We start from the raw sequence: 72,089 nt of genomic DNA, 5'->3' as shown, positions 1-72,089 counted from the left end.
CACAGCTGAAAATGATTTGCAGACAAAACTTTTAAAACAATTATTAATGGAGGCCTGTCCCTTTATCAAATCAACCTGGTGCAATATTTCTAACTTTGTGAAATATGTGATGCATTTGTTATCGATTTACTGCTTGATTGCATCAACTATAAAAGTGTTTGGCTTTTAGAGCACTGGCTAAGTCTAAAGACTAAGGATTTCAACCTATTACTATTAAACTAAAGCACATGCGGGACACCTAAAGCATATGTGTGACACAATCAAGGCAGCCATCATGATGTATTTATGCCTTTCCCATCTGATTCACCTTTATTTGTGTTCATGCATGAGGTCAGATCTTTAGCCCTATCTCTAACATCTTTCTCCACTATAGCAATATCAGCAGGATACTGCTGTCTCAAAGCAACTGTTGTCTTGTGAAATCTATTATCATAAATAACCACAAGAATATCACTTGGCTTAAGAAATACTATCAGCAGAAAACATGTTTAACAGTTCCAAGAGAAAACTTGTCTAAAAATTTCAAAACCCCGGACACTATCGGAAGATGAAGTGCCTGTTTTTCACAGCCAGTTGCTGTTACATTTGCACAGATTTTGGAGAGAGACCAATAGCCTTTGGAAAAATAAACGCAGTGAAGATTTTCTTGAAACCACTATTCATCACCATAATGAAGTACTGCTTTAGTCCAGGAGAGCAAAAGTCCTTCATTATAGGTTCAATGCTAATCCCTCTCATCCTCTGGCCTGCTCGTTCACCTTTAAATTCACTGAGACAGAAGTTAGAATATAGGTCGCAAAAAAAACATTAAAAAAAAAAAAAGATTTGTGTGTTCATGCTATGAAATTACCATCGAACAAAGAAATTATTTCCAATAATTTTAAAATAGTTGAGGTCATATGTTGATTAGTTCCATACATTATTTGACGCGACAAGTAAATTTCATGTGTTAAAGTCTAATAACTCTCAGAAGAGCCTTCTGGAAGGGCTTGCAAAGCTATGAAATCATGGGGTTTGGTCTCCCTCTTAACCATGTTTATTGAGATGTTTCCATCCATCCCACATCTTACTCATTGTGCAAACAATACTGTATTCCTTCTGCTCATTTATAAGGGGGGAGAGGTTGATTAAATGATTACTTTCCATTGTCTGAACACTGGAATATTCAATTACGAGGCCTATGTCAACACCTCCAGAGCATGCGACATGACATAAGCAGCTCTGTCTCGCCGCAGGTCCCGGTGTCTTTGGATGGACTCTCTCACTACATGTGTTTGTGGTGATGCACCGACATCGTCTCTCCTGCAGGAAACAGGGGGTCTCCCTGTATCCAGTCTGATCGCATGTCAGAGGCCTCCCTCTTGCCCATGACCTGGTCCTGCCTGGCTCAGGATTTCCAGCTGTGGGCACCCCTGGCCCCCGCCCTACCCTTGTAATGTGTCCAGAGGAAGTCGGTCAATGAAAGTGCAAGTGGCACAGTGGCCGGGGGGGCAGATTAGCTGCTCCTGTGGCTATCTGGTGCTGACAGTTCACACAGGCAGTTTTTCCACTGCCCTTGGGCGTATCAACACACAGCATTTCCCTTCACAGACAGCCTCAGTCTCCAGGCGATGGCTCTGTTGTCCAGGGGCGATGACCCCTGTGCACTGTCAAGGTGTAGTTCACATGAAAACCCAAATCTGGGCTTTCTTTTAGCTTTGGTTCCCTTTTTTAGTGTGTGTGTGTGTGTGTGTGTGTGTGTGTTCCCAAAAGAAACGTCAGTTGGTAGAGCATATGCTTGGGCTGATATTCACTCTGCACTCAAAGCTATTGCATGCGAAGACTTTGAAGCAAATCTGTCTCTGACATCATTAGGTGGGCTCGCCCTCCGTCTACATCAAAGCCTCGTGAGCCAGCGTCTGAGGCAGGGAAACTCCACCAGGCCCTGGCACCAGCCCTGCGCTCATGATGCTATTGTCTCCAAGTCCACAGACGAGCCGGCTCGCCCATGAGTTAGACAAATAGTAACTCCACCTTCTCCTCTGCCTACGACCCTCTCTGGGCCAGCTGCTATTGGCGTTAGAAACACCACCACGGCCACAAAAAGAAGCAATTTAGACCAACACACAAATAAATATCAATACGCATATGGCTGCCAAAGCATCTGGATGTTATTGGAAAGTCTTGTATTTTCTAGAGAGTCAAGGAGAGATATTTTGGCATGTCCAGATAATTTGGGATGTTTCATAGTATCTGAACTAACCAGAGTCTATTCATTTGGCTGAATTTATCTCTGTGTATATGTGTGTATGTGTATATGTGTAATGCCGTTGACCTCTGCTTAAACTACAGCTGTTTTTTCATGAGAATTTAAGGAACAGAGGATGCAGTGACCAATACAGTCAAGGCAATTACTGGGATAACTTGCTCCAAACAGAACTCTAGGAACTCTCGGATTTAGTCTTTATCATATATTAACGAGTATAATCATTACATCATGCAGATGGTTCTGTTAATAAGTTAGGCTTCACACAGACACAGAACATGCTGGATGACATGTTGTCCTCACTGGTGAAAAATGGTCAAACCATGAAAAGGCCAAACTAGTAATCATGGCAATTTATTCAACTCATTCAATAACATCAACGACCAGAAGACTGTTCTGCATTAGGCCTATACATTACTGCTTAAATCAAGCAGGTAACATACTGTACTATATACCGGTACATGTATTTATCAAAGACATATAAAGGTCATTACTTTGTTACTTTTACAAGAACTCAAGTGCAGCAAATGTGCCTTCATAAGATCATTGCTTCATGAGTTGCACTGCGCATCTCCACCCTCTGGCACAAGTTCCACTACCAAACGACTTAAGCAGCACACCTTCCTCACTGCATAGATCCTCTTTCCCACCAAGGCCACCCAACTTTCTGCGAAACCCACCCCCACTGATTTCTCGACGAACGTGTTCCAAAAGACAGATGAGGGGAGCCATCTGTTTCATTATCTTTATTAATGATGGTCGTTTTGCCGGGTCACATCAGCAGTTTTGTTTTTGCTCTCTACCACCGCTGGCCTAACCAGGCCCGATCGGCCGCCCAGCCGTCCGGCGGCGTTGTTTATGACAGTTTAAAGTGTGCCGCTGTGTCTGGGGAGCCTCACGCGAGACACGCTGACAGGCCACAGAGGTCGCTCCCGCTCCAGTGAGCTCTCAGCGCCGGCCGGAGCTCAGCGCTTGGGCTCCATGGCACTGGAAAGTAAATGGATCTCCCCCGGGCGGACGGCAGTGTTTACGAGGGTGGGATTATGAATGACTAAATAGCCCTATCTCAACGCGCATACCCGAGATAACAGCAGAGGAACACTGAGGGACGTTGCACTGCCTGTCACATTAATGAATAAAACACACACAAAATGGAGAAGAGACCGCTCTCAGACCCAAATCGTTGCAATCAGTCAGAGTGAAGTGATGAGTGAGAGAGGAAGGGTTCTGTCTTGATTTGTCATGTCAAAGATTGGCTTGAGTTGCATGGCTTTGAACAAACACAAAACCAAACACACTGAAATGTGTGCACTAAACTGGAATATGGTGGAGAGAAGAACAGAAAGGTAGGTCTACCACATGAACTGCTGTTTTGGTTCTGTGCAGTATTGACTGCACAAAGCCAATAAAAGTAAACTTTACAAAGAAAATCAATTTATTCAGTATTGATATGTTGAAAACCAATGTATTCATAAGCATAGCATATACCATTGAAAATAAGTTTGAAAAAATGGGAAATGGAATGGGAAAATGAAGTAATGAGTCCATATTTCATTATGTACAATAGTCATTCATCTCTGGAAACTAGTCCTACATGTATGACTGTATGACTTTTGGAAGAGTGTTATATTAACAAAACCAAGTTTTAAAGCAGTGATTTGTGCACAACAGATTTTAAGCCTGGGAGGCTGACCAATGCTGTTTTTTCTCACTATGAATGATTTGTGTAATGGAAAACTTATCAGTCCATTTTTTTTTTGAATGATGGCACCCTTATTAGACCATGGTCCTACTCCTCCATGGAACGCAATATGTTTCCATGTTTAAGCTCATCTGCTCATTCAACAGTCTTGCGGAGTGGCACACACACACACTGATTAGCATAAACAAATGAGAGATGAATGGTAGCACTGGGAGCCGTGGCAGAGGCCGAGAGCAGCGCGAGATCCCTGTGCAGTCACGCACACTAATGTCATCCCCACCCCTCCCGTCCCCGTCCCGTAAATTAACTGGCCAAGAACATACTGCTGTTAAGGAGCACCGTATTAGCCACCTGACATCACACACACACACACACACACACACAACTCTCCAAGTCCAAGTCTCTTCAGAGGGAGTGCGTAAATATGCGATGAGGTGTGCATGGTTGAAACAGGGTCCTTCGTACCGGCAGGCAGGGTGTGGTGCTCTGGGCAAGGGGGCCATTAAGCTTTCATCACTCTATTTCTAAAGGTGGGCCTACTTAGCCAGCCAGACCACCCCACCAAACACAGTGTCGGCTCTAATGACTTCTAAGATTCTTTTCACCCCAAACTCCTTTGAGTGTGCAGACCCCTACTGGAGGACCCTAAACAGTGGCATTAGTGAAACATGCACAGGACATAGCGAGAAAATGTAATTGATTCCCAGTACAGGACTGATATAAACAGTAATATGTACCTGTCTTTGAGTTAAATGAAGAACAAATGTAATACAGCATTAATTGTGCTAATTAAGCGGGATAATTAGAAATAATTAAAGAGCTGTGTTGTACTTCCTGACCATTTTCATCTTTATGTACAGATTAGTTACCATGGCAGCAAGCTGTTTATAGTAATGACTGTCGAAAAAGCTTACCCAACCCCAAGGGTTCATTTGAAATAGTATCCCATTCCAATTTCAGCCGAAACTTGGCCCCATTAATAAAAAAAAATATTTCTAACAACATCAATAACTTCAAATGGAGCCTTCAAATGTTATTGGCTGAAAATAAACAGACAAAATATTTTTTGACCCCAAACTCAGAAAACTGTCAGAAAATGTTAGGGTCGGGTAATACACAGTGTATTTCAGTAAAGGAAAATGCCATTTCTCTAAAGATCAGACTTAAAAAAAAACTTGACCCCATGACCTTAACCCATAAACTAAAAAATGCCATGTGTTGCCGTCTCTTAGATACAGTAGTGCCACCTTGTGTCAACATCATAGGTCTCACACAAACCATCTATCATGGCAAATTTTTTCCACAGGTAGGGAAGTAATTCAAACTTATGCAGTGATCAAATGCCTATCATTATGATACATTTACTTAAACCATCAAACACATTATGGCCAAGATATTAATTACACTGTTCATAATCTGTATATAAACTTCTGTATCTGTATCTGTATCTGTATATAAACATAATATAAACTCCTTCCAGAGTGCTCCACCATTGCTGAATCATTACTAATCAGTGTAGACTGGTATCAGTGGGATGGCCTGGGCAAAAGTTTTCTCCCCCTGGCCAGCCTCTCGTCACTGTGTTTATTTGAGCAGAGAGGGCCAGCTTGCCCTGGGTCCTCACTCAGCACGGCGAGGCCATCCACATCCCCATCCACACGCGGCTCTATCGTAAAGCGTCTGGCATAATTAGAACCTGCTGTGCATGGCTGGCCAATGACATCATGCGGGAAAGCACGGCTTCCCCAGCGAAACACACCAGCTGTTTGGACCTCGAGTTGGTCCTGATCAATGGGGAGCTCTTTACCTCACCCCCCCCCCCCCACACACACACACACACTCCTCAACACACACACACACATACGCCCCCATCCCGTCCATAGACTGTATAAGAATGTGCTGTGTTTTCGGCAGAGAGAGGTGTGTGAGTGTGTGTTGGGGGGTTGGTGGGGTAGAGGAGACGCTGCCAGGCCCGAGCAGATGTCATGTTTTTTTCTTGGAGCTGAGAAGCAATCAGGGCCTCTCATCGCACTCAAGGTCAGGCAGGAAATATGGTTTTCTCGTCGCAGACAAAATCACTGGGGTTTCGAAATCCCTTCGTTATCGTTACTAGATGTATCTCATTTCATTTACTTGTCTCCTCCTATCTATCCATCAACACATCTACCTATCTGTCTGTCTGTCTATCTATCTATCTATCTATCTATCTATCTCACTGACTGACGATCGGTCTGTGGTTTTATTTATCAATCTATCTATGCATTCATTACTAAAGACATGTTTCCTTAAAAGTCTGCAGTTACCCAAATGCTTACCAAATCTAAGGCATATTTAATGACCAGTTTTCGTTACCTGCTGTGCTGTTTCGTTTATGCACTCTTGTTCAGATGACGCACGCAACCCGATATTAAGCACACTCCCTTCAACACATTGTTTTCCCATCTAAAGTGTTTCTGCCTGCAGCGTACATTGGGTTCGGATGTTTTTGCTGGGAAAAGTCACAAAGAACTCAAGTCGTCTCTCGTTTTATGTGTAAGTGCAGAGGTTATTTCAACACAGTTTCACTTCGGCTATGAGAATTACAAACTTGTGTATCAGTCTCAAGATGAAAGCATGTCTGCAATGGCTTGTGTATTTGCAGGAAAAAAGTATTTTGCACCCAGAGATTGTATTTTATGCTCAATGTAAAGTGGCTGAATTGGCTCAAGTGACTCAATTTTGGTGTTCATTGTAATTATTACCATCAGAACAAGTATCATGGAATGGATATATTTTAAGATGCCCTCTATGACCTTTCATTATGTAACAGCACCATATGTGCATTGTTTTTCTAACATCCATGTCTTTGCAGAGCAGACATCATGTGATATATATGACGGGGTAAAAAAAGCAGTATGAACTTTGCAATAAAGGGCAAGAGAGAACATTCTAGATGCACCAAAGAGAAACTGAGGATTGACCTTAAGGCCTCTCGCCTGCGCTCTAGTCTCTAAACTTGAGGTCACTCTCTTTGCCTGCTGGAGCAGGGACACACAGCCCGTGGGTTGGCTGGCCAGATGCTTTTTGGGTGAATTGTTCCGACACATCCTGTGGGTTTGCATTGGAAATGTGGGCCGCCAGAGCCCTGACATATTTTATTCACCGCTGATACTCGGAAAAGGCACTGAAACAAGGTGGAGTCATTTAGATTGATTTTGCACATGCCAATTTTGTGGCTTTCTGACGTAAACTGGCACTGTGGCAATCGTCCAGGTTTTTTTTTTCTTCTTCAATTTTTATGCTTGAATAATACATGAGGCATGTGCGTAAATGATGCCATGAACGCATGCACAAACAGACAGGACTGTCTGTGATTTTTTTGTATGTGTGTGTGTGGGGGGGGTTGAAGACATTGATGATTGTGGCAAGGCCCTAACTTCATCAGCAGTCGAACAGACCATCACACAGACCATCAACTAAACCTATATAAAGCAACAACAACTGTAAAAACATAGATCAATGCAAAAGGCTTCTTGACACATTTCCAGGTCTAGCCTTGATCCAGGAAAAACATGCCTTTACCCAAATTCCCATGCTTCTAGCGTGACAAACATGAGCTAGTAATATGGGTCCATATATTTTGAAGGGGTGTTAGAGCAGAATTTAGCATCCTTAACTGCACTCTTCTCATTTGTCCTTCACTGAGCTGTTAAAACAGTTGTAATAACTTGAGCTATACGCCATTATAGAATGATAGTATAATTAGTCTATTGATGGTACAAACTATGCCTCGAGGGAAATTTAATGCTGCATTATTATTCAAATGTTATATTTATTTTCACTTTCTGATGTTCTCAATTTTTTAGTCATTTGGATATACGTAGGCATATCATGGCCAGGGAAAGCAATGGAGCAGTTGTGGAGCACACAACCAAATCTCTAATGTACAGATAATTGCTCCCATTGTGAATAAGAGAAGAACTCATGGCAGGTCCAGGTAGTTGAGCTACAGGCCTCAGATCCACTGTGTCTATGCAGGTGTGGTGGTGTTTTACGCAAGGCCTTGTCTCTGGGGAGACCTGTTTTACTTCACCCACTGGAGGAGAACTCTGTGAACTCCACTCGCTCAAATTTATATGTGAAATAAACCTGCCCAGTTAGAGAGAAAGCACTGTGATATCCCCAAACATTCTGCTTCCTTGTTCAACTGTGCAGGGGTAGAACAACGCTAGAGAGTTAGGGGTGTGTAAGGTTTTATAATTTCATCAAGTACCTCTCACAGTATATGAAGATTAAAACTGTCAACTGAGGGTTCCATATCACAATTCCATTTGGTCTGCATGTCAAATACACACACTGTAAGATGCTCAGTTAGCAAAAACACTATAGCTGACCTTCCACTGCCTCAACTTTTGACTGAAAATGGACGCATTTGACAATCTGCTCCTTTACGTTATGCTCAACTGGAATCGCAAAAGGTGATGGCAAACAGCTTTCGTAATAGTCTCAGGTCGGATCTGGAGAAAGCCTGAACCTGAGCGTCTATGCACTGGCTGCAGATGTCGTGTGTCCGGCGTGATTCATGGGGAGGAAATGCTTAGTTTTTCCTGAAGGATGGGCCAGTTGTATGCTCTTCCCCTCCTCCCTGGCCCTTAGCTGCCTGTGTGAGCTACGGTGTGGTCCAGTCCAGTGAGACCACTGCCTCCTCCAAAAGTCAGTCGCAAGTCATAAATTATCGACACCATTCGCTACACAGACAGATTCCCAGATGTGTGTTCAGAAAAAAAGAAGAAGAGGGAAAAAAAACATACTGAGTCAACCTCTAGGAGGTTCTCTCTAGAAATCGCCAATACTCCCCCTGGAAGCTTTTTTGTGCTTTTATTTCATTTATGAGTTTGAATGAACTCCCAAAGCAATTGTAGCAGTGCTGGGAGATTAGTCATGGGGGGGGGGGGGTTGGGGGGGTGCTCTCCCTCGATGGATACTTACAGCAGGCATTGCGGCAAGCACCAATGCTGCAGAAGCGTGATGCTTCGGGCAAATGCCCTGTCTGAGGAGTGGGGGATGTTTAGTCAGAGTACCTTTGCGGAGAGCTCGGGGACTTGTGCAACAGCTGGACATTTTTATCATGGCCTCAACCTGCCTGCATTTTGTTTCTTTCCTGTCTGAACGTAAGTGGGAACACATAATAAATCATTAACAATGAGATATTTTGACAATTCTGCAAATGTAGTGGACCTTTGCTGACCTTAGGTCTGCTTTGGGACTGCAACCTGCGTAAGCCCATTCAAAGTCATGTTGCAAACTTGAAATGGAAAGCATTTCATGGTTAACCATTGCAAAATGATTTCAATAGTTATTTTAGTATCTTTGTAAAGATAAATCTGTTGCACATTTAAAATTACATTAAATGTTACATTATGCCTTTACAGTCATATCCAAACCAGGTGGTATTGCGTATGCCATCTGCCTGGGCATGTATAACAGAAAGAAATTATGAAGTGCAAGGTAGGATTCAATGAACTCCTAAAGCCCAGTATAACCACTGATCGTTCTGATAATCCTGCTTAAAATGTATGGAGCAATCAGTAGAATTAACAACAGAAAGACCATTTGAGAGGCATTATACTGTTTTCCTGTTTTCAGTAATGAACTAAGTGATGTATTAGGCAATATGGTGGAGGCTAATAGATTATTGCCTTTTTCTTTCTCTCTATGACTTTTGAGTCATGCCACATTAATTCCCAGGCAGCTGATGAATCATGCTATGGTTGTTTGGGGAAGCTTAATTAGGGTTCAAAGAAGACCTATCTATTACAACACTGGTTACATAGTGGAACCACTAATAGATGTTGATTTTATATCTCACATAACATTGTCTACGTATTCAGTCTCGATGCTCTGAGGACAAAGATCACTGTATGACATGAGGAAATAATAAACCTCCATTCACAAGCAGCAGTGGCTGGGATCTGGCCCTGGGCTAGTCACCAGATATTTTGCAAAAAGGAATTACACTGCAGTTACCAAGCCATGAACTCATCTGAAATTACATGGGCACATGCAAGGGGGGAGGGGGTCACCCGGGCCCATTGTTTGTTCCCCTTTCCCATGGGAGAGGCTCATGAGACATGTACTCCCTCACACTGTTTTTCCCACTAAACAAGACCGCGATGTTACACCTGCAACCTGCTGGAACTGATTGGTTCCGGTTGATTTCAAAAGTTTCAGCTCTTTCATCCCATAATGCATTGCATGTCATGCTGCTGAGTGCAAGAGTAGGGTGAGTGTGAATGTATGTGTTATATGTGTTTTATAGGTTCTACCCTCACCATTTAGGCTATTTCTTATTTCCTAATTGGCTATGTACTACAGTTGATGCTATTATACTGTTTCTTGTTCTTATTTGGTTGTTTTAGCCTACTATAATTAAAGGAGTGATAGAATGCAAAACCGAGTTTACCTTGGCATAGCTGAATAACAGCAGTTCGGTATGTAAAATAAACATACAGGAAATCTTGAAACTGCTGCTGTAAAACGGTTGAATCGCAACAAAGCTAATAGATGGCGACAACTAATTGGCTCAGGTCTGTACCTTTGTAACGGCACTGACATTTTTAGATACACACCAGCCCACTTCCAGCTTCATGCAGCAGGTTCTTCACCCGAAGTTCGATGACACTGGACTTTATTTGCAGGTAAACATCATTTGTTTGGCTTCTTAAAAGGTGCTCTAAGCGATGTCACGTGGTTTCTAAGCTAAAACATTTTTTGTCACATACAGCAAACATCAACTCACCATCCGCTAGCTGCCTCTGCCCTGAATACACTGTCAAAAAAAGCCACGGCCTCTGTGGACAGCCCAGGCATCAATAACAACTTGGTTCAATCTAAACCATAAAAACATAATAAACTGTTCCAGCCAATCACCGACGAGATGCGCATTTAGGTTTCAATTGCAGGGAGGGAGGCTCTCTGTTTTGTTTGAACGTCAACAGAAGTCACATTATCCAACATTGCTTAGAGTATCTTTAATGTTTGGATTTTGTTTGTGAGAAATATACACTGTACATTCTAAAAAAGCCTTTATTGTAAAACATTTATGAAATGTTGTGTAAGCTATTTGACATTGGCAAGTTAGCAAGCTGGCAAGCTAGCAAGTTAACTACACTCCACTGTTTTAAACGGACAAGCCTTGTGAATCCAAACATCTTTATGATAACTAAAGAGTAGCAGTGCATTCCAAATAAAACTGTTTTAGCAATCGAGTTCCCTGTGAATTTTACACCCTGTGCAGTGGGTAGGGAGTAGGCTAGGGAATACACAGCATAAGGACCCTTGTGATCGAAATGCAACCTTAGCTAACATGCCCATTGATACTGCCTGGGGTTAAAGGAACATGCCAACATTTTGGGAAATTAGCTTATTCACCATCTCTCTTGTGTAGGTGTAGGGTAAGATGATACATACCCTTCTCGTTTCTGTGTGTGCAGTAACTTAGTCTGAAGCCACCATTAGCATAGCTTAGCATAGCTCCCAAAAGTGACAAAATAACTCAAACACTGTTCTATTTACTCTGTTGTGACTGGTATAATTTTAATTGTAATTTTACAATGTGTACAAATTTCAATGTCAAATGCAACACAGCGATTTCTAAGCACGTACATGCTTGGAACTACATTCTCATTCAGGAAAAGCACAACTACTGCAGTTTTTTACGTGCTGCATGCAAATCACTCCGCCCAAGTAGCAGTGCTTTTCCTGAATGAGAACATAGTTTCAAGTTTGTGTAGAAAATCACCTATTTGATTAGCCTAGAAATCTAGACACACCCTAGTGGCAGTAAATGTAATTTGCAGCCAGGATAGTCTAGCAACTCTCCGTTGGCTTGCGAGCTGGAAAAAACAAACTCTAGCCAGGCCAATCACATCATGTACAGAGTCGGTGGACGGGCTTATGACGACAGAGTTGTGACAGTTCCGCATGAATTCCCTGCTACTTGAAAACAAAGAAGATGGATGCTGCTGGCGAACAGCTGTCTTTGAATTGGCTTTGCCGCGACTCGAGTAAAGCTTTTTTTAAGTTGCCAAAACTAGCTCCACTGGCGGGAAAATGCATGTGACTCATGGGTTGTAGCGCTATCCTATTGCGTGCAGAGGGAATTTGAAAGACAACACACCTGGCTCCACCGGAAACAAGCGAGGCGTACGTGCAAAGAGCCCATTATGACCGCCACGCAGAGCTCAACAGTCCTGCCCCTCCTCCGAGAGCACTTAGTTTCCCGAAGTAAGTTTCCCTTTAATTTCTCCAATCGATGTCTGGGAAATTCTGTATATAAAGAGTTTTAGACCATGTTTTAGGCTGACCAGCTATGCGTGACTCACGTAATCATACAACATCTCATCGGATGACTACATATCGCTTCTGACTGTCTGGCATCCATCTTCAGCAAGAAGCCATGTTAGTAAAGGCGGGAGTTAAGGCATAAACATTTCCATGGCCACGATGATCTCTACCAATCAAATCGTGTGTCCATGCTGATGGCTTGTGACAACCTGTAACTTGTGAAATAATGTCACTTCCTCGTAAGACCGAGCTATATGCGTTCTGGCATTTACGCTCATCACAACACTATGGGCCCTATCATCGTGGTCTAAAGCGCATGGTCACTAATCAAAAGCTTATTTAAATTTAGTAGGATGTCCAGTCCATATTGGGAGTGTTTTCGTTATCAAACGTCGGGCGGATGGCAACAAGGCGTTCCTAGATTTCTTAATCAGTCATGGGTGTGTTTTTGGCGTAACATCATTTAAACCAATGAGAATAACATCTGTCTTTCCCTTTAACAGCAGTGCAACTTTAAACCGCGCATCAGTATTTTCATAGTCAGGCGGTGCATTTGAAGGTATCTGCTTGCATGCGAGACCGTATGGAACAGTTATTCCACACCATGCTTTACTAGGAGAGTAAAGCCTACATGCATTTGCACTCGTCTATTATTTGAACTCATTGGCAAAGTGAAACTAACTTCACCGTAGTGTCAATCACTTTCACTATTGCTACGACCCCATGTGCCCCCTTCAGGTCCTGGCCTGTCAGTGCACAGGCAGGGCTGGGCCTGGTTAGGCTAATAACATTATTAGGTGCACCTGTATTGGGTGGGGCTATAAAAGGGGTTCTCTCTCTCTATATAGGCACTTTTTCCTCCTTTCTTGCAGGCACTTTGATAGTCCTCTACACTGGCACGTTAGTCTTTCTCTCCTCTTTCTTTCTATTTTCCCCCTTTGCCTTTCACTTATTCATACATAGACTTGGGTATCGAATATCGAGTATTGGTTGGAACCGGGACTATCTTTGCGATTTTCCTGGAATCGTTCAAAAGTTTAAATTTCAATTCCTAGTTTCGATTCCCAGTCCGCCGACCAAACGGCTGAACACCAACGAAGAAGCGCATAGTTCATAGAATTAAAATTCATAGAGAAGGTCAGACTATTTCATTCAGAAAGCAGGGTTCCCGCGGATCCTTAAAGTCTTAAATACAACAGAATTTTCGAAAGAGAGGTATTAAATGTGCGTATCAAAGTCAAAGTCAAAGTCAGCTTTATTGTCAATTTCTTCACATGTTCCAGACATACAAAGAGATCGAAATTACGTTTCTCACTATCCCACGGTGAAGACAAGACATATTTTACCAATTTAAGTCCACAGACAAACATAACATTCAAGTAAACAAAAAAGTAAGTAAATAAGTAAATAAGAGGGCACATATAATAATGAAAAAATAAGAGCAGCAAAATTTGGTTGAAATTGTGCATAGACAGTCAATAAAATACTAGTGCAAAGTCAGGCCAATAAAAGGCTTGGGTAGTTCTGTTTGACCTAAGTAAGAAAGAAAGTGGCATAGTGGTGCAAGTTATGTAAGAGCAGCAGAAGTGTTGTGTTTTCAGGACAACAACACCAAGTTGTAAAGTGTACAAGTGTGCAAGTGTGCAAGTGGAGTAGTGCGGGATGGGACCACTCCACCGTATGGGACCGCCAGCGAGTGCAAGAGAGCGAGTGATGTCTCCATCCAGTTTCGTGTATTTAAAACGCAATTGTATAAGTGACTAGGCTATTAGGCTACGGGAGGAAGTGTAGTGGTTGCAGAGTGAAGATGTTTTTCACGGGTGTGGTTAAAGGTGTGAAAACGGTAATAATACAGTAGGCCTATGTACAAAATAATATGCCGTTTTCGTGGTGTAGCTGAGGCCTGAGAGATAGACAGGTAGCCTACGGTAGAATGAGCGGGAGAAAGAGTTGGTAAGCCAGTTAGCGATAGGTTGGGCATACGTTCGAATTTAGGCCAGACATATGGATTTTAAAAGCCCTGTCCGGCGCAACCTCAAGCCGGACGCTAATTTTTTCTCCTTTTTGGAGTTGCGCTGGGCATCTAAAATCTTTGCTCGGACGCAGCATCGTTTCACAAACTATGGACGCGAAGACTGCTGGTCAAATTATGTGCAGTGATTCGTAATCAGTAGAAAATACTGTATATGTTAAGTTGATCTGTTTGCATCTTTCCAGCATGTGTTGCTGGCCTAGCCTAGGGAAGAAAATATCTCTAAGTTATAATAGCCTACCTGTAATATCTGCCAGCAGCTTGCTTGCCAGCGTTTCCTAGTAGGCTAGGCCTACTTCGCAAAAGTTGTGAAATATAACCGCATATTTTTTTGAATGTCGGTGACTGGCTACATAAAAAAAAAAAAATGTGCGTTCATAATACGTGCGTGCTTGAGATGAAACCAGCAGTTTTCAGCAGGATCATGCGAGGAGGACCTGTTTCTTAATTAATTTAAAACAAGTCAATGGTTTTACAGTGTTTCAGTCAAGCTTTGGTTGGTTTAGATACAACTGGTATGCAACATGTAAAGTAGTGGATTAACTTTAATTTGCTGTGCTGCATATTGGACAACAGATGCACATAGTAAATTATATAAAGTAGGCTTATTAAAATATGTAAATAGCTTAGTCTAACTTTGAAAAAAATATTGAAGGGAATCCAGTCCAGTGCACATGTCTCTGGCAAGTAGCCTAGACACAGGTGAAGAACAGTGAGCAAAACCAAATATGTACAGCCAGCTTCAAAAGCAAGCAGCCCAGACCCTAAAATTGGGCATTTATAGCTTTGAAGGTAATTCACACACAATTATTTTTCTTTCGCCAAAATATATTTGGTAACTTCTGTAGACATTCAAAATGGGGTGGGGGTTAAAATTAGTAGGAAAAAACTATTGAATAAACAGTCGTGTATATCTTTTTGCCGTGGTAAAGTCTTAAGTTTCATTTAGATGTCTTGAAAAGGTCTTAAAAGTCTTTAAATTTGCACTTGGAAAATGTGCAGATACCCTGAGAAAGACCATTGGTTAGCTAGCTCATTTAAAATATCCTAAACTGTTTTTGATCTTGCCTCTTAAAAAAAGGGTAAGGCTATTTGCACCCCTGGTACAATTAGCAGTGTATGCTATTCGTACCCTGGTGCAATAAGAAGTGAATTCTATTCTTACCCCGGTGCACACAGCAATGTGTCCTATTAGTACCCCGTCTGGTACAAATATCAATGTATGCTATTCGTACCCCGGTGCACACAGCAATGTGTTCTATTAGTACCTCGTCTGGTACAAATATCAATGCATGCTATTCGTACCCCGGTGCACATAGCAATGTGTCCTATTAGTACCCCGTCTGGTACAAATATCAGTGTATGCTACTTGCACCCCTGTGCATTTAATCTGGCATATTAATCACACAATGTAATATTTTTTTCTAAAAAAAAAACAAGCAACATGTTTTTTTTTTGTTGTTACATAACAGAGTGTGAATAGCTCAGCTGTGTAGACACTCTGAATAAGGTATGCTGTTTGCATCAATGTACAGTTAGAAGTGGATGCTATTCGTAGCCTGGTGTTTATAGTACTGCATGCTATTTACACCCTGGTGCAAGAACTAGCTAATTGTTGCAATCAAAACTTCCGTTTGAGAACAGATTTCTTGTTCAAATTGCGCGCCTTTTCTCTAGAGACGTTGGTACACATGCACACTCACTCTGCCAAAACGCATCACATGGTATTCAAACCCGGGTCTCCCTCATGCCAGCCCTTACCTATGACCACTGCACTATCTGCTTCCACAAAGAGGTGTAGTTTGCAGGTAAACTTATAGTTCATAGGCCTGAACGTCATATTCACGAAATTTCTGTTAGCTAACAAACTGACGGTTGTATGTGTTCACTGAACAAAGATTATGAAAATAAAACACAACTTTTCCATCTCATATTTAATTTGAACAGATATTAGTGCTGAAACCGTTCAGAATTCTTCACTTTCTAATGACGAAAAAACGAATGTCGGCCATGTTTTTTGGGCACGCGAGCAACATGTTTTTGTTGTTATGTAACAGGGTGTGAATAGCCCAGGGCCCAGTTCCCCGAAAGCATCTTAAGCCTAAGAGCGTCGTAAAGTCAAATGTATGAATGACTAATGTTTAAATGTTTGAATGACTAAATCATTTTTTTTATCCTGCAGAGGAGTTGCTTACTGTTGTGTATAAAAAGGACACTGGACGAGAGGTTTATGCACGCAAGTCACTTTACTTTCAACAAACCGAAACTGACAATTTCAGACAAAAACAGCTGCATACTCCAAGCGTTACCAAGCAAACACAGATACATGTAAGTGCATCCTGAACGGACATAACACTTACATCTAGTGACAGTGCATCTTCAGCTGTGCTTCATAGTTGCCTCTCTTTTCATTACCAATTTGCTGATGATGATGGTGAATTACTACTCATTGCGAGATGTATTTCGTAATATCTTTATTCTAATTATGTTTCCCATTGTTATCGTGCAATTTGTAATGTTTAGCATGTGCGCTGATGCGCATTCATGGATGAGAGAAGCATGGTGCATTTTGCACCTGCCCATATCACTGTTGATAATGCGCTCTTAAAATAACATATTAACAACTCGCCATGGACTTCTGACCAGGTTTGTCTTGGTCAGTGGCATAATGCGTTTTAGGTAGTGTACAATAGCGATTTTTAGACAACGTGCCAGACTCCTCCTTAGGTCATTAATTGCCACACCCCTTGGCGCGTTACTAAAAAAAAAGAGAAGACGTGCAAGATAAGAATAAACGTTGCGCTGGGATAATCCGCTTTCCACCAGGCGTCCGGTCGGAAAATAGGGCCCAATGAGTAAGAGAGCATGGTATTTACATCAAGTAACATAGCGTGGTCTAGCGTTTGTTTTTAGCATCACAGCAACATTGCTAGCCACTTTTACCAACACCAACAGATAAACAACACATTCCACAACATTTCATGAACAAGACAACATAACACATACGCCTACCATTGAGGCATTGGAATTCACATTTGCTAAGCAGTAAAAAGAAGAGTAAAATAACCTATTAACACAAACACAGGGCACAACCATCTTTGTTTTCAAGTTCTAAGAACTCTCTGCCAAACTTGGGGATCCTCTGGTTTGAACAAGATCGCTGTCACGGTTGCTGGGGAGAGCTGGACCGAAGTGCAAGGCAAGTTGAAGAGAGGCACGTTTGGAGAAATACAGGCATCTGTAATATGAACTTTATCAAACCACATGCACGACTAATAACCGACAAAGACTGAGGGGAGACAGAGGGTTTGGGGGCACAGGTGGACAAGGAACAAGACACAGGTGAAAACCATAATTAAACTAACAGACTAATAAGGATCAGGTGAGAGGGGCGGAGACAAGGAAAATCAGGAACAAGAAGCACATGACAGACCAAGGAAGTAAACACAGGAGCACATGGCACAGGAGGTAAACAACGGAGACACAATGGAATACAAAAACACTAGACAGGGAAACCAAACAAGAACAGATCCTTACAATTGCTTCTCGATAGACAACATGAAATGGCCGTTTCGTTGTGTGATTTTGCATAACTTCCATTTTTTCGAACAACTTACTACTTGTATGAGTAAGATGGACAATGGGATCACACGAAAAGGCTCTGCTTTTATCGGCTTTTGCACGTTAGGATTTTGGGTAGTGTAGTACTTTTGTGTGGAACCACGAATAAAACACATTTTCTCAAAACAAAGTTGATGCCCCATTAACTTTTGATGTCTATATGAGCATATACAACCGCTTAATCATGCCATAGCTGGTTTTGAGTATACCGTGCATGGTTATGATTTTATGGGTATAATCTAGTTCTCAATGGAGAAAATTAATGGGATTCTTAGTTCCGGAATCGGAGGTGGGTGGGACTGTTGAGCTCCCGGGACATTGAGACCGGACTGCACGAAATTTGGTGGGTTTGGTATCCCCACAAGATGACAAGGAATCATTGATTTTCATTTTTAACCCCCCCCCCCTCGTACCAGGCCCTGTTTGGTGAATACTTTGCCTTACCTATTGTAATGGACTCTTGTGGAATAAATGGATCACCTTGATTCAATTTGAAGACCGTTTACAGGCGTTTAAATTTAATTCACAGTAGCACAGCAAGTAACTTCAGGTAACATCTAGCGCGTCAGCCTAGCCATTACCCGCGTCAGTGACACCTCAGTAGTTCCGTATCAGAACAGAACTCCTATAATATTAGTCCTATAATAGAGTCTTCTGCGCTTGTGGATTTAGGAGCATAAAGAGCTTTCGTTGTGGATTATTTGTTTGAATTCGTGGGCAATGACAAGGAGTTTCGTTTGATGGGGAAGCCAATACTTCAGAGCATCCAACAACCAACTGATGACTGCAGGCGCCCGACGAAAGCACGTCGGAGTCTTCTGCGCTTGTGGATTTAGGAGCATGAAGAGCTTTCGTTGTGGATTATTTGTTTGATCGTGGGCAATGACAAGGAGTTTCGTTTGATGGGGAAACGAATACTCCAGAGCATCCAACAACCAGCTGATGACTGCAGGCGCCCGACGAAAGAGGTATTGTAGCGCTACAACTCTTAAAGGGACACCAGGCAACGTTTTCGTGTTAATTAATCATCTTCGTAAGTCGGTATATGGTTAAATGACTCATTACAGGATCAGTTTAAGGAGAAACATGCCATTGAGGAGCAGGAGCAACAGCTGAGGAGGAGAAAGGAGCAGCTTGATCTGGACGCAGAGTTGGCTGCAACAGAAGCTAAATTAGCCGTGCTACAGGCCTCAGACAGAAGGAGTCACTCAGCAGCACACTCAGATGGCATGAACTCGTATCTGCATAAGGAGAAAGTGAAAGTGGTTAACCTTAACCCCAATGCAATGGAGTACAAACCTGGTCTACCACAGCAAACGCAACATGTGTCTACCAAAGGCCCACTACCACCTAACAACATACTGTCAACAGAAGAATGCAGAAAACAAACTGAGCAGTGGTGCAACGATGTTCTGAAACACACTATGCCTCAGCTACAACATGGAACATCACAAGGAGCACATCGACAGCATGCAAGGGCTGTACAACCACCTCCTACCAGTAATGCCTCACACAACACAACACACTCACCTGACCTACTGGAAATAATGAAAAGGCAAAATGACATCACAGCCGCTCTGGTTCAAGAACAGCGCATCTCATCTCTACCATCAAGAGAGATACCAGTGTTTTATGGTGACCCTCTCCAGTTTCAGCCGTTAATGAAGGCTTTCGAACAGGGCGTGGAGAGTAAGGCTGAAAAGGGAGACTGCCTTTACTATCTAGAACAGTTCACTAGAGGTCAACCCCAGGAATTGGTGCGCAGCTGCCAGCATATGGTGCCCGAGAGTGGGCATGTAGTGGCAAAGGGCCTCTTCACTGAACACTTTGGCAACCCATACAAGTTGGCAACAGCCTACATGAAGAAGGCTTTGGCCTGGCAAGCTGTTAAAGCGGAGGATATGAAGGCACTGCAGGCCTACTCTTTGTTTTTACGTGGCTGTTGTAATGTTATGCAGGAATTGAGTTATGTACAGGAACTGGACATGCCTGTAAACATGAGGATCATTCTCTCTAAGCTGCCATTTAAATTGAGAGAACAGTGGCGCACTACAGCACATGACATCATGGGGAAAACTCATGATAGAGCCCACATCTTTGACCTGGTGCGGTTCATTGAACGGCGTGTCAAAATTCTGTCCGACCCCTTGTTCGGCGATATTCAGGATCCACCCTCCGCCTCATCTACTACAAGGCCACCGTCAACGTTCAAGTCACAGCACAGGGGCAATGTAAGGGGAAACATTGTTGCTGCAACGGATGTGGCTGATGATGGCAAGGAACAGACTCAAGATGTGGAGGAAGTGAGGTGCCTGTGCTGTGATCGTCGCCATCTGGTGGAGGAATGCAGGCAGTTCAGAGAAAAGAAACACAAAGACAAAATTCTTCTCTTGAGGCAAAAAGGCGTTTGCTTCTCCTGTTTACGTCCTGGACACATGAGCAAAGACTGTGAGGAGCGCTCGACATGTCAAACCTGTGGAAAGCCTCATCCAACTGTGCTTCATATTAAACAGCAACAGACCCCAGAACAGTCAAAGGATTCTGCTGACACTCAGCAGTCCTCCAGTGAAACATGTGGGCATACAGGGGCCGGTAGAGACCAATGTGTATTGTCCATTCTGCCTGTGAAGCTGAAGTCTGCAAAGGGAAGCCGCATTATAACATATGCCTTTCTAGACCCTGGTAGCTCGGCTACATTTTGCTCTGAACATCTCATGCAAAAACTGAAGATCACAGGCAAGAAAACCAGCTTCCTGTTGAGGACAATGGGACAAGAAAAGGTCATGGTCTGGTCTAGAGGTGTCTGAGGTGGACAGTAACAACTTCTATCCCTTGCCTGAAGTCTTCACACAGAAGGAAATGCGAAGGAACAGAAGGAACTGTGGAGAAGATGATTACATCTAAGGATCTGGCCAGGTGGCCCTACCTGTCGAAAGTGCGCATCTCAAGTGTGAAGGCAAACGTTGACTTGTTGATTGGCACCAATGCACTCAGGGTATTAGAGCCCTGGGAAGTCATCAGTAGCCGTGACCACGGGCCCTATGCCATCAGGACCGTGCTAGGATGGGTAGTCAATGGCCCACTGAGTGGAAGCAGTGGCGCGCCTGCACCCTCCGCCACAGTGAACCGCATCTCGCTTCAAACACTTGAACAAATGCTGGTTAGTCAATACAACCACGACTTCACTGAAAGGGCTTCGGAGGAAAAGGAAATGTCCAGAGATGACATGAGGTTTATGGAAACCATGGATCAATCAGCAAAGCTGCAGGATGGAAAGTACTGCCTGAAGTTGCCCTTCAAGAGAAATGAGGTTTCTCTGCCCAACAATATCGCCGTGGTGAACCAGCGGATGCAGGGCCTGAGGAGAAGGTTCCTCAATAGCCAAGGCTTGCACAAGGAGTATGCTGAGTTTGTGAATGGCCTTATCAGCAACGTCTATGCAGAACCCGTGCTACTGCCAAAGCTTCAAGGCGAACCTGGTAGAGTATGGTACATCCCACATCACTCAGTCCACCACCCAAGGAAAGGTACCCTTCGGGTGGTGTTTGACTGTGGTGTCACCTACCAAGGAGCTTGTTTAAACAAAGAGCTGCTTCAAGGGCCTAACCTCACAAGCTCATTACTGGGAGTCCTGCTGCGCTTCAGAGAGGAACCTGTGGCGTTTATGGGTGATATACAGGCGATGTTCCATCAAGTAAAGGTCGCAGAGGAAGACATCACTCAGGAGCTGAGGCAATATAGGATGACCGTGCACTTGTTCGGTGCAGTATCCTCGCCAAGCTGTGCTAGCTACGCACTGAGAAAAAATGCTGAGGACCACCAGTCGGAGTTCCCTGCTACTGTATGTCAGTCTGTCAAGTAAAACTTTTATGTCGACGACTACTTGAAAAGCTCTGCCACAGAAGCAGATGCCATTCAGACAATCAAGGACCTGACTGCACTGTGCCAGAAGGGAGGCTTCACCCTGGAGAAGTTTGTCAGCAACAGTTGTGGTGTCTTGCAAGCCATTTCATCAGAAAGAAGGGCTAAGGATTTAAAGGAACTGGATCTGGACCGTGACAAGCTGCCAGTAGAAAGAGCTCTAGGTCTACTCTGGTGCGTGGAAACAGACTCATTCCGATTCAAGATCGAATTGAAGCAGCAGACACTTACCAGACGTGGTATGTTGTCCACCATCAGCTCAGTGTACGACCCTCTGGGTTTTCTGGCCCCAGTCACACTGCCTGCAAAGATCATGCTACAGGAGCTATGCAGAAAAGGATGCGGATGGGACGATTCCTTACCACCTGACATCTTATGTCAGTGGAACTCATGGCTGGAGGACTTGGACCTGCTCAACACCTTCAAAATATCCAGGTGTGTCAAACCAGCGACGTATGGCAAGGTTGCTCGAGCCCAACTACATCACTTTGCCGACGCCAGCGAAGATGGTTATGGGACCGTGACATACCTGTTGAATGGGCAAAGTAAAGTACAGGTCTCCTTTCTCCTTGGCAAAGCCAGAGTTACACCACTGAAAGCAGTCACTATTCCCCGGCTTGAACTGACTGCAGCAGTTCTCGCTGTGCGGATGGACTCGATGTTGAAGGAAGAACTGAAGTGGACATTTGAGGATTCTGTCTTCTGGACAGACAGTACTTCGGTCCTCAAATACATCAAGAATGAGGATCGGAGATTTCACACATTCGTGGCCAACAGGATCTCCACTGTCAGGAACCGGATGACTGGACCGGAGTCATGAACCGGACGACGCGTCAAGGGGATTGAAGGTGGCAGGCTTCCTGAAGACCAGTAGGTGGTGGGAAGGGCCTGCATTTCTTTGGAGACATGAGGAGGACTGGCCTAACAATGCCTTTGATGTTTCCCTGAGTGCTGATGACAAGGAGGTGAAGAGAGAGGCAGCCACGAATGCAATCAATGTGTGCAATGCTGTTACATCAACTGACCAGCTCATTAGTTATTTCTCTGACTGGAAGAGGCTCAAGAAAGCAGCGGCTTGGTTTCTCCTTTTGAAGGCCATTCTATTGGAGAAGGCTCGCTGGAGAAAATGGCTGAAGGGGCCTGTGACAATCCAGTCAAGTGCAGCTGATGGCCAAAGTTTCACTGCAACACCCAGGGGTAGCATCCTGACGGTAGACGATCTGCTGGAGGCAGAGAATGCAGTCGTTCGCTATTGCCAGCAGCAGCAGTTCAAGGAGATTGGACATGATAGAGATTGCCAAAGTTCTCTATATAAGCTTGACCCAGTCTTGGTCGATGGCCTAGTAAGAGTTGGAGGAAGGCTGAGTAGAGCAGCAATGCCTGATGAGTCAAAACACCCCGTTATCCTCAGCAAAGAGCAGCACCTCGCAGCACTCATCCTCAAACATGTTCACCAGAGCCTAGGTCATGCTGGTCGCACACACACTTTGTCTTCCGTAAGGAAGAAATTCTGGATTACCAAGGCAAATGCAGCTGTCAGGAAAGTAATTTCAGAATGCAGCTTCTGTCAATGCTACAACGGACGTCTCCTGGAACAAAAGATGGCGGATCGTCCAGAAGTGCGGATTCAGCCAGACTTACCCCCCTTCAGAAACACTGGGGTAGACTACGTCGGTCCTGTGGAAGTAAGGAAAGGAAGAGGAACTTACAAGCGGTATGGAGCCTTATTTACCTGCTTAGCCAGCAGAGCGGTCCATCTGGAGGTGGCAGTTTCCCTGGAGACAGATGCCTGCATCAACGCTCTGAGGCGCTTCATAAGCAGGAGAGGGTAAGTGACTCACCTGATCTCAGATAACGGTACCAACTTCGTTGGAGCAGACAGGGAGCTGAGAGAAGCAATAGCTGCGCTCAACCATCAGCGCATTGCAGTAGTCCTCTCACAAGTTGGAATACGCTGGAGTTTCAACCCACCAGCAGGCTCACATCATGGTGGTGTATGGGAGAGGATGATCCGCATGGTGAGAAGGATCCTAAGTTCAGTGGTATGTCGGCAGACACTGGATGATGACTCTTTGCATAAAGTGTTTTGTGAGGCAGAAGCTATCTTGAATGACAGACCTCTTACCAATCACTCCGATGACCCAACCGATTTGGAACCGCTCACACCCAACCACCACCCGACCAGTATGTCAGACGAAGATGGAGGCAAGTGCAATATATTGCGGATTTGTTCTGGAAGAGATGAATATCTGCCTTTGCTCCAAGAACGACAGAGATGGAATGAGAAGAAGAGGAGTTTGAAAGCTGGAGACATAGTTGTCATCATGGATGCCTCTGCCCCCCGTGGATCTTGGCCACTTGCCAGGGTGCTTGAGGTATTTCCTGATAGGCAGGGCCTGGTACGATCTGTCAGGTTGCTAGGGCTGAAACGATTCATCGAGTTACTCGAATAACTCGATTACAAAAATTACTCGAGGCAAAAACCCTGCCTCGAAGCCTCGTTAAATTCCTGAATTTCTGAAATTCCTAAAATCTGATTGTTCCACACGGACAGTTGTTCAGGAAGCACACCATTAGCGCGTGAATCGTGATACATTCTGAATTGCGGAGTCAAGATGTCCATAAATGGCAGAGAATGTCTATAAAGTTTTCAAGTAAAGTTTTGGGATGATTACTCAAAAAGGAAAAGAACAAGCATCTGAACCGTAAACATCCACTCCATGATGTTTCACTAAACGTCAATAAAGTAGGCTATCTATCAATCTATCTAGCCTATCTATCTATCTACGTAGCCTATAGCCTACATTGATGTTGGCTGATTTTAATCACATACTGTATTTGTAGCGATGTCGTGATATAATGTTTAGCTTTGATGTTTTTAAGTAGTAAACTTATTCACGTTCAATTGCAAGACAGTAGGTTATGCCTAAAAAGAACCCCTTCTTATACATATGCATGCACCCTCATCTTCTCTCACGCACCGCACGCGTGCACACACACACACAGGTTGCTAGGTTACCACAGCAAATAGGCTCACCCCCAAAAATATTTTTTAGTAGCCTAATGGTAAAATTATTTGTTAGTAGCCTAATGGCAAATGCTGCAGGTGTAGAAATCTACATAAAACAGATATTTACTTTGATGTCAGGTCTAGATTACAGCATGAAACTTGTTGTGCATATTAATACATTACATTGCGTTCCCTCTTCTCCCTCCCAGCACTTCACAACATAGTATGGACAGCTTTGTTCGCCCAGCTAAGTCATGCACAAGAGGTTGCAATTTTACAGAGAGAGTATTTTGAACATTATTTAATTGTTGGCACTGGCACTTATAAACACTAAATGGGTAAATTGCAATAAATGGGCTTAGATTTGGAGCCAAATGTTGGAGTTAGAATAAATACCTCTGTGCCAATTGCTTGATCATTTTACAGCAATGTCATTTTCATTATGCATTATTTGTTTTGGTTGTTTAAAAATACAAAAAAAAAAAGTTAATTTTTATATAATAAATATAAAATTGTCGATCGATAAAGTGCTAGATTAATCGATTACAAAAAGAATCAATAGCTGCAGCCCTACAGGTTGCAGACAAAATCTAACATCATTGAAAGACCTGTGACCAAACTCTGCTTAGTATATGGGGTATAATTCTGAATGTGTTATTGCATTGTACTTATCACTTGGTGTTTTGCTACATTTTGGTTCCTTTTTTGTTTTCATTTATTTGAATTGTTGTGTCTGCCTGCCATTAACAATTAGGGGCCGGTGTGTAGGAGCCAAAATGTATGGTGTCTTTTTTGAGTGCAATGTTTTTGTTTTCCACTGGGTGGCGCATATTCCATACCAATTTGTCAGGTATATAGGTAGGAATAACGTGTTTCGGGTTAGGTGTCCGACCCGGAAGAGCAAAGGGTTTTTACCACTAACGCTGCACTAAGGAGTGAAACGCTATGCTTGCTCATTCCGGTTGACTGTTTGGTGAATACTTTGCCTTACCTATTATAATGGACTCTTGTGGAATAAATGGATCACCTTGATTCAATTTGAAGACCGTTTACAGGCGTTTGAATTTAATTCACAGTAAGTCAATAGAGTAGCACAGCAAGTAACTTCAGGTAACATCTAGTGCGTCAGCCTAGCCACTACCTGCGTCAGTGACACCTCAGTAGTTCCGTATCAGAACAGAACTCCTATAATATATACATTAAAACAAACACACACTATGCACACATTCATTTACATACACAAAAGTACAGGATGGAGTAGGAGATGGAGACAAATTGACAAGCGTGATTTATTTTTGTGGCGAGAATGTGCAGGACTGGGCGACGGTCATATTTTGTACCGTTCTGCATCTAGTTATAGGGTTGTAACTGGGCTTGTGAAATAACATCTGAGCATTTTTTTGACTGACCTAAGCTGCAGACCTTCTGTGTTAACATCACAGAACAAGGAAAAATTATCTGCTCATCCATTCTATCACCCCTTTAATGCTCTTAAAAGGTTAAAGGTACTCTAAGTGATGTTGGGTAACGTCACTTCTGTTGACGTTCAAACAAAACAGAGAGCTAGCTCGCTACTCCCTCTCCCTCCCTCCCGTGCAACTGAAACTCTTCTAAACGCGCATCTCGTCTGTGATTGACTGGAACAGTTTGTTATGTTTTTATGGTCCAGGACTGCGTTTTTTACAGTGTATTCCAGCTAGAGGATGGTGACCGCTATTCCACCTGCTAGAGGATGGTGAGGTGATTTTTTGCTGCTTGTGACAAAAAAAATGATTTAGCTTAGAAACCGCGTAACATCGCTTAGAGCACCTTTAATGTATTATTATTGTCTATTAAAATGTAGGATTAAAGCATATTCTAAGAAATGATAAGATGTGATGGAGTAAGCTTTGAAATTAAGAAGTTAAGATATGCAGAACTGGCAGCAGAAGCAGGGGACCAAGGCTGGCAAGTACACAAACTAGTAAAGATACACTGCCACAGAGGCCGATCAAGTCTATGTTGTATCGTGAAGGATCGCGGGTACAACATGCGGCATGTTTGGGACCGCCACAAGTAAATTGTGCATTCTCACGTCATGTTGTGTAATGTGAAATAGGCTTGATTGCTTATTGTGAGAAATCCCCTATACCAGTGTTTCTTAACTGGTGGGTCAGGGCCCAAAAGTGGGTCGCGGAACTATTCTGGGTGGGTCAAGGAGCTTGTGGGTAATTATTATTATTTTTTTTAATCACCCATTTTAACTGTTACTTTGTCAGATTTAATATCCTAATATCTTGAAATGTAATGCCAAACATCAGCATGCTCCAAACAAGTACTGTAGGCCTACAGGCACTTTGTGTGTCTTACCATGTAGCTCACCTTATCTGTTGGCTTGAACACTAAAAACAAATATGGGTCGCGACTAAATGAACATGGTAAATTGTGGGTCCCAAAGTCAGACCAGTTAAGAACCACTGCTCTATACCACAAATAATTGAACACCTTTTCTGTGTATGTCTGAAACAACCATAACCATACCAACATGGAACGCAAGGCTCTATGAAGATGGACTCCCGACTGTGTTGTGCGGTGAAATATAGCAGCAATTATTGACAATATGAGTGATGTTTGAGTGATAGACAGAAATGTGGCCTCATTTTTATTGTGATTATGTCCATAATCTACCTAACTGACTGATATTTAACGGATAAAATAACATCAGAGGTTATCCCAGAGGAAAGGACGTGATGATTTAGGATAAAATGTTTTATTTCTGTTCTCTTAAAACACGTCATGTCATACAGTAAATGTGTCATATATGAGAACATGTTTCCCTTTGGTCGTAAAGAATCCCATACAAACTAGCAAGCGGCTAATCTTTCTTTCCGATTCCCTTTTCCATCCAGAGAGGAATGGCCTCCATTTTCTGCTTACATGTCTGGAATATTTGCCTAATGACTCCACTCTCTAATTTGGAGATTAAAGGCCACCACAAATCCCAGAAAACACAGAAAGCAAACTGCAGGACACAGGATAAACTTGTCAAGGTCAGAAGCCCAGAGGCGGAGGAGGGAGAGTGACGCACAGTGTCACATATAACTCCACTTCTTTAGCTTTGCTTCCACCAAATGAAAGGAATGATTTACGTCATGGGATTCCCTCTTAAATATAAAAATATATTTTTCTGTGGCAGAAATTCCTCTTAAGCTATACTGCAGTAACACAGTGTTGCTGTATGACTATCATAGAGGACAGTCGAATTCAGGTGTTTTAATTTAATGTTCTTCCAGATGCATGGCCTGATTTTTACTCGATTGTAGTACAGTATGTGATGTATTTCAGTGATTTGTGATGGGATCTTTGACATGTTGTACTTGACCATGTCATTGTGATCAACCCAGCACACCCACATTCCATTAACGGGAAACATCCAAGTATCTCTCCATCTTTTCAAACCTATCCAAGAGACCTGCCAGCCTGTTTGAGTTCAATTGAACTCCTCCTTGTTGAACCCATACACAAATATGCAACGTTCCTAACTTTGTCAAAACACTGGTCAACCACAGGTGCAAGTTTTCCATACCAATTAGCAAGAGCCCCACCTACAAATTTTCCGTCCAAATAAACTTGAGTGCACATAAAAATGCACATTAAAAGAGGAGGGGATTGTCTTGGATATTCTACACCCTAATTGAAACCAGCCAGCGGTATTACAGAGCAGTGTTTTGACGGCACCATGGTTTACCTCAGTTGAAGGGGATTCCTGTGTGATATCCTGAGGAACACTCCATTTCCTCAACAGGGAGAGAGTGCCATGGACCACGTCATTGTTTTCCACTCATTATAGGCAATGGTCATGATACAATTGCCTGTTTTTCCTTTTTTCCTCTCAGCCTCACGAGACACATGAGTTTGAGGGTTCATAACCTTTTTTCTTTCTTTCTCTCATTCTCTCTCTCTCTCCTTTGTAGTGACATATGGTAATGAGTCTAATTAGTGGCACTTGAGCTTTTCCCAGCAACAGCTGATTTGAGGGCCCTCGCCACACACAGTGCATCTCAGCCAGCTTCCCTCGCCACCTCTTTCATAAACACATGGGAGTACAGGAGGAGTTTCCACTAAATAGGTGTTGCCTGAAAATTCCAAGCATTTACTGAAATAAAACCATACGGCCTGACTGTGTCAGTATCTCTCTCTCTCTCTCTCTCTCTCTCTCTCTCTCTCTCTCTCTCTCTCAAAGGGTGTGGGTGGGTGTACCACCTATTATGCATTTTGTTCATGGGGTCTAGTTTCATTAGGAATCACAGAGTGTCCTCGGTTCATAATATTTTTATATTGGTGCCTTCAGGGCAGATGGTTCGATATCAACCACAGTCATACTATTTCAGTGTTGAAGGTTGCTGGCAAGCATTCACTTTTTCTGTTGAAAAAGGCCTTTCCAAATAAAAACCCTTACCCATTAATATATATGTTTCAAAGCATACTACAGCAATGGTATACATGAGAATACCTACAACATAACCCTATACATTGAAGTAGAGGGCCAAGCTAACCAACATGATATTTAACTGACAGCACAGTATAAAAACAGGACATTTTATTGAAGACGGATTTCCATTTCAATTAAGAACCTATTTAAGTGAGTCAAAAGTTCATCTGTAAAATATTTTGAGTATAATATTTTAAAAAACACTTTTGGGGAATATTTTTGCATAGATGACCCATGATCTATATCTTCCAAACAGGCCCACTCCATTCCTGGATAGTTTACAGATCTACATTTAGAAAGCCCTCACCAAAACCTCTTTTGTTTTCCCTGGCCAGAGCTGTCCACTCCAACCTTTTAACAGACAGAGTTAGCAACTAATCAGCTAAAGCTAACTCCAAATAGCACTCAGGAACAGGAATGGAACACCAAGACACTGACTAGCTTGTGTGTCATAATACTGATCTCCTCCATCCTGTGGCGTTGTACCTGGTCGCTGTGCTCTGGAATGCTCCCTCCAGGGCTGGGGCTTGGAGAGGTATCTGAGCAGTGACTTCACTCAGGTCACCTGGTGGGAGCTTTGCTTACCCTACTGGCGGTGGGCCGGGGACCTTCCAGGCTTCAAGAATTTTCCCAAGTCTCACCCAAGCGCTGCGTGCACCGTCATCCTGCTGAAATGTAAACTCCGCCGTCAGCTGTGTTTGGAGACGTACGCCCGTACCAGTCTCAACTAATGCACAATGCTAACAAAGCGCAGCTACAATAGCAACACAGGTCTGTATTTCAGAGTCTTTCTCAGTTGACTATTTCGTTTTGGAAGGGTCGACTGCTTTTTGACAGGTCTAATTTAGCCCTTCTATTTCCCATGGGCAGGGAAAGGCTATTCTAGGCCTTCCCCAAAGCTACGGGTGCAAAGACTGCAGTCGAGCTGATAAACAATGCCAATGCCAGATGTGGACCCCCAGCTGTACACATACACACACGCACACATACACATACACTTATGCACATAAAAGATGCACATCAAAGTAATCAATATATCAATAAACATTGTTTATATTGAATATAAATATGATAGTTCATCTTGAATGACAGACATTAGCACGTCAATGTATAAGAAACCTGGAAAGGCTCTTTTAACAGCAATTTTGAAGGTGCATGTCTCACAGCTAAATCAAGCTAGATAGATAGATACAGTAGATATATAGAGGGTCATTCCATGTCAATTCAACCAGGGCCCACGCACTTAGGTCTCAAAAAATTCTGAAAAAATTACCAGGTGTACCTATGTTACCCAGGAGACACAATGTAAAATTACTCTTATGTAAGATCAATACTTTCCAAGATACAGCCAGTTTTACAGGGGGAGGAGGGGTGTCGATTTTGTTCGGCCTCTTTTTTTTGTCAAAGTTCATAAGCCCACAGCGCAAGAACTAAACCATGTAGGAGGCTCAAATTTTGCATGCTGGTACATAAATAGGAATAGTATGTATATTCCCACAAGGTGTTTGGGTGCTCTGAAAATGATAACCAAAATGATGACTTGTGAGGTCTGCTGTTCAGACCCTGAAGGGATTTGTCTTCTGTTCATTGCTTTTTGTGAGAGTGTTTCTACTTATCTCAGTAAGGAAAATAAATCAAGAGCCTATGTTGAGTACAAATATGTCTTCTGAAGGCTTAAACAGAGCCCAGCCAAAAACTCCAATATAATTTGTATCAACTTTGAGGGACAGCTATGACCATGCAGGATTATCCAGATTTTGCTACATACTATTCCTATTTATGTACCAGCATGCAAAATTTGAGCCTCCTACATGATTTAGTTCTTGCGCTTTGGGCTTGTGAACTTTGACAAAAAAAAGAGGCCGAACAAAATCAGCACCCCCCTTCCCCTGTAAAACTGGCTGTATCTTGGAAAGTATTGATCTTACATAAGAGTAATTTTACATTGTGTCTCCTGGGTAACATAGGTACACCTGGTAATTTTTTCAGAATTTTTTGAGACCTAAGTGCGTGGGCCCTGGTTGAACTGACGTGGAATGACCCTAGAGATAGAAGGTCGGACTTGTGGAGCTATAGGCTACATGGTCCTCGCTTTAGATTGGGGGGCTGCAAAATTTACTACAAATAGGTAAGAAAGGTCTTATAAGCGTATTAGTTATCCAACTCTTTGTCTTATACACCATTAACAAGCATTAACAAGCTGCTTGTCAACACTTACAACTGTTAACAAATATGCTTGTAAGTAACTTAAAAGGCTGCTTATTAACACTTACAAGCTGTATGTTAACAGTTAGTTAATGTTATTAAAGGATAACAACAGTTAACTAACTGTTAGTAATGTATTGTTAACTGCTTATTATGCACTGTTAATACCTAATAAGCACATGTTATTCTAAAGCGTTACCCAAACTTCTAATGACATATTTATTTTTATTATCTTAAATGCTATGTCTAGTCCTGTACAAAGCTCTGTAAACCTACTAAGTTGCATTTTTTTCCTATCATAGAGAAATACCTAGTAAAGAAGGTTATCTGGCTATTCTTTAAACAGCTTTGATGATCAAGGGCCCTACAACAAAGCAATAATAAAAGAATGGCATGCATGTTATCATCTGATAACATGACATGGTAATACGCTTGCCACTTGTAGCAATGTACATACTTAGTTTTGACACACCTTTTGACCCAACCAGTCAATGACCACTAGATTGCATCTTGTAAAACTGGCTGAGAACTGATATTTATATATATATATATATATATATATATATATATATACATACACACACCAAAAGACCCATATGGGGAAATACCAAGAGGATCTTTCCAAAGTTGTTTTACTCCAAAGCAGTTACCTTCAAGACACTGGTGCTCAATTGCCGCTAAACACTGTCACTGACATGGTCATTGTTATCCTTGAATGACCCTAAAGTCCAGCCCAAAGGCCACATAACTGATCCTTATGCTGTTCTCCATGAGGTGGACGGCTTGTAGCGTGACACCAACCCTAACAGCATGGTCACAGCATTGCTTCTTTCTCTTGGCAAACACAGTGACTGGGTCACTGTGATGACGTCCACTGTTAACCACTCTGACACAGTTGTGTCCTCCACCCCTTCCACTCAAACAAGACCTTCAGAATCCTGTAATCTTATCTCCATCCTGGCAATGAATACCCCCCCCCCCCACACACACACACACACACACACACACACTCCAGAGTGTCTTTAGGGCTCAGGCAGTGGCAGAACCTGAGGGGCCAGAGGAGTATGGCATCACTCGGTGAGTAATTTATTGTGGGAGCTAAGTGTTTCCATTTGCACGAGGGCCACTAAAAACAGTCTCGCTGAAGGTTTCTGGGGGGCCCACTCGTAAAAATACTGATGCGGTGGGAGCTGGCTCATCGCCTGACAACCTGTTTGGGGAGCTGTATAGATGTGATTTTAATGAATACATAATCCAGTCATCACACAAAGGGGAGAGAGAGAGAGAAGGAGCCCATGCACTTGCCAAAGGTCCACTCCTGACCATTATGTTTTCATTTACAGAGCATGAAGAAGCAGAAGACGTCTCTGAAGAAAAAAAAAATCAATATAGGTCCGACACAAAGAATAGGTTTCCATTACCACGTCTTCCGTGAATTTCCATGTGTAAGAATAGAGAGCAGAAAGGTCCAAAATCAGCCCCTCTTTAAATTTAGATTATAACCCAGACAGAAAAATAAACCCGAGAATGGAATAAAACGGAGGAACAATAGTGATGGCCTAATGGAGTGATGCGAGTCTAATGGCTCTGAGATTTGCCAGATAAATTGCTTCCACCCTTCAACCTGTTCGCCAGAGTGCATGCTTCATACATCTCCACTCTCTTGGGCCAGCTCATCGCCAGAGAGATTGCGCATGGACAGTAGGGTGGGGCAATCAGCATTGATTACCACTACTGTAAAATTTGCACTGTGGATAACAAAGATCTCTGTCTAAATGTTGAGTGACATAGCTTACTATTTCAGGTTGGAAAAGAAAAAAAAAGAGACCCAAATGCACTTGTAACTGAGGTGTGTAGGTATCGATTGCCAGTGTTAGTTTGATGTAGTCACTGAGGTGTGTAGGTATCGATTGCCAGTGTTAGTTTGATGTAGTCACTGCTGCCCCCTACTGTGCCACCGGGGGCCTTGCGTTCACAGCTATGCAGTCAGGGTGAAACCCAGGGAACCTATCTACATTCACTGTGCTGAGAGTTGTTGGCGGCCAGCCACTATTTCATTATATGTCAACAGCTCTATGTTAAGTAATGTCCCGGACCACACAGGGCTAACCCATCGAGGGCGGTCCTAAACGGAGCGCATGCGTTCTTTTCCGTCTGAAAACGCCTGCAGTGTGTTTGCACACGTGGATGAGTGAAACCCGGAGAACTCGGCCCAATCTTTAGTCATGCGTGTCTATACCGCATAATCATTAAAATGCACGAACATAGATACTGTATCTGAGAGCTTGAACTGTGCCCCCTTGTTTTCGGCGAACGTGAGAGGGACAGCTCTTTTGGGGGAGAGTTTGTCTTGGCCGGGGCCGTGTGCAGCGCCGCCTCCCTCAAGCTGAGATGAAAAGAGGGCCTCTCTTGAATAAATTGAAACAAAACAACACAGGCACATTTAGTACTGAAGAAAAGGCAACAATAATATGTGCAGGAGGCTGATGATATCATGTTCATCTCCATTCGGTTTCCCAGCAGCAGGAAAAGCACCGAGAACACTCTCTGGTACGGCGAGAGCAGCGTTGCCACAACACAAAGAAGACGTACTAGCTCGGATGGTTAAGCTTGACCAGACCTAAAAAAATCGATTTCCCAAAGACAAGAACAAATGGAAGGACGTGAACAAATCTTTTTATATATATATATATATATATATATTTTATTTGTCAAGCCACAGCATGAGGCAATACTCATAAGCATCTCTTTTTGGAAGTCTCATAAGAACAGAGGCAATTAGTAGAGAAGTGCCTTATCTTACCGTAAAGTGCAGTGTGGCCCCCAGGTTGCCATGTGGACTCCACCCTCCAGACCCTTGTTTTGTCCCCATGCCTCCTTCCCTCCCTCCCACCCAGCTCCAGCATTAACCAACAAGCCCTATTTCCTGAAACTCAACCCTCCCACAGAAAAGGGGAGAGGAAGCAGCACCTGCAGTTGAGAGAAGCCAGCCAGGACATGACTCAAAGGCCCAAGCTCTTGCATTGAGACATGTTCTAATGGTGCTGAAATAATGGACGAGCTGTGCTTTTTCTCTGGCCTTGGGAAAAGAACAAGGAAAAGAGGCCCGTTCACAAGAACTGTTTGCGTTTCCATGTGCTTCCAATGTTTCCTCTTATCACGAGAGCATCTCACCTGCTAACTCACACAGTTAGGGAAGAAAAGTTCTGTGCTTTTTTTTTTTTTACCAAAATATGAATTGGCAAGGTAAAGCTTTTACGGTCGGTGTCATAAAAATACATACTCTGAGACACAGAGGTCACCTGACATTCTACTGTTCTGAACCAAAGTTCAACCTCCACGCACAACAACCCTAGCAGAAATTTTCCCAGGACAGTTGATTGATTTACCATCAATGGAGACGTCTCTTGTAAGGCAGGAGCCGCTCACCACAGGGCCATGGTGTAAACAGACTTGTAAGTCAAGGCCAGTGAAATCCCTGGTGTCTCTGCACCATCCGCTGGAAAGGCAACGCCGGATCTCATGTATCTGTGGTCAGACGAGACCGCCGCCACTTCCTCTTATTGCATGGCTGCTCCTAACCACGCCAGTTATGTGTTCACTCCGTCCTGCCCCTGTTTTTAGGCAGCGGAATTCTCCTCACCATGAGGTGCATTTCTCCATGCTGCAGTAAGAGACATTCTTTCCAGCAGCCAAAAGAGAACAGCCCTGACGCTAATGGCTCTTCCATCCTCACCACCTGAAACAGGCAATGTCACAAGGAGTCGGTAGAGGTGGTTTAATTCATTTGTATGTGGTATTTATTTGTTCTTCATAACAGGAATACCTAGTTCAGGTGACTAGTGTCTCCAAAGACCAAGATGGACAATGGAGGAACGTCTGTCATGTGAAAAGCTTGGAAAAGAGCAGGCTCTGTAAACAGATAGACTTAGTTACCATATATAGTTAGTAACAGCGTGGTAGACAATGTGAATTCCTGCTGTACTTTGCGGCCAGAGCACAAGCTACTACTCCACTGTGAGCGCTATGAACGCACCTCCGTCGCAGCTGCCCCATCCAACATCAACATAACCTTACAGTGGCCTCTCCAACACCAGTCCACTTCCCTTGCTCTTTGTGAAGACAAAACACCCAAAAAAGCCCGGAGACTATTAATCATATGACGTTCCAGTTCAAAGGCATCGTCGTGTCCAAACACTAGCCCCTGCACCTCTGTTGTAATCCCAAATTAGTGCTCCTAGGATATACCGAGGGCCTGTTGTGAGCACAGGAGAGACGCTGGGCTGGGGAGGGCCGGCGTATTGCCTCTGAACTCATTTCAAGAGGGTTTCCTCCACGGCGGTGATCGCGGGGCGCTCCGGCGGGCCCTGCCAAGTGAAACTCAATCTGCCCCGGCTGGCGCACGGTGGTCCCGCTCGTGAAAGTCGCACGCCAGGGTGGCGAACAGATGCGAAGCCCCCGGTGCCAACAGGATGTTATAATGACAGGGTTCCTGTGGAAGTATGCAGGCCTGTTTACAAAAGCCAACCCCGGTCTCATTCAGCGGCGCTTGCCGCCATCGCGACAGTAAATAGCTTCCGACTCCAGCTCAGCAGTGTTTTGACATTCTCTTTGCCACTTCATAACAAGCGTTCTCATTTATTGTGGGTAGTGTCTGGGCCTGTCTTCTATCATCTGGAGAGTCATGTGACAGTCAAGTTACAGACACAGAGAGCTGCTGAAAAGAGAGCTCTAGTGACTGGGTCATCTAAACACAGAGAGCCAAGAGCAGCTTTCATCTGCACATTGGAGTTTATTGAACTTGTTCACAATGATAACCATTACAACACACGACAGACAAAATTACATCACAGGACTTTCCTAGCCACTTAACAAATATACAGTATAGATTAATATTAACAGTTGTATGGGGCTGGAGAGAGGTACAGATGTGCATTCATAGTTAGGGTCAATATGATTTAATTAAAAACAACCAGAATTCGTATATAACTCATCTTGTTTTATTCCTCTTTGCTCCCTTTTGGGAGTGTTCGGACTTACTACAAGGGACTCATCTTAGACATGCAGTATGTAGAGCTGGGAGATCATTTTGGGCCACTGGAGAGGGTCTTTTAATACTGTACTTACACTTACAAAGGTGTATTATGAAGTGCAGGTACATGAGGCAATCAACAGTTATGTACTGAAAGCTTCTTTTTTTACTGATAACTCATGAAACATACAGTCAATTATATACTTTACCAGTGTTTCTGTGTATGGCCACCTGTTAATTTACATTTCATGGGATGTCAGAGGAAGAAGTCACAGTAGCTTTCTCATGCGGCGAGTGTGTTTGTCAATGGCCATGGTGGTGCGATCGGTGGTGGACACCAAGGTGTCCAGAGCCTCGTCCTGCCTCTCCAGCTCAGTTTCTGCCTCGAGAGCCAGACTCTTCAGCTGCAGCAGCATCTGTCCCATGCAACACACACACACGTGCAAACGCACACACACAAACTTTTAAAATCATGCAAATACAGAAATTTAAGATCAGTAGTCCCACAGAAACATATTATGTGAATGATTCATTTTCATAGTTGATGTCATTGATTCTTTATATCTACAGAATGCCTTTAAAAAGCAACCCAGACCCCTTTCCTTATGCCATGTTAGGTTTGTGTTGCCATAACAACGCTCCCTTACTCACTCTGGTGTACTCTCTCAGACCATGCTGAGCCAGCTTTGCCTTACTGCTACAGGTGTGTCAGTGTTCCACACACCTCCTCCATACTCACTTGGCACATAGCGCCAGTCCAAATATAGTAGTTTACAGCATCAGTGTGTGTGTGTGTGTGTGTGTGTGTGTGTGTGTGTGTGTGTGTGTGTGTGTGTCTGTGTATGTGTATGTGTATGTGCGTTTGTGTGTAAATTTGCTCATGTCCAGTGAACAACACAACCCCATCTGCTGAGCTCCAAAAACGGCCAGTGTATGTTATGGTCAATGGAACAACTCAAATAAACCCTGATGTGCCAAGTAAAATCTAATAAACACTCACTCCAAACCCTACCACTGTGGTTTCTGAACTAATAGTATGCTGTCCAACACACACACAAACCCAATGACATTATGACAGCTTTCACCAATCAGCAGTCATGGACAAACCAACAAGACACACAGACACACAGGACTGTGCCAGACGGCCATGGAGAGTGATGCTATTTCCTCACAGGTTTGGTGACAACAGCATATATTGGGCTCTGTTTGCTTAGGTGCATATAAGACACTGCATATGGGTAAATGTGTCTCATACACACGATATGTGTAAATTATATAATTGTGTTCAAGTACTGGTTTATGTTGTGCTAAGCCTTCTTCTAATGACCATACATATCTGCTGATGGAGGCCAGAGTTTAAGAAACATACACATTCTGAAGTTTAATACACTCTTAAAATCAACGTGTTGTCCCTATCTGGACACAGAGATGTGTTAAAAAAACAATGCAAGTTGTGTTATTTTCAACACATATTGTGTAACATAAACAAGATTACAGAAAAACTACTGGACCAATCAGGAAACGTGGTGGTAGATGTAGCATGGACCGAGGAAGAATGTTCTTCTACCTTTTTGGAGCAAGATTTGGGGTACTTAATATTGGGGGACATAATAATACATTAGTATTGCATTTAAGGAGACTGTTGGGTCTTGGATGAGGTACTGAGTGCTCTATGGGTGGTAGCAAGCTGGAAGTAAAAAAATGTTGTATAATCTTAGGAAGTATACAGAAAAAACATGTTTAATGTTTCAACTGTCTATATATTAAGGCATGCAAAGTGTTTTTTTTAACAAAGTGAAGGAATTACTTTAGGTTAAACAAATCTCTCAGCAGATGACAGTGTTTTAGCCAAAAAAGAAAAAGAGCAAAAAGCTTTTGCACAAAGTTTGTGTTTTTTTCCTGCCTGTCCAAGTGTCTAATAAAATGTTAAGTTAACGTTTTTAATTGATCAAAGACTTTATTTAAATTCTGATTATTGGGAAGAAAATCAGTTATCAATCAGTTATCAGTTATCTAATGGCCAATCATTTTGCTTTGACCTCTGTCCAAATTTCTCCTTGTATTTAAACAAAGGCCATTTTTATTTTATTTTATTTATTTTTGGATTGACAGACAACATAATCCAAAGGATAACATGTTAAAGTGAGAACACTTATTTTCAACATGGTCCTCAAACAGTGGTGGAGCCCTCTTGGATATGAAGATGAGTGATTTGTTCACTGATTTTTAAATGAATAAGTATAAGTATGAATGAGCAGACACTCTTTAACTAGAACAAGGAGTCTATTGTGAAGAGGACATGAGGAACAGAAATGGAGAACATAGGTATAAACAGCTCATTATTCAATAATGACGCTCTGACGTTGCTAGACTGCATATTATCACAAGATTATCTAGAATAAAGAAGGAAATTATATTGAAGGCTTTCATGTACTTCTCAGTGATATCCCCTCTAGTTATTGACAAATGGGAGTGTTCTAAACTGTAATCAACTGAAAGCATCACCTTTTGAAGTTTAAAAGACCATTATTACGACTTATCAGTAAAACGAATGACCAAAGATTTCACAGTGGCTTTCTATTCTTCTATTCTATTCTAACTTTCGAAAAATGTCAAGGTTATGATGAATTTGTTTGATTATTGATAGCAAGACAAAGGGCATTTGCATCATAAAACAATCTTTTGAGAGGCATCCTATCATTTTAATGGTTTGCTTAAAGCATTAATTCCACCACAGTACACTCTTAAAGTAAGCTAGTCTCTTTGAACTTGACTTTCTAAATGGCCTCTCTATGTACCAATATTTTGTGAACTTACTTTCTCAAAGAAATGACATAACTTACAATATTTACCTTGAATGTGATCTATATTGCACACTAGCGACTAAGAGGTGTTTTATAGACTGCAGGGTATTAGGAAGACCACAACATTCACAAAGTCTGCATCAGTGCACCATTGAGTTTGTGCCTTTACTTGACATAAAATAAAATCTAATCTGTATGTTGAAAAACAAATGAATATGCTGTTGCAAGTATTTATTATACTCCTTTAGTTTTATATATAAAGGAAATATAGTTGGAACATGGTGAAAATATGGGTAAAATGTGCTGAAATGGTTTTATAAGTGATGGGCCAAGACTATGAAACCAGTCATGTTGTCTAAACACATTTAGCTGCCTGAGAGACGCCGCATCCCATGAGAAACCAGAATGTTTGCTTAAAAACAAGATCATATGATGTTTAAAAACGCAGCCCTTGGAACTTACTTTCTCTCCTTCTCATCACATTTTCGCATATTACGGCTTCTTGTATTTCCAAACCCCAACACATCCTGAACTGAAAATGATACCTGTAATGGTTCACCAACCATAAATTATCTTTGGTAGCAGCAATAATATTGTGTTTTGAAATGGTTTCAACATACAGAGCAACATTCTGTTGCAACCCATAATAACGTGTTAAAGGGAGAATGATGGAGCGATTATGCGTCACTGTTTATGTCTGGCTGCCATGGACCATGCAGCTCCCAGTAAGACCCTCCTTAGCAGATGCTTACTGCACCGAATGCTTAGTGGGCAAAGACATGATGACATTAATGGGTGTGTGTGTGCATGTGGACGAAGGGGAAACTCTTTTACAAGTTGCTCCTGCAATCGACACGAACACAGAGGCTACAGTCTACAGACCACAACTGCCCAATGACGCCTAACCCAAGAGGTCACAAAATATGTGGAGTATACCTAAATTTAGATCTCTAATGATTTTTCGGGGGGTAAAAAAATAATTCTATTGTATATTATCCCTGTTGTAAAAAAAGATCTATTGTATATTATCCCTGTTGTACACTTCTATCAGTGTCTTCAGACATTCAAACGAAAAAGAAACTGGAGCAGATTGTCACCAAAGCTGCCAATATATTTAGCTATGACCTTCCCTCATTCCACACTTTGTACACAGAATCTTTAACTGTGCAAATTAAATAATCAAGGACATCTCTCACCCAACCCCTCTTTTTCCAGCTTCTCCTATCCAGAAGGTGCTACAGGTTCATATCATCAAAAACAATGCGTTTCAATAAAACATGTTTCCCTTTATCTAATAGATTACTCAACACATCTGCTGACCTGCCATGAAACAAGAACCACTTGGACTTGGAATTTTCCATGGACTGAGCAACCTCGCACACAATTAACACCAACATTGTTGCGTGGAAATAAAAATAAAAATATCTGTGTTTGTTTATCTGCTGTGATTTTGCAACACACATCAAATGGAATTCTAAATTCCAGTCAACTCTCTATTACACTCAATTCACAGTTTTTGACCATCCTTTGTATATTCAGATTTTTTGTATTACTGGTTACTGCATCCTTTCCAAGTCAGTCAAAGTGCCTTTTAAGTATAAGTATAAGTATATATACTTTTTTGATCCCGTGAGGGAAATTTGGTCTCTGCATTTAACCCAATCGGTGAATTAGTGAAACACAAACAGCACACAGTGAACACACAGTGAGGTGAAGCACACACTAATCCCGGCGCAGTGAGCTGCCTGCTTCAACGGCGGCGCTCGGGGAGCAGTGAGGGGTTAGGTGCCTTACTCAAGGGCACTTCAGCCGCGGCCCACTGGTCGGGGCTCGAACAGGCAACCCTCCTGTTACAAGTCCAGAGTGCTAACCAGTGGGCCACGGCTGCCCTAAACTATTGGATCTAAACAATGCCCTTTTGCAGGCATTGTGGAGGAGCAATTGCTTCGATGCAAGTCCATGTCACAAAAGCGTCTGCTAAATACTAGTCAACTTTAAATTTATCTTTAACATTAAATACAATTCGCTAATGGACTTTCAGGGTTAGCCTGGCTCCGCCCTCCTATGTACTTCCGCTCAATTTTCATTTCCCTTCAGTACGTTGTCTGGGATTATATTAGCAGGTTTTCTCAGGCCAAATTTTACCTGTCCAATCAACGAACAGAGGGGGTGGCTGAGAACGATGACGTTGAGGTCGTGTGCTAGTTTGAGCATGACATAAGTCACGACCAAACGTTAGAGATTGGTTATGACAGATCCAATAGTTTTAAACTTCAACAGAGTACTCGCCTTCAAGGAAGTTAACGCTTGGCAATGGAAAGTGGCCAGACTCTCTGTACATTATGAAATGTACGAGAGTCTGGTAGGACCAGGCTATTTCAGGGTGGCAGGGTGCACATGGGACCAGCCTCATGCTTTCACAGATCAGGTCTCAACAACTGACTGGTGGCCTATAGCCATTCATATGCCTCAATCATTGTTTGTTATCGGTTGTTGTCAGCTTTAAGGGTAAAAACCATGAACAAGGATGCGATTTACACTTCTCAACACAGAAGTTGATCAGCTGTCCCTTACTTTACATCGACTATAAATGTTATGTCATAATAATTCACAAGGTAAACCGAACACACTGACTGCAAACTACTCACAGATAATTAAATCAATACATGTACATCCTTAACAAGCTAACCAATTTCCACAAAAGTACACCAACAGTCAGCCACTTTATTACTGGAGATAAATCATGTATGTTTTAAAAACTATTCTCTTGTAAAAAGGCCTGAAAAACCAACTGACATCCCTCTCCACCCTCTTTATTTCATCTCAACTCCCTTGATAAATAAATAACACACACATGTTCAGCAGAGACCCTGCAAACACTGTGGCCGTCCAGGAACAGCCTTGATTACACTGGCCCTAAATACTCCGCCCTACCCATCTCAAGTGTGGCTGCTGTACTCGCTGGTATAATCTACTGGAGGTGAAGTGTAAACTATGCTTGCTGAGAGACTTACAGAGAGCACATCGAGCTGCCGCAACTGAGGCGGGAAAAGTGGGCCTGTAGATAGATAGATAGATAGATAGATAGATACTTTATTGATCCTCAAGGGGAAATTCAAGAATGTATGGGGTACTCATGAGAGATTACTTGAACACTTGCTGCTGATTGTGATCTTCAGTATGTTAAAACATGACAAGAACACCTTGGTGATGTGAAGCTTGTCAAGTAGCTAGCAATTGATAATAGTTGCGGAATGCACCGTATATTCTTTTTTGAAAAGTAACTATGAGTTATGAGAAGTAATCCTGGACAATGCTGTTAAAGAAACACTGCTATGTGACAGCCTTATTGGAGTTCCCATTGTCTTTGTGCACCATCATTTCAAACAACAGGGACAATAAAAACTAAATAAAAAAAAGGATTCAATCAGATAAGGACACATGATGAGAAAAGTGTCCCTTTCCCGCACTTGAAATGGCTTTGCGCAACAAGCCTGTTACTGGGCATTTTGAACTCTCTGTGCACTGGTATCTTGGAGGTAGGGCCATCATCCATTGCCAGCTTTAGCAGGAAGCACTGGAGTCATTGTTGGCAAGCAGAAATTTCAACAGCAATGAAACTTTGTCAAAGGAAGAAAAATCGGCACATTTTGAGTGACCCTTCGGGGTAGTGAGAAAGGCAGGCAAGCGGACAGGGCGGACATACCTGCTTCAGTTCCTGGGCCTCGGCATCGGTGACGGTGGGCTGAAGGACCTGCACTTGGACCTGAGTAAGTTCACCAGCAGGGATCTCCACAGGAACCTCTGTCTCCTGGCCGAGCTGGAACTGCCCTGCAGCTGAAGGTAAATACTGCTGAGTCGAAAGGGGCTTTTCTTAACACTCACAGTGATTTGTTTTGGCAGACTAGCACATTTAAGCAGATTCATAGAAGCCTGAACATAAGAGATATGATGGGTGAATGAGACTTAATTTCAGATTAAAATATAATCCAGTAAAATATACATGGATGCATCAAACTGTTCAAAACTATCTGCTGAAATAGATATGGTTTGTTAATGGAATAGAATCATTTTTGCATTGGTGCCTGAACATATCTTCACAGTACATAACTGCCACCATGTGGCAAAGAGTATGTAATACACTGAAAGCAGCATTTCATGTCTTGCCATGTGGAATGTGTTCGCTCATGTAACTAGCTGGGGACTTTGTCTTTTGTGGTATTACATTCTCCAAGAAAGACTATTTGTAAATTAATAAAGAATACTTTCTATTACATCTATAACATCCCAAAGGATTTATTTTTTATTTCTGCTTTCACGCTTATTTTGTAATTCACATGAGTCAAGTTATCATGAGGATGGCTAGGCACCTTGCCAGACATTTTCAGCTGTCCAAATAGCTCTTGTTCTGTTCTGCAGGCCTATTCAATATTTGGGAACTGAACTGAAAAGGCCAGATGCTGGAATTACACTTCCCCTAAAACCACCCACATATTTTTTTTCAAAAACTTAAGCCCTAAAAGATAACACAATCACATAACTCTCACACATTATATAAGACTGACAATTGTGATGCAGGGATAATATGAAACCGCCAACCTCCACCGGCAGTCCATATTGATCCGTCCTCCTGTATGGCACCTGGAGTTGTAGCAGGGCTGGCCCGAAAGGCTGCAAAGTCACTGGTGAACTCCACTTTTTTCTTGTACTGCATCTCCAGCACAGACAGGGCATCTGTCATCTTCACCGAGAGGAGGCGGTAGCAGATATCAGGTTTCCCAATGAACCGCTGCCGTATGCTGATTTCGTACGGACTGTGGATCCTTATGTCATCCACCTCATCCCTTTCAAAGTGGTGCAGCAGATGTGAATTTGCATCCCTGATTTCCAGTGAGGATACCAGCACCACCAGACACCCAGGTTTCCAGTCTGATTCTGCGCCTTTAGAGATGAGAGCAGGTATGCTTGTGATCACCCTTGGGCCCTTCCCGGGTCCTTTAGAGGAAGCGGCCATCGCTGCTTGCATGCTCTTGGCGTCCTGCTGGCTCTTCCATGGTAGCTTTCCAAAGGGCCACCAGGGGGGCGACTCCAATTCTGACAATAGCCTACATTAAATTGGAAATAAAAATATACCATTAAAGGGAGCCTCTTTGTCCTGTGGGTGTGTTAATCATGCAAGTTAATTTTGATTCTGAATTTGATATTGATTCTAATTCAGTCAAACCCAAATTGAAGCTGGCACAAACTCATGCGTCTGAATGCTATGACCCTGAGCTATGTACACTATTACCCAGTGTGAAATACAGGCAACATTTGGAACAGAAGCAACATACAAACTCAGCAGTCAAAGGCTGACAAATTGTCTAGGGTCTACAGTCCATACAGAAATGCTATATGAGGTCAACATAGATCAACAACAGTAATCAATCTTCTTCTGTAATTCTTCATGTAATTCTCCAGGCATACCTTAGTAGGTGTACCATATGTACTTGCATATGGAATAATTACTAAAAACTAAGCAACATAGCAAATTCCCTGTGGTTTATTTCTAACATCATAGAGTGAAAATAAAAAAAATTACTTGTCTGCAACACCCAAATTTGAGTCAATCTTGCCCAGATCTTGCATCACATTATCAAACTGCTCTCCTTGGTGGTTGAGCACTTTCCCTGCATCCTCCAGTCTGCGCTGGGCCCCAGAAACCAAGTTGATGAGCTCCCTGCCTTTGCTGAGTGGGGCCTCTGCCCCACGGCTCTGTGAGGGAGACAGCAGGCGTTCCCTCCAGAAGTGCTCCAGCACATTGTAGACCACCACCCGGTTGGGGCGCAGTGACCCAAACCAGTGTTTAATGTTGCCTTCCTCTAGCACAGTGAGAGTACTAAAGATGAAGCTTGAGGACTCCATCTTGATCTCCATGATGCGGGAGAGGCGAACGCTGGCCAGGCTGTCTTTGCTCTGCTCTGTGGTGAAGCGAAGGGTGGTTCTGCTCAGCGACAGTGTGCCACTGACCCATCTTTTCTCACTATTAATGTAGTAGGACCCAGGCCAACTATGAATGGAAGAGTCACGACTCATCTTTGGGGTGTCCAGGCGGCTTCAAAAGAACACTCCACTAGAGGCACAACACATTAATTATAAAACAATTAGAGAATTCAGTTAATTTATTAAATATAATATTTCAAATAATTATAATAATAATTTAAAAACAGTATATGGCAAGCATGGCTACTGGACTGGCCACAGCTCCTCAAACAAAGCAGAACTGTCAGCATACTGTACTGCCTAAAAAGGCATTGAATTTACTGAAAACAAGTTGCTGATTCACAGTACCTTTGTAGACATGAGATGTATCTAACTGACGATGGCTCGTCAATGACGTAGGTATGTAAAAATAATGAATTACTGTGTCTGTATTTGTGGCGTATATCTTATAAAAAACGCATTTCAGTGTTTATCAAATCATTAACAGTCCAATCGTCAAAGAAAGTCCAGTGAACGTATTTGATTAAGCAACCTCATTTGCCAGCCAGCACCACGGCCTTTAGTAGAATATAAACACTGCTGCGATTTACTGCGAAACCGGAAGTTGCCCTAAGCTGGAACACTCCTATTTACAGTCCGTACTGAAAGTTTCTGTTAGCAGTCTTCAATGTACCACGATTTATATCAAGGTGGCTGAGAGGATTTGTTTGGAAATAAAATAAAATAAAGGGTACTTCAGGGCGTTTTAAAAAGTCAAAGAGTCATCGTGTATGTTATTGGCTTGATGAAAATGAACAAGGTCACAATATTTTTACAGCAAGTTTGCTCTGTGGGCTACCCGGCGCACAGTGTCGGTCGGCATCAGTACCGCCCACAAGATTCTGTAATTGAAGTAAACATGTAGAACATGACACTGCGCCTATGCCATTTCTTATGCCTAGCCGATCATTTATATATCCACGTAGAGGGACATGAGGAAAAAAGCTAATGGATGAAACAAAATCGATATAGTTTGCACAGATTTGCTATTGTTATCGCGTGCCCGTAGGCAACGCATTTTGCACGTACGATCTGCTACTTATCGTGCACTGCACCGCTGGGTTATTCTTGTACTTGGCTTAACGACGTTTAGGTGTATCTATGCATTCATGGGTCTTGTACCGTGAAATATCATGTTCGCCTAATGAAGTGCAGCATGCATTTACCACAAAGCAGTTGAATTGAAATATGGTGAACTGGGCTGGATGAACAAACCTCTGTCTTTAGTGACTGGACAAATCCGAATCTGAAACCTTCTGGATTGTGCTTGTGTCAAATTGTTCATCAATATGGACAGGGAAACATTACATACCTCCTCCGGTCTTATCAAAATACCCAGACAAACGCATCAGCGGTGTTCTTCTCATTTTGTCGACTACATCGAAAAGAACATGAGCTATTCCAGATTCTTTAAAAACTACTTGATTCCAAACCACCCCTGTGTTTTTTCAAAGAAGTTTACAGAAGAGTGGAACTGCAGGAAATACTGGGTCACAGAGGAGGGGAAGCCTAATTTCTCTAGGCTTCTGCAACAGTTTGGTATGTCAATAGAAACAGACACAGAGACACACCACATCACATAGACTACTGCAGATTTTTTTTGTGTGAAATTGTGCTGTTTCCATGTCATCCCAACAGAAGAAACACCAGTGCCTGTGGCAAACTGTAATGTTAAGGAATATAATGCAAATCCCAAGCAAATAATCCCATTTAAAGAATTCATCCAGTATTGGAGAGAATATATTCAAAATGGACACTCCTCACCCAAAGGATGTCTTTATCTGAAAGACTGGCATATGCACAGGTATGGGGGTATATTTATATCAATACAATTGTATTTTGTAAATTGCTGTCTGGTTAATTACTGCACATGTCCGTAAATGTACCTGTCTTTGAGGACATATGATATACACAGGTTGGTATTGTGTGTTGTTCTATGTTCATCTCAGGAACTTTCCTGAGCACAACAGCTACAGAACACCCATATACTTTTCTTCAGACTGGCTCAATGAATACTGGGATTCAATTGAAGTGGATGACTATCGCTTTGTCTACATGGGTCCTAAAGGCTCCTGGTACACATGGATAAGTATGAATTAAGTATTTTATAACAGTTGTTTATTTGTGATACTCACATGAAGCACTTCTTGCCTTTCCGGAGCCAGGACTCCCTTCCATGCAGATGTGTTCCGCTCCTACAGCTGGTCAGCTAACATTTGTGGGAGGAAGAAGTGGCTCCTCTATCCCCCCGGCCAAGAGGAGTTTTTAAGAGATCGCCATGGCACTCTGGCTTATGATGTTACAGCGCCAATGCTTCAAGATAAAGGGCAGTACCCACACATAGACAAAGCATGCCAGCCTCTGGAGATCATTCAGGAAGCAGGGGAAATTATTTTTGTGCCAAGTGGCTGGCATCATCAAGTTTACAATCTGGTGAGAACTAATTCAGTGGTCAAGTCTAGGGAAAGTAAATAATACCAAGTGCAGAAATAACTAGAAAATATAATTCAAACAATGGCCTCTTTTGCAGGAGGATACCATTTCTATTAACCATAACTGGTTAAATGGTTCTAATCTGGACATCATGTGGCAATTCTTACAAGATGAACTTGCCTCTGTCCAAAGAGAAATTGAAGAATGGAGGGAAACCATGGACTCTTGGCATCAACATTGCCAGGTATGAAACAAATATCAGTGACATTAAGTTTTGGTTATGAGTCGTGATTGAAACATGTTTCTGACTTTTTGCAGGTAATCATGAAGTCATGCACTGGAATTGACTATGGAGAGTTTGCCACATTTTTAAAGATAATTGCAAACAGTCGCATATCTTTTTTGAACTCTTATCCAGCGAGCAGCTCTCTTCAGTCAAGACATCTTGCTGAAGCCCTTGAATCTTTGGGTCCTCATCATGCAACATTTGACCTTCAAAGAGTCACTTATATTCTTGAAAGTATGCTTAACAATGAAGACTTCAAGAGACTTGACCCTTCAATTTTAAAGTTCCAGCCAGAGGCACTACTTCAAGAAATACGAGAGGCTACAAGGTCTAGTGTATGACAGTCAAACCCTAAACAAAACATTTCTCACCAGAAAACATACACATTTTGCTTTAAAATGTTTATTCAACAAACAAAATAAACAAATAATTTCTTTGTTGTGTTCTATTGTTGTGTGTGAATGATCATATTTCAAGTTTCAGAACCTAAATAAATAAAATCTAATATCTTATGTGTGGTCTTCAATGCAGTGTAGAACTAGTTAAAAAGCTGCCACATAATTTTCATTAAGGGCCAAACTTTGATGTGATCCTGATGTGTTTTAACAGAATGTTGTGCAATTTTGCCTTTGGCTCACTTGGCTTCTTTAGGCCACCATTCAGGCATGGAGGCCTGTAGAGTCACAGTGTCGTCATCCCCAGATGCCTTCAGTGCTAGTGGCTCTTTGGCGTGTGCCAAGCGGATGAGACTCAGTCCGAGTTCTCCTTTCCCAGCTCTGTACTTCCCTGCTGGTTTCCCAGAGTTTGTCTGCAGTGCCACTCCCTCCTTCAGTCCGTCGACTGGCGTGGATAGACACACGGGCATCAAGCGCTTGCGCACAACACCCGTGTGGTGGGTTCGGGCTGTGAGTTCCTGGCCAATGTAACAGCCTTTACTGAAGCTGATTCCATTCATGTACACCAGGTTGGATTCCAGTGGCAAAGCAACACCAGGAGGAAGATCGCTCACACCCTCTGGCAAGCCTACAATCAGACATAGGTAAATATAACAATATTCAAATACTGGGAAGTTGGACAGTACATTAACAATAGGCCTGAGTCTAACACACACGACACAAAGTACCAACTACTGCAACAACAACAAAAAAACACATCTTAGTCCATAATACTACTTCACATTCCCAAACCAACTTCATATGGATGGAATATGAGATACAGTAGCATTCAGGTAGCATTACACCTAAAATAAGAGGATACCACAAATAAATTAGATTAACATACCAATTTTATAACGGTGCCTGTGATACTCTTCTGCGTCTCCCACTTGAGCGGAAGCAATGATGTCCTTTGGATTAACTTCATGGCTCACAATCAGTCTCCACCCCATAAGCTCAGTTCTTGGGTCCCTCTCCAGCACAATATTGTCTTTGTTGGCAGTCACTTCTGGTTTGCCTGATGAACTGTTCTTGTCCACAGGTAACAGGGCCCATATGGCAAGTTCAGGACAAGGGGTGATGCAAACCTTACGGCGGATTTTGTACACCTTCAGATGCTTTAGGATTGCGTCTTTCACTGTGCTGTCACACTCCAGTAAAAGACTGGGTTCTGTGGAATTTCCTCTCAAACTAAAAAAAAAAAAATAATAATAATAATTCAACAACAAGGGGATTGATTTGGCACTTGACCATATTAACAGTAGCCACATTACTATCTAGGGTATACTACTTCCTAAAAAGTGATACCCAGCCTCACACATTTTCTAATTCATAGTTCAGTGGCCTGGCTTGATGAGATGGACTTGTTTCACACATTCAAACGCATAAGCCTCTCATTAATGCTAAGCACACCTAGGATTTATGGTTTTTCTGAATCCCTCTCCTGGAACCAGTCTAATATGAAAACAGGTCAAACAAACATGAACATGAATCCTACAACTAGCCCAGTCACCACCATAGGCCAGATATCTGTTACAACCAGACCTCCCTCCCCCTTAATTTGTGTTGTTATCAGTAGACACACAACTTCAACTGAAACTGATAAGTGTGAAACAATGCAGACATATTACTAATGCTTCATTCCAACTGTTCGGCTTCAGGACACCAGTTAGCTTATTGGACAAATAATTCACACTAAATAGTAACTACTGCAACGTGTGTAACACTCACACAGCCTACCTGTAAAAAATAAGGTCATAGAGCGTCCTCCCCTGCACATTCAGCATGTGTGAATACATGCATCTTTCGTCCTCCAGTAACTCCATGTCATTTGTAACAAGTCCTTGAAGAAATGAATTAGTCTCATGGCCATTGATTTTAACTAAAGTCCTGTGCGGCAAACTGTAATAAACAAAGTTAGCCGATCCACTTTTCGCCTGATCTTGACTGTAAGTCCTGAGTTGTAATTTTTTGTTTGTCCAAACTAAGGTCCTTACTGATGACAGAGTGAGGAACGTTTTTACAGCCTGCGTTCTCATAGCAGTGTTGACGACGCCTGGCAAGAACCCTAAATTGAGCATTGTGTACCCAGAATACTCACAGATTCGGTTATATGCTACTAGACGCTTATATTTCTATAGACACTCAATTAGAAGGACATCGAGGCATACATCGTATCGTTTTAGTAGCCTAACTGACGAGGATCACCATTTTACTTCCCACAATGCATTGCTCTATTGCGCAATCTTAGCGCGTGTATCCCAAAACTAGCTCTTTCTAGTGCGGTTGCTGGGTGAGTGACTGAACGTGGTTACGAAGGAAAAACATGTTTAAAAGTTTAACATAGTAGCTAAATTATTTGATACCAACACAGGCCTATTGAAGAGAGAGAAGTGTGCCTCACTTAAAAAAAAAAAAAAAACTTATCCTAACAATACTGTGTTAGGCCTATCACTGTAGCCTGAAGCTTGATCTATAATATATATATATATAGGGCCTATATATTCTTCTTAGCATACACAGACGAGTCGAGTGCTGTTTATAGGCTATAAGTCAGTCTTGAAATGGTCCCAAATCCCAAATAAGTCTAAACTTGTTTATCCAGCGTTAGGCTACTTCCTGAGTGTACAATGTGCCTTGGGTCACCTGTACTCTTATCTGCTTTTTTTGCCATTGCCTTAAGCTGTTTAATTCTGTCTGGCTGAAGACAGGTCTATTTCATATTTTACAGGAAACATGTCTGATCTCTTCCAAACAAGCCATAATCCATTAGCTTGCCATAACCTTGAGACACAAGAGTGCTCCCAGCATGTTTTGTCAGACATGCCTTGAATGCATGCTAATCACATGACAAAGACGACAAATGATTGTCCACACAAAGTAACGCCAAGGCCAGAGGCCAGTTATGTTCTAAAAGTCGCTGGGTGTATGTGTGACAAACGGCCTGAAGAGGGCAAGCAGAGCAAATAAAATGGCTGAGTATGCACTAGGCAGCGTTCATGACCTCCACTGACTAGCAGGCCACAAGGTTGTCCTCAGTTTTCCTCTCCTCATAGGCAGTCGCTGATAGGGCTATAATAAAAAAATGGCTGAAAAGCAAAGTGTAGGCCTTGTTAGAATTATGACCACTTTGATGGCTCAGGTTCATATTTTTTGACAAGATAAATGTAATCATGTTCCTTAAATTAGGGTCCTCAATGTATCCTAAATGTATTTATTAATGAGCGTAGCTAATGTGGTTATCTGCCATCCAAATATGAGAACCATAAACCCTTGTATCAAGAACACTTCAAATAAAATGCCATTACAGGCAAAGTGCAAAATCACACTAAGAACATAGTGAGCTAACCCACCGATGTGTGTGCTTTTATCTTGCTCATGGTATTAAATTAGGAAATAGATGACCTACCTTTAGTTAGACTTTAGCCTTTGCTCTTTGCCCACTATTTAAATTAGTGATGTAGTACTCGAGTCCGGTCTCGGACTCGAGTCCGGTCTCGAGACCAATTTCTGCTTTCTCGGTCTCGTCTCGGACTCGTTCCTTCAAAGACTCGGTCTTGACTCGGTCTCGGACCACAGTGGGAGGAGAAGGACTCGTAATTTCAGACCGAGTCCTCGAGACCAACGCATTTTTTATGTTCATATAAAAAAACAGACAACACATAACAACAATAATAATAAAATGCAATGTTGACCGGCATTATTTGAAAATGACATCCCATGGTGCAATGCAAAGATACTGCCGTCAGAGCCGTTTATTTATCTCTATGGCTCTGCTGCCGGTGAGTGTCTGTAGGTCAGCATAGTCCATATTAAGACGTTAAGACTGCTCCTCTAAACAATTCCCAATCTAGCTTAGTCTGTAGGCCTAACTGTTGATTATTAACTGGGGTGATATTAAATTATGAATATTAAAACTGAATTTTTTTTATGGTCTTGGTCTCGACTCGGTCTCGACTCCTAAAGGACTCGGTCTCGACTCGGACTTGCTTCCTCAAAGACTCGGTCTTGACTCAGACTCGACTGTATTTGAAAACCAACAGACTCGGTCTCGACTCGGTCTCGACCCTTCAAAGACTCGGTCTTGACTCGGACTCGGCATAGGCGGTCTCGTCCCCATCACTAATTTAAATAGTAATTAATTAAATTAGGGCTCTCATTTATGCACGCCAATAAATAAATACAATTATGAAGAAGATATAATGATCTGGGACATCTCCACATAGACAATATAGCATAATACAGTAGCCTAATATAACCTTAGTTTTTCAAATGCTGTAATTATTGCAATTAAGTATTCTTTATCCCGATGGACTGTGAATTCATAACATTTTAATGCTTGTAGTGAGAAATTATTGGAAACCATTATCATGACATAGCAGTGAATACTATTTGTATGAACATTTCATATCAATGCATAACCAATTACCAAGGATGGCAAAGTTCAAAAGGTCGCTTAGAATTCTATACTGTATAGCAGTTATCAACTGAAAGGTTAGGGCCTACATACTTGTTACTCTTTCTTATTATAATCTAAAAGGGGCCTTGGACATGTGTCATTAGAATTCTGATGGATTTTGACATAACAAAAAATACAATTTATGCATTCAGAATTATTGGAGGTATAAAAGCATTTTTCTATTCAACAAAATAAAACCTTTAATAAAATAGTGTAATGTATTGCAGTACACTGCATCATGTATTCCTCTGAATGAAGATGCCTGTGAATAATACTAAAAGAACAACATAGTATTAAGTTAATCCCAATATTTATTTCCACATTTGCATGAATAACCACACAAACAGTCTTTATTTTTAAGGCACAGACATTTAAAATAGTTTCTAAAAGGTGCTTTCCCATGCCTACACTGGGGCATTGTTTTATAATAATAATAATAATAATAATAATAACAGTAACAATAGTAGTACTAGTAGTAAATCAGTAGCAGTATCAAATGAGCTTTTCCCCCTAATTTATTGTAACCTTGGTAAAGTGTTCAGCCTGTCACATACTAGTTCATGGTTCCTCTAGGCCAAAGTAAGAGCTTGTGTATGTTTAAACTTTAAGTCAAAGAAATGTAAATTCCATATGAATTTTAAAGCGATGCAGATCACACTTTCAAATCTAAATCCATCAGTGGAAGAACATTCTGACTGGACTTATATTTCCTGCCGTAATCCAGAACCACAAAAGGAACAGCCTCGTCCCCAGACTAAGCCACTTCAGCGTAAAACATGCAACCAACACAACACCTGCTGTGGTCAGGACCTGCAATGTTTAGATTTGCTCAGCTGATGTGCAATGGGCCATCCTTGCAAATATCTGATGATGCATGTAACTAAATCCACATTCTCCCATGTCTCTAATAGACTTGTTGTGAGGTATTTGGCTTCACAACATACAACCAACACAACACGTGCTGTGGTCAGGACTTGCAATGTTTAAATTTGCTCAGTTGATGTGCAATGGGCCATCCTTGCAAATATCTGACGATGCATGTAACTAAATCCACATTCTCCCATGTCTCTATACTAGACTTGTTGTGAGGTATTTGGCTTCACAACATACAACCAACACAACACGTGCTGTGGTCAGGACCTGCAATGTTTAAATTTGCTCAGCTGATGTGCAATGGGCCATCCTTGCAAATATCTGACAATGCATGTGATGTATTTGGCTTCAGTAAACAGGTTGTAATATTATTTTGACTGGTTCATGGTTACATAATGTAGGATGCTTGCATTGTAATAAAAGATAAGAAAATGCAGGTTGTTTGCTTGAATAAATTGTTGGTTGAAATTGGAAATGCACATATTCTTTATGCACCTCAAACGTAGTTCACCAAGTAGCATATGTTTTGATGTCTCAAAACAGTATACAGTTGATGCATATGGTCAGACAATCAGAATAATGCTGACTACATAGCCTACCATAAATATTTGCATGTTGTTTGTCTATGCAATACGCCTACAGTTTCACAGGCCTACAGATTAATATCTGTATTTGAAAAGGTATTTTAATGGGCAATATATCAGTCAGATCAGAAATCCCAGTGTATTATCATGAGTCAGTGACATTATTAGTCTCATACGCTCACACTGGTGCAAAGAAACACCCAGAAAAAGCTTCTGGATTGAAAGGGAATTTTGTTCCTTCATACACTGTAGCTAACAATCACCAGGACACAAAACTGCATGCGCAATATGCTGTTGAACACACTCTGCTTCCACTCGAGTGAACCTGTCACTGGTCAGTACTTCTGGGTACATCGCAATGAATATTCCCAAATAAAATATATTCAAAAACAATAATGCAAGATAACTATTTTGTATTTTTAAACATGAATGATGAAGGGACAAAAATGTCATTTTTATGGTCGGCAGTTCCATGTAGCTCAATTATTGTGCTTAATGTAAATCTCATTTTGCATTACTCATATGTAATGTAAAAAAACTGTATAATGCCCATATTGAAATATAATACCTTTAAAAACCCAAACCCATCAAGAATCCTTATCCATAATTGTACACATTTTTAAACAAAACTAAGAATATTATTAACGCAAAATAAAGACGTAACTCGGTATATAAATGGATGAAGTTAAAACAATCCAGCGAACTGTATAAAAAAAATCAAACAATAATGGTCACTCTGTTGTAAACACCTTTTAAAAATAAATATTCTGATGTATATGTCAGTCATCCATCTGGAAAATAAGTGTTAACCAAAAGCTGCACACTTCATTTACCAAGTCCATGTGACGGGACTACTGATATTCATGCTAAAGAGCACACCTTATGATAACCTTTCTGAGAGATATCACTACGTGTAACATACAGTATCCTACTCACACAACTGATGTAAGACATCATGAGGAAGTACTGTAAACTGATATCAGACTGTTGAATACAGTATATATAAGGAGACTCATATCTAATATGATTCAGACATGCTAAAATTAGACCAGTAAGATACATGAAAAGTACAGAATGCTGAGGCTAGCACAAGGGAAAAACACATCTCAAATAATGTATGGAATATGGTAGACTTACATTTCCTTTCAACAAGTTTTGCTCCCACAGTGTTCATGATAACGTTTGACACTCTTACACTCTTTGACACTGGTATGTAAGATCAGGCACATTGTGCTGGATCATGTGGTGTTAGTTAATTTTTTTAGTCAGTAAATCTTTCCATACAGTACTGAATACTTGCATGGTCCCACTAATGCCCAGTCATTTGACACATCTACTGTACACTGTTGCAGTGACTTTAGATCCATACAGATGTCTTGCCATTTTTGACTATTGTTCCAGCTTTCTCAGTGGCAGCTTTGGGCCTCGCCCCCTGCTTTTCCTGGGCCGTGTTGACCCGGTTCTGTTCGGCCATGGTGCCCCCTGAGACTGGGCTGCTGGTTCTGGAGGTCTGAGGGTTGTTTTTGGTGTTGTAAGTCTGAAAGGCCATATCCAACTGCTCCTGGGCCACCCGTAGGTGGCGATGTAGACTGGCCAAGTCAGTGGGGATGTTCTCATCAGGGCTTATGCAGTGCTGCTCTTGGGCCACGTTCGCCATGTTCTGCTCGTGCGATATGAGACTGTTGGGCATCTTGCCAGGTTTGTCGGACTTAATGACCAGGTTGTATCCCGGGGGCGATGCTGGGATGTTCCTCGAGTAAGAGTAACTGTAGGCAGGCTGCCGACCTTTGTTCCTCCGTCTGCGGAGATTGTCTCTGAAGGCGCCAATGCCCAGGTGAAACATCTCGCAAACGTTGAGCACCAGGCACAGGCAACTGACCACATACATGATGAGCAGGAAGATGGTCTTCTCCGTGGGCCGCGAGATAAAGCAGTCCACCCTGTGGGGACACGGGATCTTATTGCACACGTAGGACGGATTGACTCGGAAGCCGTACAGGAGGTACTGGCCCACGAGGAAGCCGATCTCGAAGATGGCGCGGGACAAGAGCTGAATCACGTAGATCTTCATCAGGCCCTCCTGCACGATCCTCCGCCGTCCGTCATGCTTCTGCAGATCCCTACTGGGAATGTTGGTCACGTCAGGCTTTGCCTCCTGCACTTCCAAAGCATCTTCGTAGATCATCGGCTCTGCATCGTCATCCTCTTCCTCTTCAAGCACCTGTTCTAGTGGGTGGCTGTCTCGCCAGCGACTGTTGTGGTTCTTCCTTTGGTACCTGTGGAACTTTCGCCGCTCATCCTCTGAAGAGCGAGCGATTTTGTGGATGGCGTAGCCTAGGTACATGACAGAGGGTGTAGATATCATGATGATCTGAAAGACCCAGAACCGGACGTGTGAGAGAGGTGCGAATGAGTCATAGCACACATTGTCGCAGCCAGGCTGCTTGGTGTTGCAGGTGAATTTGGTTTGCTCGTCCGAGTAGATGGACTCGCCCCCAACGGCGGTCAGCACAATGCGGAAGATGATGAGAACAGTCAGCCACACTTTCCCCACAAAGGTGGAGTGGTTGTGGATCTCTTCCAGAAGACGTGTGAGGAAGCTCCAACTCATGGTGCTCAGCAAGTTGTTTCAACTACAGTCTGTGAAAACACAACAACTCAAAGCATTAGAAAGAGCAATTATTCACTTTGAAGCAGAAGCACAAAGCAATGTGTCCCCCCTTATCACTCTTTCAGACTGAGGTATTGTAAAATGAAAGAATGTCAAAAGATTGTTTTATTTGATAGTTGCTTAGCTCAGCTTGAGTTTGACAATACTCCAGTAAGACTGTTTTTCAAGGTGCGCAAACCAATTATTTTGGCGATTTGGCAGACAAGTGTGACATTTGGCCTGGGGTAGAAAACAGTGTGAGGGTTCACTTAGGGAGCGCAGGTGCTGCGGTGTTGTGGATTTGACTACATTCCATGCCTCCCACACTGTTTGCATTTGCTGTGTAGTTGAAGCCCTGTTTACACCCATAAGATGAACGGAGATTAACTAGGTCACACACGCCCCAGGGGGGTATGTAAGGTTAGTCCTCAGTTTGTCCTCATTTGTCCTCAGACACCCATAGAAGGAACACAGTTACCTAGTAACTGATTTCTGTAAATGTGTAAATGTTTGTTTTTCTGTTATTGTACTTCAGTCTCTTTCATTCTCAGTGAATCAGCCAGAGGTCTTTTATGAGTGTTGGCTTAAGATAACAGTACTAATTCAAAACAACAAACCAAAGCCGAAAACACATATATGGGTAGCATACAAAGTGGCTCTTGGTTGCGTGTCAACAGCAAGCAGTTGCTCTACATGCCTGCATAGATTTTGCTGTCATGACTTAACCATGGCATTCTGCTGATGCGCGAGATGCTACCTCCCCTGCCATCTGAAGAGGAAGGAATGCCCGATGCCAGGCGTGAAGCTCAGCGTCTGCACCGAGGGGAGAAAACTGCATGGGCACAGATGGCACAGTGGTGGGCAATTCCTAGTTGCGTGAGTTCTTGGGGACATGAGGTGTGTTTGCTTCACTGGAGCCACTTCTAAGAAAACTGTGAGAGCTTTGTTTGTGGACAGGCTGATGACATGGAAAGGGCAGTGGCTCAAAGCTTACACAATAAAGATGCTTAGGTTAAAGGTTAGCTCAGCACTCTGGGTCAGCTGTGACACTACCCATAATCAAAACGATTTCCAACGGCCTTTTTCCAGATAATTTTAATGACTAAACCGAGTAATACACACTATTTAAACAAAGAGAGTAAACATTGACTACTGCAATGTATCAATCATTTTGAAAAATGTATTTATAGGTACATGTTACACTTATAAGTAAAAGATAAATAATTTACATTATATATTTACGTTGCAGTATTTTTCCTCACCAAAATGTATGTCCTCACACCATAAAGAATCAGTAAAATTAATGTGAAATGTAATACTACATTTTGAACTACTATGAATTGTTATAGAAACAATCATAGACACAACCGTCTGAAAAACTGTACCAAGACTATACCAATTTTTTGTAAGTTTGTAATTACTGAACAGTAACAGCACAGCTAAAAAGGCAATACCGGCATCTTAAACTGAAAAATCACCTTTTCACATCACACAACTCCCAACACACAGAATTTGATACTAGTGAGAGCAATTGAACAAAGAAGTAGAATGTCTAAAAAGCCCTCTCCAATTGGTCACTTGCACTGACACTACTCATCAGGTTTCCAGGACTTGGGAGACGTTAAGAAGAATCTGACAACAACACCCACCTTGAGGAGTTGCACCCGTACAGCCAGTCCAGCCTCAACTTTCCCTGCATAGTTGCAGTGCTTTCTAAGTATCACCGTCCGAATGTCCTCCCTTACGCGGCCCATGGTCCATGGTGATGCGCTCGCCTCCCCGCACCCTAGCCACTGGTCGTGTGCATGGCGAAAGGCCAGGCGGCGGTGGCGGTGTGTGTGTGTGTATGTGTGTGAGACCGAGGACGCGGCTACTCGCTCAGCCCCTTCCTCAGAGGAACTGAGCCACTTTCCCTCTCTTGAATGCCTCACATTCTGCCCAAGTCTGGTTTGTATTACGCCAGCCTTCTGCCCAAGTAGGAAGCGTGGAAAGAAAAGACGGGGGTGGGGGGGGGGGGGGGGGGGGGGGTGCAAGAGAGCCAGGGGGATTTCGCCTCTGGCTTGCAACCCTGAATCTAGGGGTCAAGCATGAGGACGTTTGACACTGGAGAAGAAATGAGCACCCAGCTGGGTGAGCTCATTAGCAGTGGTCCATTCAGGAGTTGGGGTCTGTTTGTTTATTTATTTATTTTGGCATATAGACCGCTCTCCCACTCAAGTGTCATACATGCATGCTGCTGTGGACCTCTGCAGAAACAGAATCGCTGTGACAGATGTTGTGGGCTTGAGTTGCTCTCTCTCTTTCTCTCTCTCTCTCTCTTTTCTTTCTTTTTGAACATGCAAACAAAACACATGCACACCCAAATGCAAGAAAATGTGCACACACAGAGCTTACATTTCAAACACACACACACACACACACACCTATGAACGCATTAGACAGCGAACCTTTGATTTCGAAAAGAGCATCGGCCTCAGTGGATGGCAGAAAATGACCACGGTGATTGAGACTGCCATAGCAGGTCCATTCACAGAGATGGAAGACACTGTCACACAGTGCAGATCTGCTGGAGTGTGCCCCACTGGTACGCTCAGTCATATTCAGTGTCATAATATTTAAACGTTCCATCTAGGCAGCGAGCCAGAGATAGGCGTCTGTGGCAAGTTGTGCTCTGCGTTGCGCTGTGCCTTTCTGACATATGGCTCGTGTGTTTACACTGACGACTCTTTGTTAAGCGGGATGAGCACTGTAACACACAATATCACAAGTGTATGTGGCAAGCCTGTCTCTTAAAAATAACTCTGCTCTATTCGTAAACAGTACATAGCATATGGGTACAGCCTGCCCATTAGCGTTAAGTACTGTATTTAAGAGACAGAGAACGGTGCCCAGACTGCTGTGGCATCAGGAGCAGATCTGGTCAGACCAGGAACACATCTGGACCAGCTCCACTCTAGGGTTCTCGACTGTAGAGGGCACATAATACCTAGGTCACTTGGGCACAGTATGATCTTTTGCAAAAAACAGAGTTGGTACAAACAAATGCCAAAGCTTAAATGACTTTCACTTCCTCATCAAAAAAAACTCTCCTGCTCTGGAATCCCTCTGTCTAATACAGACACAGTTTTCAAATAATGTGTTCCCTTTTTGAGTAACTTAAGATAAAATTTGGCAAGTGACGAGAACTTTTCATGTCATCTAAGTGATTAAAACACCTTTTATGTTTTCTTCTAGGAAAGAAAATGTACCTGGTTTATGTTGAGAGAAGATATCTGTTTTTCGTCTTGGCAGATCTGTAAGACTGTCACAACACATCTACCTCTGCTTCTATAAAGCTCGGAGTTTCAAATAACCTATATGCAATATACTCAAAATAAAAAGTCTGGTGTGGCATATGAGAACAATAGTCACAAAAAGTCCTACAAGTTTAAAAGACTTTTACCAATCTGCATTGAGAACTCCCACCCCACCCCCATCTATCAGATAACATATTTACTTCTGGAACTTTCAGATATTTTACAGAATGGCCATTAACACATAGCTTCCGAGCTTCATGCTAAACAGTGTCACTTGAGATAATCTACAACAGCCTGAAACGTATGCAAGTGATCCTTTTGTAAATGTTATAGTTCCTCTGTGACAGGCCTGGCAGTCTCACATTAGTATGTTTCTATAATATTTCCTCATGGATTTCTCTCTGTCTCTCTTTGTTTAGCATTTATCTTAACAGAGGACAAGAATGTATATAAACAAAAAAACAGAACATTCAGAAATTTTCCGGTCAAGGTTTGACAGAGATATGTGTAAGTTCAAACCAGCCCCAGTTCCTTATGTAATGCTTATATTTTCCGCCAACATCAGGGAAAGAGACATGCCCTCATTGACTGGAGGGGTCATCCACACTCACAGCAGGAGCAGGCATGAGAGACTGTTGTATGCTCAGCGAACATGAGGCAGTAAGTTGGCTACAAAGGATCCCTGCCTTTTGCATTGACAACTGAGCAGGCTCCACCCCTCTTGCCTTGTGGTGTGCAGGATCCAAAGGCCTTGCCTTTATGTCAGCATGTCCAACAGAATACATTCAGCATGGCGTGGCCCCCCTGGTGCGCCCGCGGAGCAAGAGGGGCGCGGGAAGCAATGGAGCATTTGAGCGTCTGCTGCCCAACCATGTGCTCTTCCTTAAGGGTGTGACAGAGTCAGGCTAGCACGTGTTGCCCAAGTGGGATCATGCACATCTCTCCCAAATCTCTCAGCCACCCAAAGAGGCAGATGGCCGGTCCCATGACAAGCTCTGTTTACTCCAAGTGTGTTGGGATTTGAGAGGAAATGTCTGTAGATGCCTCTGATGTCTCCTTATACAGTAAGCACAGGTCTCTAAACACCATGGCCTACATTTTTCTTATGGTGGACCAGTTGTCAACAACCCTTAAGCAATCTCAGTTAAATGTTAAATATCCAAATATAATCATTTAGAGGTGAGCACATTTTTAGTATTTTAGTAACAAATTAGTTTTAGCATTATCAAACAGAGTAGACATGGAATAAACATGGCACACATTTTGTCCCAGTTAATTTTAATATCCAAAATCTATTTAATTGGATTTTACTATAAAAATCACATTCATCGTTTCGGATCAAATTAAATATTCAAATATAATAATTTAGAGGTGAGGACATTTTTAGTATTTTAGTAACAAATTAGTTTTAGCATCATCAAACAGAGTAGACATGGAATAACATGGCACACATTTTGTCCCAGTTAATTTTAATATCCAAAATCTATTTGATTTGATTTTACTATGAAAATCACATTCATCGTTTCGGATCAAATTAAATATCCATATATAATCATTTAGAGGTGAGGACATTTTTAGTATTTTAGTAACAAATTTTTAGCATCATCAAACAGAATAGACATGGAATAAACATGGCACACATTTTGTCCCAGTTAATTGTAATATCCAAAATCTATTTAATTTGATTTTACTATAAAAATCACATTTATCGTTTCAGATCATTTAACGAGAATGCTGATAATAGTATTAGTTGAATGCTGAATGTTGAAATGCTTTGAAATGGACTCTGGTGCAAGAAGGTTTCAAAGTGAAATGAGCATCCACCAGCCTGTCTGTACCCTCCCCAATGTCATCTTTGGAGTTGTTCTTGGGAAATAAAGTTGATGAAAGTGGACGAGGGCCATCGAGGGCCTTGTTTACGTAACAGATCAGGCTACGCCACGTGACTAACATGAGCCCTGGAGTAAGAGTGACACAAGGCACCAGCAAAACTACCATGCTATCCCAAAACCCTCATCCTCAGAGCCACACAAACACACACGCGCACTCACACACACTTGCAAACGCACTCAGACAAGCAATGGAGCCATCATATCAAAAGAGGGGCTATCCACTGGGCAGCCTCAGAGAAGTGGCAGTCTCATTTGTGCATGTCTCTTCTGGATCAGCCAGGCCTTTGGCAGCCTGGGGTCAGCGGCCCCTCAGCCGGCTCTGACGGATACTGGCGTCCACTGAAGCGACTTGGAACGGGAGCCCAGAGGTGAATGCCAACATTGCCCTGGAAGCATCCCCCAGCCAGGCCTGAGTCTCCGAGTCAACTAACACTTGCATTAAAGTGCATGATGATCTGCAAACACCAGAACTTCACTTCGCATTGGAGATCAAATGCAATAAAGTATGTCTGATTTGGAGTCCAAATGGTGTGAGCTCAACTCACATCACCCCAAACTGAGAGCTCACAAGCTGGGAGGTCACGTTCACAGCACATGTTTTTATTTTGCCATAGACAGTGGGAGATGACAAATATCCAACATTTTCCAAATCTAAATTAAATATCTAAACAGTGTCTAAATATCTTTGTTAAGCACAGAAAGGAGATATACAGCCATTTAAACTAAATAGAGAAAATATCTATTTATTTATATGATTTTAAAACAAAATACGGAAAACTGGTATATAAAAGACTTTCCATTTAATAATGTCTAGAAGCTTCTTTGTGACATAGATTTCTCAGAAAGGCAGGAGACAAGTTCAGTGCAATCATGGCCTCTGGGCTTGCCATCATAGAAACATATGATTTTCTCACTGTAAGTGGACATAAAGCAAACATACACTGCATACAGTATGTTGGTCATATGGTGAAGATTCCCCTGTAGCCCCAAAGAGTCATCATGAAGTAAATGTTGGCAGAGATGGTGCAGTCATGCCATGTGTTTCTACTACAGCTGTTTGAAGATGGAAAAGAACACTAGCAAACAGTCTCACTGTCAGTGACATCAGCTGGGCCCTGTGCCGATACGACAATGGCCTTGACTCAGTCAGCAGGCACTCGTTCCTGTAGAGTGGCCAGACACTTATAATCAGCCCTCAATGATCTGCAGGGCAGCATTTTTGCTTCTGGGCATCACATGAAACATCTAATTATAGCAAGTGTGATTACAGCAACTTAATTAGCCTGAACTCAGTAATGGTATATGATGTATACTGTACATTTCAGTGAAGTCACTGAATAGTTTTTAAAAGTGGCCAATCTACTGTATCTTCAGACACAGAGGTCACAGATTATGACACTGGCCATCTGATGTGCTCTAGCACCCTTTAATCATAAACTAGTCAAAAATCTGTATTTGGCTGTCCAAGTCAAAAGCAGAGGGAAAGCCTAAGGAAATGCCCTTGTGTTCAGGATCACTTGTTTGTTCAGAGTAGAGCATTAAGTGTTATTAAGGCCAACACCCGGAATCGCCCTGCCAAAGGCTCACTGCTGAGACAAGATTTTGACTTTCATTATGCTATCATGGATGGCTTACATATTAATAATTTAATGGATAAAACATTGACAGTAAAATGTATTACTCTGCTATTTCATATTTTGCATCCCCCGGGCTGTAGCATGACTGTTGGTACAAGACCCAATAATAAGAACAAGTGGATCAGTGTAATAAAAAGAGAAGCACAGTTACGTTAAAGGAGGGGAGGGGGCACAACTGGCCAAGGCACCTGTACCATCCTTGGGTCCATGTCCGACCCGGCTCATCTCCTGATCCCACCCCATCTCTCTCTCTCCGGCTCATCTCCTGATCCCACCCCATCTCTCTCTCTCCGGCTCATCTCCTGATCCCACCCCATCTCTCTCTCTCCCACTCGCTTCCTGTCAGTCTCTGCACTGTCCTATCTTATAAAGGCAAATAAACTAAATAAACTATAAAGGCAAATAAACTAAAAATAATAATAATAATAATAAAGAAGTAATGCCTTTGACATTTTATTCAATAAAATAGGCCAATAAATAAAAAATAAAAAAAGATTGGTGAAGTCTTGAGGGAAGACTTTTTTTTATTGTTTTACAAAAAGGTATAAACCATGCTTTGTTCAATTTCTTGAACCACTAGATGGCAGTCATTGGAATGACAATGGCTTCTTGCATAATGCTGAATGAGACAAAGTTTCTACTGTCAAAACAGAATTACGGTACAGACTGTATTACTACAGCATGTGAAGCAGTGTAACAGAGACAAATGTTTTTTTTTTTTTTTAAAAAACAAGCAAATAATAACAACAACAACAGATTAGTTGGCTACACAGTTGCCAATACAATTACTTTAGTTCTAGGGCAACAGAGTTAACCCTTAAAACCCTTTTATTAGCATTAGCATTTTTTGTAGTTTTTTACATTACTATGTTATAAAGACTTTACAGAGGTCTCATGGGCAATACTGACTATCTTATATCCTTTTTTTCAGCACAACCTAAGCAATATGATTACAGCAATGGCATTTCTTTTTTAACCAACTATACACAAACATGAGCAAAAAACATAAAAGAATATTTCAAATCTGACTGATTTATTATCAAATAAATTATTGGCAAAAACACAAATACATAGATTAAACGTTTTTCACTTATTCTGAAAAACATATTGTGGTTGCAGTAATGTTGGTTCTACTTTATGGATCCGAAAACCGATCAATAGACACCAGCTTGACTTCAATTAAAGTGTAAGTCAGTTAAAATCAGTCAGTTGCCAAGGTTGCGTAAGCGGCACGGGGCCGCGCTGGCTGAGTTTTAAGGGTTACTCCTGGGCAATGCGTACATGTACTGCACTTTCAACAGGGTCACTGGTCAAAGACAGGGAAATGGAACAGAACTGTTCCGTGACATTGCCTCATTGACGAGTCACTAATCATCAACAGTATCGACAGACCAATCTCCAGATCATTACCATTGGCTGGTGAGTTGTATTTGCGATTGCCACAAAGTTTTAGAAGTCATGGTCATCATACAGGTATGTGGGTGGAATTAATTACGTCCTTGACATAGATTTTCACGTTTCACTAAATGTGTACACAGTAAAAATCACTAGATTAGGTATGCCAAAGTCCAAGGACTTTCTAGTATGCATGCTGTTATTTGAGGATGAGTGACATCCTTCTGCCATATCAAAATATATGCTGAGTGTTCAGTCCATCAACCCTGTAGAGGTTGAAATACCACCTCTGCCAGAGGACCCATGCTGTATCACCTCTATCTTACAGTGATATCTAATAACATAAACTGTAAGCACAGAGCACAAAATCATAGAATGTCTAAAATGGAAAGAGCAGTGTTTTACTCTCACATGTTTTACTCTCACGTTCTTGTATATTATGCATGTATCTCGGGATATACTTTTTTCAAATGATATATTTTTTTCCTGCTGCAGACATGTTGTTTGAGAGGAAGGCATCAGGTGCTCTGCCTGAGGTTTGGCCACACATACTCCCTGTGCATCCATCCAGCTCTGTCAGTTTTTGAAGTGCAGGGCAAAAGCAAGCTAAGGGAAATTATATGAAGGGCAAGAAGTGATGTCTCTTTGGGTTGTATGCAGCATGAAACTGGCTTAATTCATGCTTAGTATGCAACTTCATTATGAAATCATATGCCCGTGGTCTATCTTTTAAAAAATGTGATAGTCTGTGATAGCCATATATGGCAATTTACTATCACCATTGCATGGAAAAACACCAGTATGAATTTTAAAAATGATTCAATGTGACAAATTCATGTCTCACAGTAAAGTGGTCGGTACACTGTGGTAGGTTGGCAGTACGGGGATGGAAGGGATATCCATTATTTCAAACCACACAGATCATCTGTGCTGAAAAAATATGAATTCTCATATGAATTATACTTTATGTAAGGAAATGGTTAAAAAGGTTGTTCTCACCATTACCTTTCACATTATTCTAAATAGTAAATAGTAAAAAATAGTATAATTGCACTATAAGAAGGATAATGTGTTTTGCCATAATGAGTAATTAAGTATTAATATCATTCATTGGTATTGCTGATGTTGTAAGGATTGCCTCACGTCAGTTAAGCAATCTGGCATAGAGCATAGCTGACCACAAGAGAAATGATGGACCTGTGAACCTGATGAACTACACCTTCTGCCAAAGCTGTCTGAAATATTTGATGGCATGATAGCAGACCTAAGACAGACCATGACTAACACAAGAACAAAGACATCATGTTCACCCTAGTGTTTGTTCAAAGGTAAATGACCTATGAGGAAATGACCTCAGATAAAAAGAGATTCCGGGAAAGCAGCATATCACTGAACTTAAACTTAAATAATCCCTCAAGAAATGATCGCAATTTGTATGAACTTTGTACTTTGCACAATAATTATTTTTCAGTGTGTATAGAAACAAGAAAACGATTATGTAAACAGTGAAACCATTTGTCTGCAGTATAAACAGAATTCTGTGGGTTGGGGGCAGCTCTCTTATGGAGAGCCCAACTGCCTCGGGCGATGCAAATGCACTTAAGATCAGGCAAATCTATACTGTATGTTCATAAAAAAATAAGCCAGAAACATCGCAAGACATCTTCATTACCACAAAGCAAAGCACAGCAGAATGCCTCTATTTTCTAACATAGATGAACCACGTGTATACATGAAGTCAACTATTTATTTATATTCAACACTGCAAATGAGAATATTTGATATGAGCAACATGGTGTCCAATATGTTCAAATTAAGATTCAAATGCAGACAAAATCTGTAAGACAAACCAAAATATGTGCAAAACACTTCTTTAGTCATCTAACCTCTCACTAATAGCCATCTCCTCCACAGTCAACAGTTTAAGACAGGTCTGCATTCGTCCCAATGTCACATTTCAAATAGTGATGCTGTTCCCATAATTATGTCAGAGTCTCATGCACAGGAAGGAGCTTGAAGCATCTGATGGACCCACGGAAACTGAAACACATACCTCTCCATGGTGGGTGTTGGGGGGCCGAAGAAAGCTTTCCCAATGTGCCAGCACACAACATCCAGGGATGACTTTCAGGCTGCTGTCCACAACTAAGGCTCCATGGCAGGATGAAGACTGAGACAATGGGTCATTTTTCTTCAAAACCCCTCACCACCAAGTACAGGGAGGGACACTCAGGGATCCGACCTCTGGCCAATGGCCCCATTGTTCAGTGGGCTGTTGCATCTGTGAATGAGACTCTCCTGATGGCATTTCATCAGTCAGGACTTTCATATGCAGTTCTAAACCCATCCTTGCAAAAGCTGAATCCATCAAGCGTGCCTCCTGCACACACCAAAATGTGTATGAGGTTACTGTACAGTGTACCACACCTCTGCACATCACTGCACATGAATTCTCATGAGTTTAGCAGGCAAGCATGCCTGCCCTCGATTTCATCCATCACATACAAGGAAACATTTCAGCTAAATAAAACCATGTATTCCCGTATGTAATCAAAAAAAGAAAGAAATACATTGTATTATTTCCATTTCATGTTATATATAATATTTACATTTTACAGTACTAATGTGTGACTAAAGTGGCATGAATATATTTTATTGCATAGTTGTTGTGTTAGTGTGTCATACTTGTTTACACAACCTTAATCCAACACAACAAAATAACAAATAGTCATATAGATTTGAAATATATATATAGACACTTATACAACACAATAGGGTATAGTCTGCAATGTTGTGTCCTGTATGCTCCACATTCAGCCTCACACAAGGCATCCTGGCTGTGTATTTTGGTGTCATGGTGAACTGCGCAGAAATAATGAAATGCCTGATGCAATACGACTACTCAGTCTAACCATATTACTTGCCTGTTTTTGGCTCTCAGAAGCCATCAGAAAGTCCTCTTTTCTAAAGCACATGGTTTCCCCTGGACAATGCTCAGAAATGATTTCCCCCCTCTAGGACCTCTACCTCTATGTCTTCTACATATCAGCCTCTCCAACAGAGCAGGTTTAAACTTCCACAAAACCACAACACATTCAGTGGCACGTCTGGTCATGTTCTTACAACCTGTTCAATTCCTTGCTATGTCATTCTTTGTTTCTCTGCATACTTTTCATAATGTATTTGCCCTAACATGTGGGACTTTGAATTCATTCATTCAAATTCTCAACAAATCTAAGTTCTTACAACCTTTTGAACATTGGACAGTTAAATTGGATAGAAATGTACTGAAATAATTTTCCTACTCCCTTGTGTTTAATTCTTCCTTTTGCCTTTGCTGCTGGATTTGTAAATGTACAAGTTCCAACAGGTAAATAAATTAGTTGGGGAACCAAAATCTCAAAAATGGGTTGAACCTGACATGGTCTTCCATACTTTTTATTTGTGTTTTTTCTGTTAACTTTGACCCTAAGAACCAATAATTGGAGGGTCTGCTCTGCCGAAAATATCGCAAAAAAATTTGGCCATTTTAGTGTATGCACCCTTTAATTTGACCAGAAAACTGCATGTGAAAAATATTTTTTTTTCCTCAAATCCTCAGTGGGTTGGGTAGGCTGTCAATAAATGTATTCCAGATACACAGAACACATGTGCTGACAATATCCACTGAAAAAATAACTCTTAAAATACATTTCTACATGATTTTGCATCAATTTAATGCAAAGAAATTAGACGTTAGACGTCACTTTTCTGCCAATATTTTCATGGCAATTCCATGGAAAACTAGAAAATGCAATTCCAGGGAATTACCATTGCATGTAAATGCAAAAAAGCTGCTGTGTATAACATTATATTACTTACAGTATGATTATTCAGATTACATAGTCTTACAGTATTCTTGAAAACCACTTACTTGGTTAGATGTTAGCTTAGAGTATATGACAGTCAGTAAAAATAAATTGTCAATTCAATATTGATCAACATTCTTTGTTTTAATACAACAGAATGATACTCAGAATACACTAATGAACACTTACCAATGTAAGCTTGAAGTAAAAATCACAGTTGTGAATATTATATATACAGAACTTGATAATGCCAATCATATTATCCTAAGACAGATCTATTTATCAGTGGTAACTCTGAACTGGCAGCAACAGCTAGAGGCCTCAGTTAATGGTATTAGGTCAAATTTGATGGTGATATATACACTGAAGAATAAAAGAGTCAGCCCTTCAGTTGATCAGTTTTAGACAGAACTTTTTTTTCACACAGCACAGCTCAGGTCTAAAAAGAGAGGTCTAACAGCACAGCTATGTTTCACAGATGTTACAGCACAGGTATGATTAAAGGTATGAATGGTTGACAAATATGATTCACAGGTATACATGTTCCATATAGTTAGTGAGTATAGTCCTCACACAACAATATATTTCTCAGAATGTCTCAGTGTAGATCTCAGATAAGTCTCAGTATGGTTAAATGGTATGTGCAGATATGTTGAGATATGGTCACATGTTTGTAAGAATGTATGTTAGTAGGTATGTTGCTAGCAACATTGTCAGAGATGTATGGTTGACAGGTGTGCACACAGACAGGCACACACGTAATGTCATACACGTCATCACCACTGGTCTGGTCTGGTCTGGAACCTAAAAGGCAAAAGCAAACAAGTTTAACAGTTATACCAAAACAAGGAATGTCTGCAATTGTACAATTGTTCAATACAACTAAGGTATTTAAGTGAAGTTGTTACATTACATAAGGCTGACACATTATAACCTAACGACTAACATGGTAAACAGTTTAAGCTTTTTAAACAATTCTCTCAACAATTCTAGGACAATTTAAAAAAAAAAAAAAGGTAGAGTAGGCCTACAATACAATTGTTGCACCATCAAGCTACTGGTAGTTAAATACTAGCCTATAATATTAAATTGCAAACAAAGCAGAATTCTGTGTTTTATTGTTTTCAGTTTTAGTATAGGTGATAGCTAATCATATTTTTTTTTAAATATAAAACGTAAACAGCTTAGAAAACTTTGCAGGCAAAGGGTCTGTTGTTGCTGTTGATAATCATATGAGTAAGGACGGATCATTCTGATACTAAGTATCTTGATAACCAACTGCTATAACTTAAACAGCTTGCTAGGTCTGTCAGCCACATTTTATCCTACAGATTACAATGTACTACACCTGGAAAGTTTGATTCACGTGCCAGGCTACACTTTAATTTCTAGACCAGAACAATGCAGAAATGAGTAGGCCAAGTAAACATTGTAGCCTATGTTGACAACACAAACATTATAGCTCAACTTCTGTTGTGTGTTTTAACAAGACTTTAGTTGTATTGTCCATTTCCTAGCAATAGCCTATTCATGGCTTTCATACGGTCCCTTGCACAGGAGTATTAATAAAGCACCAATGCATTCATAATCTAGGTGCTTGATTGTCTGTTGAAAGGGACCTGATGAAACCCATTGTGGCAGATGGGAGTTGAGTAGTACGTAGGTACTGACCCAGGTAAGATCGACTACGCCACCCTGGGAATTGCACCCAGGGAAATGTTTAGTGAATTGGTCTAATATGCACACAGGTTCATTAACTGACAGAGACGTGGTTTCATCCAAGTAAAAACATAATTTTATTAACAATGTCTAAAACTACAGCTGATGTAGCTCAAGCACACCACACACACACACACAAAGGGGGCGACAGACAACAGGAACTGAGGCTTACCAGTGAGGGGACCGGCTAACTAGTGAGGGGGCGTCCAGGAGAAGGTCACACAACTGCAAAAGTGTCCACACACACACACACACACGCCAGGTCAAGTCTGAAACACCCGTGATTTAAGTAGCACACCAGAAGGGGAACACCACCAGGAAGATAGCAGACCCTCCACTGCAGGCCTCAGCTCCTAGGAAAGACACAGGACAGGGTAGGACAATAAGTGGGGCAACACAGTCAACCAACCAATTAACTAAAGAAAAACAATAGCTGAGAGTAGGACACCAGCTCTCAGCAGCTGGAAAAATGGCCTCCTGCCAGTGCAACATAAACAAACAGACCAAATATACAAAATAAAGAAGTGAATAACAAAACAAATGCTAAGACACTGGTTATCAACAGCGCAGGTGAAATGGCCTCCTGCCAATGATAAATCAACTTGGAATAACCGCAAACCAGAAAGGGAGTTACAAAGTAACAGGTTGAGACACTGGTTATCTGCAGCATAGGGGAAACGGCCTCCTGCCAGTGGAACACAAACAAACAGACAAATATACAAAATAAAGAAGTGAATAACAAAACAAATGCCAAGACACTGGTTATCAACAGCACAAATGAAAGGGCCTCCTGCCAATGGCAAATCAAAACAACAAAAGAAATAGGACGTTAGAAACAAGTTACAAAATCAAACATAAATCAGAGTTGGGGAGGTGAGATGGCTAGACACCTTAAAGTGCGTATGTCAGGTTAAAAAATGAAGGGACATGAAGCAAGATAGTAGTGAGTAGTGATTTTTCTTGAAAAAACAACTTTAAATGCAATAGAACAATATTTACAGTTATTTTTATAACTGAATTTATTAACATTCCAGACACAGTGATGACCTCATAAGAGGGAGTCCAGCAAAGTTGAGCATAGTGGAGAATGGGTTTTAAGTGCATTTTCTTTTACACTGATAAGGCCAAAAATGTTCTCTATGACATACCAGTGGTTCATAAGCATGAGCCTGACTGGCAGGGACAAAGTAAAGA

The 72,089-nt window shown here is 41.9% G+C and overlaps 4 protein-coding genes across 5 annotated transcripts; 1 reads left to right on the top strand and 3 right to left on the bottom strand.

The window, feature by feature from the left end:
• Positions 1–36,300: 36,300 nt before the first annotated feature.
• Positions 36,301–45,972, bottom strand: snap47 (synaptosome associated protein 47). Its single transcript, XM_042095092.1, has 5 exons — positions 45,699–45,972; positions 44,950–45,480; positions 43,968–44,473; positions 43,075–43,205; positions 36,301–36,980 (listed from the first exon to the last, which is right to left on the bottom strand). Exons 2-5 carry the CDS (start codon positions 45,441–45,443, stop codon positions 36,834–36,836), a joined length of 1,278 nt encoding a protein of 425 aa, XP_041951026.1. The 5' UTR covers positions 45,444–45,480; positions 45,699–45,972; the 3' UTR covers positions 36,301–36,833.
• Positions 45,973–46,205: 233 nt separating this feature from the next.
• jmjd4 (jumonji domain containing 4) lies at positions 46,206–48,551 on the top strand. The gene is made up of 6 exons (XM_042095103.1): positions 46,206–46,928; positions 47,028–47,193; positions 47,339–47,464; positions 47,555–47,822; positions 47,920–48,066; positions 48,141–48,551. Exons 1-6 carry the CDS (start codon positions 46,679–46,681, stop codon positions 48,447–48,449), a joined length of 1,266 nt encoding a protein of 421 aa, XP_041951037.1. The 5' UTR covers positions 46,206–46,678; the 3' UTR covers positions 48,450–48,551.
• iba57 (iron-sulfur cluster assembly factor IBA57) lies at positions 48,495–50,839 on the bottom strand. The gene is made up of 3 exons (XM_042095116.1): positions 50,283–50,839; positions 49,390–49,733; positions 48,495–49,131 (listed from the first exon to the last, which is right to left on the bottom strand). The coding sequence occupies exons 1-3, from the start codon at positions 50,621–50,623 to the stop codon at positions 48,743–48,745; spliced, it is 1,074 nt and encodes a 357-aa protein (XP_041951050.1). The 5' UTR covers positions 50,624–50,839; the 3' UTR covers positions 48,495–48,742.
• Positions 50,840–54,856: 4,017 nt separating this feature from the next.
• Positions 54,857–67,508, bottom strand: gjc2 (gap junction protein gamma 2). 2 transcript variants are annotated; one of them, XM_042102521.1, is made up of 2 exons: positions 67,382–67,508; positions 54,857–57,098 (listed from the first exon to the last, which is right to left on the bottom strand). In XM_042102521.1, exon 2 carries the CDS (start codon positions 57,067–57,069, stop codon positions 55,816–55,818), a length of 1,254 nt encoding a protein of 417 aa, XP_041958455.1. In that variant the 5' UTR covers positions 57,070–57,098; positions 67,382–67,508; the 3' UTR covers positions 54,857–55,815. The 2 variants fall into 2 exon arrangements, with proteins under 2 accessions (XP_041958455.1, XP_041958456.1); XM_042102522.1 differs by lacking the exon at positions 67,382–67,508 and adding an exon at positions 58,758–59,002.
• Positions 67,509–72,089: the final 4,581 nt, after the last annotated feature.

The sequence above is a fragment of the Alosa sapidissima genome, chromosome 1 (genome assembly GCF_018492685.1).
Source record: "Alosa sapidissima isolate fAloSap1 chromosome 1, fAloSap1.pri, whole genome shotgun sequence".
Classification (NCBI taxonomy): domain Eukaryota; kingdom Metazoa; phylum Chordata; class Actinopteri; order Clupeiformes; family Clupeidae; genus Alosa; species Alosa sapidissima.
The sequence above is the reverse complement of the archived record's forward strand: the minus strand, read 5'-3'. Positions and strand labels throughout refer to the sequence as shown.

Coding starts and splice junctions, on each gene's coding strand:
- snap47 (XM_042095092.1), bottom strand. CDS start 45,443: ATGAGTCGTGACTCTTCCATTCATAGTTGGCCTGGGTCCTACTACATT. Junction 44,474..44,949: donor AATTTGGGTGTTGCAGACAA/GTAATTTTTTTT, acceptor AATTTAATGTAG/GCTATTGTCAGAATTGGAGT. Junction 36,981..43,074: donor AGGCCCAGGAACTGAAGCAG/GTATGTCCGCCC, acceptor TGCATGGGACAG/ATGCTGCTGCAGCTGAAGAG.
- jmjd4 (XM_042095103.1), top strand. CDS start 46,679: ATGGACAGGGAAACATTACATACCTCCTCCGGTCTTATCAAAATACCC. Junction 47,194..47,338: donor AAAGACTGGCATATGCACAG/GTATGGGGGTAT, acceptor TGTTCATCTCAG/GAACTTTCCTGAGCACAACA. Junction 47,823..47,919: donor ATCATCAAGTTTACAATCTG/GTGAGAACTAAT, acceptor CCTCTTTTGCAG/GAGGATACCATTTCTATTAA.
- iba57 (XM_042095116.1), bottom strand. CDS start 50,623: ATGCTCAATTTAGGGTTCTTGCCAGGCGTCGTCAACACTGCTATGAGA. Junction 49,734..50,282: donor TATGACCTTATTTTTTACAG/GTAGGCTGTGTG, acceptor TTTTTTTTTTAG/TTTGAGAGGAAATTCCACAG. Junction 49,132..49,389: donor CAGGCACCGTTATAAAATTG/GTATGTTAATCT, acceptor GTCTGATTGTAG/GCTTGCCAGAGGGTGTGAGC.
- gjc2 (XM_042102521.1), bottom strand. CDS start 57,069: ATGAGTTGGAGCTTCCTCACACGTCTTCTGGAAGAGATCCACAACCAC.